At 34.4% G+C, this 55782-nt stretch overlaps 3 protein-coding genes across 3 annotated transcripts; all 3 read left to right on the top strand.

The window, feature by feature from the left end:
* Positions 1-17207: 17207 nt before the first annotated feature.
* Positions 17208-22496, top strand: LOC143600776 (GDSL esterase/lipase At1g28580-like). Its single transcript, XM_077078363.1, has 5 exons — positions 17208-17595; positions 17924-18148; positions 21528-21676; positions 21761-22037; positions 22203-22496. Exons 1-5 carry the CDS (start codon positions 17334-17336, stop codon positions 22475-22477), a joined length of 1188 nt encoding a protein of 395 aa, XP_076934478.1. The 5' UTR covers positions 17208-17333; the 3' UTR covers positions 22478-22496.
* A 6984-nt stretch (positions 22497-29480) lies between these two features.
* Positions 29481-36478, top strand: LOC143600772 (GDSL esterase/lipase At5g45910-like). The gene is made up of 5 exons (XM_077078361.1): positions 29481-29712; positions 29798-30025; positions 30911-31059; positions 31221-31494; positions 36194-36478. The coding sequence occupies exons 1-5, from the start codon at positions 29481-29483 to the stop codon at positions 36400-36402; spliced, it is 1092 nt and encodes a 363-aa protein (XP_076934476.1). The 3' UTR covers positions 36403-36478.
* A 10620-nt stretch (positions 36479-47098) lies between these two features.
* On the top strand, positions 47099-52154 carry LOC143600773 (protein trichome birefringence-like 38). Its single transcript, XM_077078362.1, has 5 exons — positions 47099-47718; positions 48493-48658; positions 51138-51313; positions 51388-51546; positions 51677-52154. The coding sequence occupies exons 1-5, from the start codon at positions 47390-47392 to the stop codon at positions 51960-51962; spliced, it is 1116 nt and encodes a 371-aa protein (XP_076934477.1). The 5' UTR covers positions 47099-47389; the 3' UTR covers positions 51963-52154.
* The last annotated feature ends 3628 nt before the right edge of the window (positions 52155-55782 follow it).

Below are 55782 nucleotides of genomic sequence, written 5' to 3'. Positions count from 1 at the left end.
TCGCCTACTTCAGACTCAGAGAGAATAGCTTCACTAGAGCGGATCGTGGCAGAGCAATCTAAGACTATTCAAAGCCTAGTGGAAGCAAATCAACTACAGGCATCCCTCCTGGTTGAGCATGGGAAAGTTATAGATGCCTTGAAAGAGTTCTTGGCATCTCAGGGGGAGATGAGCTGTAAGGGCGACGAGCTCAGAACGAAGAAGAGAAACGACCGAGACGATGATCCCAATGCATCGAAAGATGCAGGTGGTGAGCTGCCAAGAACTTCTCAAGCTCTTGGTACTTCCACAGCTGAGGGGGAGTCTACCGACGCGGCTGGTGGTGATGATGTGGTGTTAGTTGAGGATGACGTGATTGATGCGTTAAAGGAACTGAACGATGACATGTTCAGCTCAGATGTGTTGTTTGATGAAGATGTGCTGCCGAGTGATGTGATTGAGAAGATCGGTGAGCAGATTGTGATTGAAGATGGGATAGAAGAGGGGGAGATAGTAGAAGAAGACGTTGAACACGAGATCCCTGATGTTGAGAAAGCCGACATGGATACTGAGATGGATGAGACTGAGTGGGAGGAGCAGCCTAGGTGGAAGGAAGGCTGTGCTCATTGGTTTATCAAGACCAAGAAGCCTGCTGTTCCAGCCATGTTCAAGAAGAGTTATAACATCAAAGGCTATGCTGAGTCGAAGAAGGGAATTATCTGTTGGATATATGATGAACAGATAAAGCTGTTTGTGGTGAAGCGTTATGATGGTATTCAATACTTCAAAAGAATGTTGAGGTCTCTCAATACGTTGCCGGAATGTGAGGTGAAAGATTTGGCCAGGTTGGGCCTGATAAATAGAAGTGACAACAATATGGCGAGAGTGATTGAGAAGATTGTGTGGAAAGAAAGCATAAAAGAAAAGAAGTTTGAACTATTAAAGCCACAGAAGGGAAAGCTCGTGGAGGATACAGAAAGGGGATTGAGAGCAGATGGCAAGCCATGGATGGTGATGAAGTACAAACCGATCCGATGCATCAAGGAGGTTCCAATGAAGAATATGCCTCAAGATGTGTTGAAGAATCTAAAATGGTGGTACGTTGATTGCCAGACTGCTGAAGCCGTGATGGAAGACGAAGATGAACAAGAAGTGCTGAGGGTGTATGACCCGATGCATCTTGTTAACTTATCGAAAGCTGATTTGCTAGTGTTGAATGAAAAGAAAATATTCTATATTCCTGCTTGGAAGGATGAAGCAAGGAAATATCAGCGAGTAGTCACGGTGTGTGTTAGAGAAGGAGTGCACGCGTAAAGATACAGGATTACGAGACAAGAGCTGAAAGATCAAGATATGAAGCTACTGCCAAGGGGAAGTCTGTTGGTGCATAGATGTCAGTAGTTCATATGTCTAATGTCTGTAATCGAGTCTGTAATATTGTTTGTGTATTTGTTTGTAAAAGCGAAGTTGTTGACAAGTTCGCTTAGGCGAACTTGTTAACCAAGCGAAGTTGTTGACAAGTTCGCCTAGGCGAACTTGTTGAACGAGCGAAGTTATAGACAACTTCGCCTGAGGCGAAGTTGTCGTGTATTTATATAGTGTACGGCTTACTGTTTACGAGTTAGAGTTTTGGTTGATCGAGTGGTTCAGTTTACGTGTAATTCAGTGAGTCTATTGACGTGAGGTCGAGAGTTTGTAAGTAACACGGTTCGAGTTATTAATATAACGTGTGGTTGTTCGTATCGTGTTCGTGTGTTTGTGTGATTATATTCTACGTCCGTAACGATCTACACAGGGATTCCGCACCTGTGTATATCGGGATATCTCGTGTGATCCGTCCAGGGAACCTACAATTATAAGTATAGTTATTGTTGTATGGTGGTGGAACTTCTGAGAATCCAATTCCCCCTTTGATAACCGGGGAACGTTGAACACTTATGATGTGATCCAACATCGCAGAAGAATTTCTAAATTGTTCAATTTTTCTGTTTAGTTCCACCACTTTCACCTGGTAATCAGCTATCTGTTTATCTTTTTCAGCAATTAGTTTGGTCTTTTCTTCTAACAATTCATAACTAAGATCAATCACTTGTATTTTTTCAGCTAGAGTGGCTTTAAGACTTCTGATGTCCTTTTCGCTCGCTTTTATTTTTACCGAGTAACTATTCTCTTTAGTTTTAGAATAGTGATGATCTTATTTTAAGGTTTTAAATTGTGTGTTCAAACTAACAAACTGATCAGTTAATGTTTTCAATTGATCAGACAGATTTTCACATTGTTCACAATGAAGTTCAGAACTTACCTCAGAGAGCTGATCGTTCACTTCTGCCATGTATGCTTGATCTTCTCCCGTCTTCCTCTCACTTCCTCCACTTTCAATGTTTACCAGATTTTCCTGTTCAAACATCTCCTCAACTTGTATATTCCAGTTGTATCCACCGTTCTGTTGAGATACCATAGCCTTATTTTCACTACCACCCCCATTCTGTTGAGCAGGCCTATTCTGACTTCGTTCGACTCTTTCATTTGTACATTCCTTAGCAAAGTGACCATTTTGTTGACAGTTATAACAGCGAACCTTTGATTTATCAAACCCTGGTTTTTCTCCAACAAACTTTCTACCCGTTTTCTTCATAAATCTCTTTACCCTTCTGACTATCATAGCCATCTGCCACTGCAGATCCATCTCTTCCAGATCATCAGCATCGATCTGATCATAGTGTTCATCCAAAGTTGCAGGGTCGACTATTTTACCTTTGATATAGTTCTCATAAGATGCAATGAATGATGCATAGAGGGCAAACTGTTGTTCAGCAGATTTCACACTCATATGCATCTGTGAGTAGTTATTGCTTGGAGCATTGGATGAGAAATTTCCAGTTGCAGTTTGAGGCTTTGAGGAATTACTCCCTCCTGCTACGAAACATACGTCACCATCCATATTGAGAATCACATGACAATCTAAAGTGGAGTTTGATTCCCCTTAGAGTAGTAGGCAGTGGATTCTAATTTTGAACTTGAGCTCTGAGTGACTTTAGCACCATACATTCCCGGATCCTGAACCTGATCAGTTGGTGTCTCCTTTCGAACCATGTTAAGTTCAAAATTTCGTAACTTATTGACCATTGTTTCCAAATCAATCTTGTCAAAATCTTTATCTTCTCTCATCAGAACAGTGTACATTTACCATTTCGGTGGGAGAGCATCAAGAAGTTTCTCTACTACCTTTTCTTTCTTGTATTCAATGGAGTAATTATTTAGTTTGGTCATCAAATGATAATATCGTGTGATGATATCATCAAGTGATTCATTTTTCAAATACTTGAATACAGAGAATTGGGTTTTTAGCAGCTTTGTCTTGGAAGTACGTATCCCCACATTACCTTCATATCTATTTTCCAGAGCTTCCCATAGCTCTCTAGCAGTTTTGTATTTCTTGAAGATATGAAGAATCTCTTGTGGAAGAGCCATTGTTATAGCCGCATGAGCTTTACTCTCTGCCTCATACATTTTCTTTTCGTCCTCTTCCATCTTACTGTACTTCTTAATCTGTTCACGACCTTCAAACATGGATGTTGGTGGAATGTACCCGTCTTGAATGCAAACCCACATCTTAGCATCTTGATACTTCACATACTGTTCAAACCGATCTTTCCATGCGACGAAATCAGTACCCTTCAGTAGTTTTGGAGCTTTAGTTGCAGAACCAGCTTCAACCTCCATTTTTACTAGTTCTGTGATGTTTATCGAAGTCATTGTTGAAAAATAGAGATTCAAGAATCAAAAACAAAGTTCTGTGATACAGCTATAGCGAAGTTAGTATAACTTCGCTCTTTAGTCTAACTTCGCTGTTGTATAACTTCGTTGTAGTATAACTTCGCTGTAGTATAACTTCGCGGAGGTTTAATTTCGCAGCCGGATCTACACAGGAGTATCTCGTAACACGAGGGTGCGGAATCCCCACGTAATACGATACGAGTGTAAGATAAGCAATACGTTAAATAAGTAGGTAAACACACGAGATAATACTTGAAAACTTGATGTATTACTATTGCCAACACGTGATACACAAGATCACCAAAAACACGTTTAGCAAAAACCTTTCTCGCACATCTTAAAACCCGAAGCTGAGGTTTAAATAGACCTCGACAACTTCGCCAACAAGCTAGGCGAAGTTGTCATAACTTCGCTAGTTCCCCAAGTTCGCGTATACATACCAGCGAACTTACATAATCAACAGTATTCGACACATAACAAACAAACAAAACGATTACAGACACATATAAAACACGAGATACTGAACTACTGACACCATGCACCAACATTTATAAATAAATAACTAAAATCAAACAAATGAAATAAATAAATTATTTAATATTACAAGTATTGTGTCATGGGTTTACTATTTACAAATTTAAAGTTAAAGTGATAAAAAAAAGGAGAATAAAACAAAAAGAAAGAAAGAAAGAAAACACAAAGAAGTTTACTATTTGCAAGTATTGTGTCATGGGTTAATACCGTAATTAATAACATAAACGTAAAGGTTTCATTCGTCCAAAAATTCTAATTTGAGTTGGATGGCTTATAGGAGCTGAACCATTTCGATTAAAATAGCAAGTTAATTAGTCTAATATAAAAGAAAAGGGATAAATTCTCAGATGACATAATGATCAAAAAGTTACTTTAATTTTAATAAAACCCCACTAAGCTTAAACCATAAAACTAAACTGTTAGTTGGTTTCGATTTTTAATGATAAAAAACCGTTAGTTGTTGTTTGATTAACGATTTAACCTTAAAACCGTCAAAACTAGACCGTAAACATTCACAACAGACATAATCTTTTAATCATCTAAAGGAAATTAAAGTTCAAAAAAGTAAGCAATGTACCCTTAAAAAAACTATATTGTATGAAAAATGACACATTTTTATTCACTAACCCAACCCCACCAAGTCGAACCATTCACCAACCCCCAAGGAATCTTATAGATTAATAAAGAAGAAAAATGGAAACAAATAGAAAACAACACTTAAGAAGCTTACACCATGCATAGATCATCATATAGGACCAATCTTATCTTTAACTCGATCAATTGGCCTTTGCTTTTCCACCCCACTTATATCTTTTGTCATGGTGACACGTTTCAAGAAATGCTAAAACAGGTTAAATATAGAACACACGATATCATATCATATTTTATTTTATTTTTTTTAATTTACCCTAAATATTTTAAACTATAACAATTGTTGGAGTTGCAACCGAGGGAGTGGTTGTTCCGCAGGAACATGATGTTGTCATGTTGCTACTGATGAATGCAGTGTTGAACTAGGAACAATCTTTACTCATTAGTACTGAAAGGGACCGTTTTAGCCTAGCTGTCAAAGTCAAGGAGATAAGTTGTCAATTCTTGTTCATGTTTCCCTTTCGGTTTTTTTTTGGGTTAAAATATGATCAAAGGTTTTTAAGAGGAAAGAGGTGAGATTTCTAGGCATTGTTGTAAAAATCTTGACTAAGCGCGATTAATTCCCGATTAGTCACTAGTCCTCACTTCACTGATTCATTTTGGGCTAATTGGCCAATTAACCGGTCAATGGTCAAATCCGACCATCGATGAGGTTTCCAGCGAGAGTTCGACCAAAATCAGCAGTTTCCAGCGAGATTTCAGCAAGAATCAAAGGTTTCCAGAGGTTTCAGCCAAAATGTGTTTGTGTATGTATAAAACTAAAAATTACATACAAAAATGTATACATATATATATAAAACTGAAAATTATACATTGAAGTTTGATTCGATTAATCCTGATAAATCGCTACACTCCATCCCACTAGCCAACTAACGATTTTTATAACACTGGCTGGTAATTCATTCTAAATTTGTTTACTTATTTTGTTGAGATAATAAATAAATGAATGATTTATCTTATTATCATTTGTTTAAAGGATGTGTCTAAACATACTTCCTTTACTAATTATAAACGTACCCCCACCTTCATATGGATAATAACATTATTATTATTATACTATAAACAGAAAATTTGGTGTCGCACTTGGCGGCACCATAGTGTTCTATAAATTAGTTCAATTATCATAATAAACGTAATAAGAACTGATCAAACGTTAATTTTTTTCCAGTTCTGGTACCTTAACAAACCTGAAAAAACCAACCGAGTTTACGCAAACTCGCGACCTTATTTAAAAGCCCATGACCGACAACGCTCGGGTTTTACCAATGCTCAAGTTTACCGACAACCCCCCCCCCCCCCCCCCCAAGAAAGAAATAAATAAATAAAATTGGTCGTTGGTCCACCTCAATTTTTATGTTTTTTTTTTCGTTTATTAGTTCTGGTATCGTAATGTACTTGACTCAAAACCGATCGGATTTGTGTCATGTTAACGTACACCTCAACGCTCGAGATCACAAGGCTTGTGTTTTACCTCCGCCCCGGGTCTACCAACCAAATAAACATCGTCTTAAATAATTTGTTTTCTTATATGTTAATTTGATGAATTAGTTTTTTGAATTTTAACGCTCAAATTTTACCAATGATGTCTATATCGTAACGAATGCAACCGATATTGATCGAAATCACGTCAACTCATCGTTGTAACGCTCGGGTTTTACCAACACCCGTGTTTCAATGCTGAGGTTTTGCTAGCTGCGTTGCGCCATGTAAAAAAACTAGCTTGTTAATAAAGGTTAGGCCAACAAATTTGTGATAAAGAAAAGTACGTTTAGCAAAACCTTTTTGCAAAACGAATACTATTCTAATTTAGAGAGTATTATATTATATGATATCAAATAGAATTGTTCTATGTTCTATAGTATGTCAAGTGCGCAGTCAAACCTAGGGTTGTAAGCGAACACGACGTCTAACGGAGGTCTGGTTGTCCGTTCGGCAAGAAGTTTGTTTGTTTAATAAATGAACCGGACATGGATAAAAAAATTTCGTTCGCTAAGCTTAATGGACGAACACAAAAAAAGGCCATGTTCGTTCAATAGTGTCCGTGAACGTCCGGTAACGTTCGTTCGATTATGTCCGGTAATGTTCGTCCGCTAACGTCCGTATGGATAGGTTTGTGTATGTTCGTTCGTCGTTAATGACAGTCTTAGTGTTCGTTGTCCATTAATGTTCATATGTTTGTTTGTCTATTAATGTTCATGTGTCTGTTTGTCCAATATTAGAGTCAATTAGTGTCCGTTTGGCCATTAATGTTCATTAGTGTTCGTTAACGTCCATTTACAATTTTCACAGACAGACACGGACAGACACGGACAACTCCATCCATTTCTTAATGGACGGGCACGAACAAAAATTTGTGTCCGGTAGAGTGTTCGTGAACCATCTGTTTGTCCGTCAAAAGCTTAACGGACGGACACGGACAATGTCTCGTCCGCGGATACTGTACACCCCTAGTCAACCCCCCCCCCCCCCTCCCACACACATATGTAACATTTTAATTACATAGCTTATTTTGTTTAGTATAAAAATATGTAAACAAAATGATTAGTTGCTAGGATTTTTTAAGTTCTCTAAAAAAACCGAACTACATATATACTTAATTTAACCACCTATATTATATACACAAAAAGACACCTATTTAACCACCTTGTTTCATAACAAACATCGAAGAAAGAATAAAAGATGAAGTACCGGTACACGTTAGAATTGGGAAGACGTGTATTTAATTCATCATCTCAAAATAAAAAGTGTCAACTGCATTAATGATTTATAACATAGGGTCAGGTTTTCTAAAAGTATGGACAAAAATAAGAATGAAAAAAAAAACCTCAAAGAAAATAATATAAAATTGTTAATAAAAAAAATCTTAGCTCCCGATTAAAAAAGAATAACAGGAAAAAAAAATGTTTTCATTCTTACTCGTTCTAAAAATAAAAAAAAATATATACAAACAAAGTGGATGAAAAAAATCATCGTCTTTTTATTTATTATTGTGTTTTTTTATCATTGGTTGTGTCTTTTTTTTCTTAATATTGTGTTATATTAATACTCAACATTATGTTATATATTGCTTGACATTATATTGCATTTTGTGATCTATTTGTGTCTATTTTGGTTAATCATTATGTCTTCTATTTATTTTCGTAATTGTGTCTTTTTCGTCTTTTTAACGAGAAATACAGGGTAAACATTTTTTGTGTTTTTATTTTACTTTTTTATAGATATTTTGAGTTATGATTTTTTATTTTTTATTTTTATTTTTAGGGACTTTTTGAAGTCACAAATCTTTCTCATGCTTCTCATTTTTGTTGTTATTTGTATTTTAACATTTTCCTTATAATATACTAGATTTTACCCCCCCCCCCTCTTATACGGGGTTGTTTTGCATATTCGTTTATAATATTTATTTATTTTTTGAATTTTAATTTTATTTATTATAAGAAATTAAATAATATACTTAAGGTCTGATAATGAAAGAGTTTTACAAATAAATTAGATGTTATAATCGATTTAAAAGCTATCTGAGTTTGGTGAGACACGTGACCCGTTTTGTATAGCATAAAATTGTTTATTAATTATAAGTAATATTTTATTTAAAAAGCGGTTATTTTTTAGTTTATCCATATTTAATTAATAGGATTTTCATATCAAATATTTGGTTAGATTAATTTTTAATGTATTAAGATGTTATAACCCATTTAATGGCTATCTGGGTTTGGTGACATCCATACCCGTGAATTCGGATCAAATGCATGAGAAACCTTCATTTACAAATAAAATGATCTAGTGGCTTGAGAAAATATAGGAAAAAACCAGAGAACTTTTATAGATTTCGTTTATATATAGTTAAGATTAAGATTTAAGATATTTTTCTAGTTTAGTTCATTTGATTGAGCATGGGTAGATTCGAAGGTAAAAAAAAAATCCTTTGGAATGGGAAAAATTGTAATTTTTCACGTTGCTAATTTTTGTAAGATAAACAATCTTATTCGATATTTACTATATACGAGTTACAGAATAATTTGTTATTTAACATGGAGTTGGGGTGTGTAATCACACTAGAAGAGCTTAGGGTTGTGTAGATGAAGAGGTTGTATTCGACAGTAGAGGTTTCTTCTTATGCCTTTGTGACCTCTAGGGCCCAATGTTTGGTGTTATAGGAATACATCTTATGAGACATTGGTATATGAGGTATGGATTTTGATTATTCTTGTGTTGTGGTTTGTCTTCGATCATGATATGATTTCAAACTTTGACTTAAGCAGTTTTAATAACAACCCCCCTCCCTCCCCCGCTATTTTTAGTAAAATTGTTTACAACATGAAAACATACTTTGATATGATAGGTAGATAAAAAGTCGTTTTTGAGTGACTAGGAGTAACACAAGCTCAAGATTTTCGTATTGTTATCCCTACAGATGGGTTAGGCCAACATATGTCGTTGATAGAGTACCAATACAATTATTAAGTATCGCCTTATGATTAATCTATTTTCGGTTAATGAGACATGTCATGTTTGTCGCAAGAAGTGTTTAGACTCATTTGAGGAGCACGTAGTACATTGTAGAGAACTCCTGGGGTTCAAGAACCGACACAGTTGAGTTAGGGATGTGTTCTTTGACATATTCAAGAGCTTTGGAATTTTTGTTAAGAAAGAAACATATGTGAATTTTTTTAACTCATCCTTTAGATGAATGGTCTTAAACCAACTGACATTTTGGTCATTAGATGATTGGGGTGGCAATGGTGGTCAGGTGGTGGTGGTAGTCAAGTGACGACAATGGTTGCCAGGCGGTTATGGAGGTTTGGTGGTTTCTTAAATTTCAAGTATTTTGTTTATTTAATGTTTATATTAATTAGTTTTAGCGAAGTTTTGTATATATGTTATAACTTTTAAACAATAATGTTTTCATAAATTCCAACTATACTATGATGACGTGACTTTTTGACATAAAATTTGTTCAAAATCGAGTAAGATTAAATATGAGAGTTTTCTTTTTCTACTCTCTCCTTTAAATTGTTGAGTGAACCATCATACTTTTACATTAGATTGCGTTTAGTAGTACTGTTAACACAAGCATGCGTGTAACTTAGAATTTTGATAGTCAAATTACGTCATGTAAGTTCATCTACCTATTTGATATTTTTGTGGTACGTGTTCAATATTAAACGGGTAAGCATGAGATAATTTGTCGACTACTCCATCCTTTTTTAGTAGTTGGTGTGTTGAAATGAAACAAGTGCTCATTAGAATTGCCGACATGTGGAGTAAGTGTAAAGCTCAAGCGTGTGTTAATTTATCATAAGACATAGCTCATCTCTTGTCATCATTTCATCCCCACGTCCCCACTGTCCACTGATCATATTAACTCGTCCAAAGTATGTATATATACAATTTTAATTGCGCCATGCATGCATAAAAGTGTATATGTATACATATATATATAAGCTTAATTAGACAAGGGGATTGGTTTCTCATGCAGGATAAAAATATAAACCTTATGTATGTGACTACTTTAGGAAAATAAATTGGAAGACAATTACATTTCATCTATGTTGCACCGGAACTGGTACGGGAACGGGAAACGGGCACGGGTACGGGAACGGGAAACGACAAAACTCAAAAAATCAAGAAACGGGTACGGCACGGGTACGACAAAAAATACATATAAAAATAAATATATATATTACATAGGTAATTAATTATTAGTAACAAATAAATAAATATATAATTTTTATTTATATATAATGTCATTTAAACATTTTATGTATAAATTTACAAGTTGAGGACCAAATGTAAGCTAGTCTAGATAGTGAGGGTTAAATGTTAAAATGCATAACCTAATTTAATACTATTTATGTAAATATTAACAAAGTTTAGGGACTAAATGCAAACAATTAAAATATCAAGGGGTTTATTGTTTAAACCCTAAACTTATATTAATAAAACAGCCGCCTTCTTCTTCTTCCTCCATCTTCTTCTTCTTCTTCTTAATCCGTTTTCCGGCGTCGGAAACTGTATATGGCACCGGAAACGTTTAAAAATCGCCCCAAAAGTCTTGGAAACGTATCGAAACACTATTGGAATTTTTGAAACGGTCAACAGCCGTCCCCAACATTACAGAAACGGTCAAGAAACGTTTCATGTGTCCCCGACGGCATTTCCGTCCCCGGCGAGTTTCCGGGACGGGGTACGACACCTAGGTAGTGTTTCCGTGCAACATAGCATTTCATAAACAGGTCCTAAACAAAAACAAAATACTAGATTAACCAATAATAAACCAAAATTCAAATAATAAGGGTATGATAATATTTAATAAAGCATTATTCATATCTTTTCCAAGCCACCACATGATTAGATCAAATCGAACCATACTTATCGTCAACGGATTGGGCTTCGTCAGTAGGCTGGTGCCAGACGTGAGTGGATCACGCAAGCCTAAGAGACGAAGAGGACTGACGTAGATGTCGTGTTTTAATAAAAAACAAGTATTTATAAGACTTAAATACTTATAACTAGTATGGGTAAGTAAGGTCGTCTTCACAAGGAATCAGTGGAAAGTGCAAGTACAGTTCATAATTATTAATTAATTAACTAAGGTGGACAGGCAATGTCAAGCGGTTTAGAAAAGTTGATTTAAGAAAACACACGATTATAACTTAAAGGTTGTAAACAATTATGGGAAAACGATTCACTTCAGGTTCAGCTAATGTGATGACCGACTAATCACAGATTCATAAGAATTAATTGCGCAATTGTTACTAAACCTAACAGTTGGGTTGTGAGGACAAACGATACCCTAACCGAATTGTTGACACAACTGAACCCCGGTTTACCTAATTACTAGTTTAAAATATGAAAAATCAGTTATAAGCAATGACTAACGATTATTGATTCAATGACATAAGTGTAAACCCTTCATGTTATGAACACAACCAGAAAAGTGATGCAAAGTTTGATAATCACAATCATAAACTGTTTAAACAATCAATGCTAATGTAAAAGAAGATTAAAGACATTCAATCAAGTTCATATTCATTCAAAACATAGAATCTGATCAAAGTTAGTTTACACAAAACCATAGCCTAAAGTGAATACAATGATTTAGCCTGACATCGGCATCAGGAAGGATTCGCTTATCCGATGAGATGATGAAAGCATGTGATTAACGGACGAATCGGAGGCTTCGGGATGGTGCAAAATCGTCCTAGGGCTTGTACTTGGTTGTTGGAATGAATGATAGGTCGAAATATGGGCTCAAAACTGATTATATCAAAGTTAGGTTATTTTTCCCGTCATGAGGGAGTTTAGCGTGGCGCTAACATCGGGTGAGACCTTAGCTCCGCGCTAAGGTCTACTATCCTGATTCCTTAACTTTGACCTTAGAGTAGCTATAAGGTCACACTCAGGGCCCCTTAGCGCCGCGCTAAGGGTGTCTGATACATCCACTTTATTTTCTTCTTTTATTTTGCATCGGAAAGTGTGCCAATCATCATGAGTCTTCTACATCTTCGTTCTAAGCCCGTAATTCATCCCGATAAGCGTCCTTAACGCCAAGTATCCTAAAACACATAAACATGCTTAACGTACCAAAGTCCATATAATCTTTGAACTAAAAGTAAACAAATAATATAATAATATACATTACTTTTATCCGACCATCAAGGACGAACAAGATCCAATGGAGTCAATTCATGTCGACGGGCTTGTTTATTTTGATGTTTTTCTTTTATTTTGATGTTTTTCTTTTATTTAAATTGTTTAGATTTTTATTTCCTTATCATTCAAAAGAAAAAGATATTTATTTCCTTTTTGCATTATCTTGTTTAACTTTTGAATTTAGTTCTCTCTTCCTATAAGATGGGATCTTGAATTATCGTGTTTCTTTGAGCTAGATTGTGTCTTGATTACCATATTACGTTATGCGAGCTTTCGTTTGCAACATGTAACATATAACAAAACTAGTCAAGTGTTTGAACAATGTAGCAGGAAACAATACTTAAAGGTTGTTAGCACGCCAAACCAAGGCCAGCTCTAGATTGACTCGAACTTCATACTGAACCTGACTCACGTTCGTTTAGTTATTATAAATTTATATAACTTGAATACTTTTAATCACATTTTTATAACATATAAGAAGAAAAAGAATTTAAAGTTGAGTAATATTTGAATATACCTGAGGGGTCAAAGTTGTAAATATTACTTAAATTTTGAATTGTAACAAGTTATAAAGATAAATGGTTAGATATGTACGTAGTTATATGAAAACATGAGATTGTAAACATTTGTCCTTAAGAAACCTGTGCATTCATGCAGTAATGAATTGTACATTTTAAACCATCGTTCTTTTTTGAAAAAAATTATATTGAAACGTCAACAAAATTAAGCTCATTTAAATAGGTATGTTTGGATTTTTTGTTAACCGTGTTTTTGTAAAACATATATGAAGAAAACCAAAAAGAATAAAGTTAGAGTAAAAAATACGTAATCATGAGGGGTTACATTGTAACTAATTCGTAAATTTATAAAATTTAAGTAAAGTAGAGGTACTATAGTTGTAATTATTTTTATACAAATCAAATGAACGTGGGTGATATGTGTGTAAAAGACAAATCTATCCCTACTTAAACATGTACTTTACACATTATAAGTTGTAAAACTCTTAAATTATACCGTCTTAATTTGCTCATCATTTACGTATTACATATAGTATAGATATAGATAAATCAAACAAGTGTAACAAAAGGATACAAGTCGAAGCATACCAAGTCAAATATCTTCGCACACCATTGCCGCATTAACGCACATGAAACTGAACACAAACACGAAAGCAATAAACGAAAATAAGGATCTAACGTGGTTCGTATAAACTGACATACGTCCACGGGTGTCAACTAAGTATTTTTTATTGAGTGACAATCGATTACAAGTACATAAGATAATACACACACACACACACACACACATATACAACTACGTTTTTATCTTATTATTTATTAAACAAGAAATCTAAATCGGACTGAAGTTGGGGCAGCTGCCCGCACCCGTCTCACCTTTTGACTTCATATAATAAGTCGGGACAAACAAGGTCTACGAACCCAACAGAGCAAGATCATGCTCGTGTTCGTTGAGTTAACTTTAAACAAAAACGAACACGAATACTTAGTCAAACAAATATTTGTATTCATGTTCGTTTATTTAAAAAATAAACATATTTGTTTATATTTACGTTGATTTTTTTAGAACCTAAATAAACAGTTCACGAACGTACCGAACGTAAATGGACATAAGTTTGAACCAAAATATATAAAGATGAGTTTGAACCTAAAGATATAAAGATCATATGAATAATAACGATACACTTTCGGTTTTAGTAGATATCATCACATCAAATTTAATTTAATCTATCTATTCTAATAAAACACTACTTATTTTTGTCACTTGTCAATCCCATAGTCATCCTTATTTTTTTTCCCCACTTATTTCAATATATGGTCCTTATATTTTAACAATTTCAATATAAGAATTCAAGTTTGTTTTTATTATATGTAAATCATAATCTATTAATTCATTAACATTAATAGTGATATAAGAACATAAGAAAATATTAAAATTCACGTTGCAGGTTTGTTAGAATAAAATTTTAAAGTCACATGTAATTGCAATTAAAACAAATAAAAGGTGCATCATTGTCGAAGAATTGGATTTGTATGATAAAATACAAATTGTTTTTTAAACCGCGATTCGAGCAACAGTGCATAACTTTTGATATAAGATTGGTTTCAAATTTGGATTTAAAATTTTCTCATATGCATTTGAACTCAGGAAAATGTTTATTTTCTTAATAATCTCCAAACGTTTTGTATAAATATTGCAAACATTGAGAATACATATTATATATATCTTGGTATTTAGCATTAAATTATTGAAGTTGAATATTATAATTATCATCTGAATGTATACCGATTTACTATATGAAGTATATGTCATTTATTTATATGATTTTTTTGTGTAGTATAAAGGGTTTTAGTAATAAGAAAATCAATATTTAGTTTTCATTATTTTCTTCTATAACTCAAACCAAAATATCTTTAAAAACATATATTTTCACATTAATATAAAAAAAGTAGTTAATCTTAGCTATGTAATTTTAATGTAAATTGTAACTATATAAAATATATGATTATTTTGTGAACTATATTTCTCTTAATGGTTAAAATATAAAATTTGCATTAATAACCCGTGTATTACACGGGGCTCAAACTAGTTTAACAATAAAGTAACCCTATTTTCTTTAGACTAATTGTAAAAGGTCATATCTAATGTGATTACCTTTTAATTATTCTAATATGATTACCTTTTAATTTTTATTACTTTGTTATAATTATTTGTTTTAATGAGATTCTGTCTCTCGCTCTCTCTTTTTCAAACATCTATTTTTTCCATCTTTCACCCGTGTATCCGTGTTTTAAGTGAACTAAAACTTACAATCATTTGTTTATAAGAAATGCATTTTTGTCACTAAACCAAGCTAATGACTGTTCTATTGAGATTCTTGACCGTCTCAAGTCTAATCAATGAGTCCTTATAAAAACACTAAAATTCTTTAAAGCTTAAACTATATATTTATCAGTTATATATGTAAATCTCCATCTAATTAAGTCATTTAAAGCAAATATTTTCCATAACTAGTTACATAAATAATTAAATATCAGATTACAGAAATAATATTATCTTTCTGTTTAGCATACATTATACAAAATTCCAAAACCTAATTAAATATATATATAGGAAGAACAATATTATGCTACGTTGACATAATTTGGTTTTTATTTGCTAATTTCGTTATTAATTAAAACGCACAAGTTACAGAATGGTCCTACTTAGTTTATAGAAAATTTGAATATTATTAAAGAATAAAGAGCAAAATATTATATTTGTTTATTTGAAAGAAATGGTTAGAAATAAAAAGAGAAGTTGGTGGCATTTGTCCAATTCTCCTGACCAGGACATTGTATAAGGACACCATTGAGATTTTACCAACCTTATCCAAGTCCCTCACCCAACCACACACACATATATGATAATGTGTATGCGTGTTTGATCGATTCATTTATAAATTAACAATTAAATTTGTAAACACTATTTTATGCCCACATTGTACATGTAATATATTTATGAGTTATGTGATAATATACTTTGAAGGTTAGAATTTGTTTTAATGACTTTATAGTTGAAAATACATTACCAAGAGCACATGAGATATCTCTAAGGTTTGTAACTTTATTTTGATAATGTTGATCACCATTTCGATCTAAACCTATTTCGATCATAATTTATATTTTAGTCTGACTGGATTTGAAAACTTCTCTCTTCGTTCTAACCCGTCATACTCTCCGACCCGCCCGTTTTACGAGACTTTAGGCATCTAAATAAACAAATTCATATTTGAAAAACTCAACATATATCTATAATATATATAAACGAAGATATAAAAATCCTACGTGTCGCGATGTGATCGTTCTCCCTTTTTTGGAGTCACCAAATTTGCTTGATTTTTAAATGGAGGTTTCTCATGCATTTGACACGAATTCATAGGTATGGGTCTTATCAAACCCAGATATTTCTTAAACTGGTTATAACATCTCATTAAATTAAAAATTATTCTCACCAAATAATTGATGTAAAAATCCTATAAAATAGGATATAATAAAAATTAATATCTTATTTATTTTAAAAAAGATATATATATATATATTATTTAAATTAAAAAACCAATTTCATAGTAAAAAATAATAAATGGGTCTTGGGTCTTATCAAACCATAAGTATATTATTAACTTTCATAAATATTATTTATAATTAAAAAATCAATTTTATTGTAAAATAAAATAAACGGGTCTTGGATCTCATCAAAACCATATAGCTTTTAAACCGGGTTATAACATCTCATTTATTTGTGAAACAATTTATCATCAAACCATAAGTATATTATTAACTTTCATACAATAAAAAATATATATATATATTCAAAAACTAAATAAATATTAGAAGAAACAATATAAAACAACCCCGTAATACGGGGGATAAAAACTAGTTAATTTATAAATGTAAAATGTACGAACAAGTAGCCATAGTTGCAATTTTCGCGTTGGAGAATAATAGAAACTTTGAACTTTTATTATATAAGCTCACCAACTCTCAAGGGCAAATAAGTAATTTCACATAGATCCGTGGGACCCGTAGGTGCTTACTCGTGTGAAATTCTTGGTGTACATCTTAAGCAAATTATACTTTCTTTCCCATCTATAAAATACACACACAACATAATGGATTACCAGCACAAAGCTGCTAATAAACTTTAATTTTGTTCACCAAAAACTCTTTCATATTTCAATGGCAATTTCATCATCTTCTTATCCAACTTTACCTTTCTTGATTCTTTTATTATTAACTTGTAACATAATTAATGCTAAGGGATGCTATACATCCATCATAAGCTTTGGTGACTCGTTAGCCGATACCGGAAACCTTAAACAACTCGCGTCTAATTCGAACAGTCAACCACCTCATTTCTTGTTTCCACCCTACGGCGAGACATTCTTCCATAAACCAACCGGTCGGTGCTCGAATGGTCGCCTCATCATTGATTTCATTGGTACTCATCACTTGTTTCTTATTTTAACTATATTAGTTTTGTTAATGTTAATAATTATTTTTGTGTGAACCATACTTGATGATCATCCAACGTGTATTTTGTATCTATGGTTTTGTAATCGTTAAATAACGATAAAGAAGAATAAAAGCAGAAAGAGAGAAAATTTTATTATCTCAGAATCAATAGTTACAAATGAAAAACAAGCAAACCATTTATATACACAAACATATACGCCGTATATGTGAAGATATACGCTCACAGGCTTCTTGTATTTCACGTAACAAAAATTTATTTACCATTTTGTAACTTTTTTTTTCATGTTTTGAAGCTGAGAGTCTTGGGATGCCGTTAATACCATCGTCACAGGACGTAGGAGTAAACAGTTTTAACGAGAAAGGACAAGGGGTGAATTTCGCAGTGGCGGGTGCAACCGCATTGGACTCATCGTTCCATGAAGCACAAGGGGTTGTCAATCCTTATACGAATGCGTCTTTAGGTGTTCAGTTGGAATGGTTCAAAAGATGGTTGCCGTCTATTTGCACCACTGCCTCAGGTAATTAACCAAGTCTAACCTACACTCACCAAATTTAAAATATTAATCGTTTCTTAATAAAATTTAATACTTAATTTATCAATTAATATTAACTAGCATTTAGGACCACATGTGTTGCATCAGGGCGGTTAAACCAAATAAAAATAGACGTAAAACGTTGAACCATGCATGTACGTTAACATGTAAAAGTTAGACCGAGACATAAAACATATGAAAGAAGTGACGAGGCTGTTAAACCACACAAAACTTATACGTAAAAACGTTATCATAAAAATGAATAACTAAGTTGAACGACAATATTTGATGTATTTGTATACACAATTTCGTAACGCATTTCTAGTTTCTACGCAAAGATACATGTAAAATGCATGAATACTAATAATATAATGACGTTTGTCATGAAAAAGACTTAAAAATTTCTTACCAACCGGCAACCGTTTTGAGTAAGTCCATATGTGGCGATAAACCCACCCACCCCGCAACAATAATTATTAGGAGATGGAGATGCGTATCAACTTGTTATTAAGTTAGTCTAGTACTTGTCATAGTCAAGTCAAGTACAATGATAGCGACTTAACTTTGTAGAATTATATATAGTTAACAACAGTTATTCAATTGTTATGTAGTGGTAACAGTCAATTGTGGGTTTGCCTAAAAGAGTATGTGTAGTCATAAAGCTTCATTTTTAGGCGTTATGTGTCACGTGACGTCTAGTTAGAATTATGATTTTTTATAAAAATAGGGTATAGTCATAAAACCTCTATAACTTTGTTATTTTTTTGTGTCTTCCACCTGCGTTATCTACAAAACGCCACAAAAAAAACCTCGAAAACGCCGGGGAGGGGGGGGTGTTGTCCCCGACGTTATGACCCATAAAGCCTCCACTACGCTTTGTCTAAGTAATTTGAAGGGAACTTATATAAGAGTTACTATTCAAATAATTTTATTATAACTCAAAGTGAAAGTCAAAAGAAGATGTTCCTTTTCTTTATTAAAGTTTTTGTGGTGACACATCCATTAATTGACAACCTTTTGGTGGTGGATTAATGGTCATTTGAAAACCTTTTGATTGTGAGTTAATGGCCACTTAAGTTGGTGAGCTCTGTTTTGAGCCTCAAGATTATTATTCGTTTCTTGATATAAAGGCGAAAGGGAAAAGTCGTATGATATATTGCTTTTATATTGCTTGATTCATAAAGTCGTTTACATAAAAACTTAATTTGGTTTATTATTGCCAATATGGCTATATGTCAAATTTATAGATAGTAAATTGGTTTATACTACTTATACTAGATAGGTAACTAACTGCGCGATTCGACTGGAAGTCAATTAAAAAAAATCTATAATATCATATTTAGATTAAAGAAAATAAAGTGATTAGTTTTTTAGTTGTCAATATAAAGACGTGACTTATGAGTATAGTTTAGAAAGCGTTTAAGTTACCATTAAATAGACTTTAATAAAAAAAAGGTATATATTCAATGTTTTAATTTATGTAAAATGATGAAAGTACGAATAAAAATAGTTTTGAATTGATCACTTTATTTTATTAAAGAGAAAAAAAAAAGAAAGAGGAATGCCTTTAGTTTTGCTTTGATGGATAAAAATATAGCCCTTAAAAAAAGAAGATAAAGATTATGCCTACTATTCTGAATATTTGGATTTCCACATTTATCATAAAACATTATTTTTTTAAATAAAGCAAATTTATATTATTTAAAATTTAAATTCCCTTAACATTGTAAATGTTAATTGCAAGTATTTGAATCCATTGACTTCATTTTAGAATGATGAATCACATACTACTAGACCATTACAATATGGATATCACACACATAAAATATATTATGAAGTTATAACTACTTGCCTTCTTAGTTCAAAATAATAGTACTAAAAAATATAACAAGATTTTCTTTTTGTTAATTGAGTCTTGTCATTATTTCAGAGATTAATGAAGAAAAAAATTTAGGTGAAGCGTCATGGTCATACATTACATAAAGCCACTAACAAGTATTTTAAAACGGAACGTTTAATTGATATATTATATTAATTAGTTATCAGCTAAAACTAATTTATGTTATTAATAACTCCTAATTGATTTAGTTATTAATGTGTATTCTGTTTATTTATTGTATATATATTTAAAAGTAACTAACAGTTTTTTGTTATTTTGTTTGAATTAACATTTAAGTCACCACTAGTTTTATTTCACAAATAAATGTTATTACAAGTGTGCAATCTATTTTTTTAAGAACACAGATCAGGAAGTTGTATGATTTCAGTACATCTAAGGTAGAGATGCACAAACCGATTTCAAACCTTAAATCGGTTCGACTTAGTCAACAAAAGTGAAAACCGGTTTATGATCGGTTTCAGTTAAGGTAGAAACTAGTTTCTTGACTAGTTTAAGAACGGTTTTTGACCTATTTTGGTTAACCGGTTTCAGTAAGGAGAATAAAAAACCGGTTCTAAACCTAAGGTTTCAATCGATTCCAAACCATTTCTACAAAATCAATTTTAAACAGGTTTGGTTTCAATTCAGTTTTCAGGCCAGCTATATAAACTAGTTTTTTTCACCCAACTTTGACTTCAAAAGCAGACTGATTATATTATTACTTCCAACAAAATACACAAGTCATAATCGAAAACTAAAAAAAAATAAAAATACAGAAATAACAAAATCAACTAAGAAGCCGATGGTTGAATGTTTCTTTTAACAATTTGCTTGTTATCGATATAGCGGTGACGGCTATCGCCCAACCTCCCTCTGGGCAGACCCTATACAAAGTTATAAAATCTAAAAACAGAAATCAACGTTTTTTATATAAAATAGTTGAATTTTTTTTATGTTTTTTAACGACATAAAGTAATTGAATTGAAGGGATATAAAGTTTAGCATACTAATATCATTTAATTATTACCAAAGATAAATAAGCATTTATATAACTTGAATTGTATCTTAAGAAAAAGAAATATATAGTATGTGTTGTAGATAAAAAAGAAATGTATTAACTACTAAAGGAATAAAAATTTCGAGTTAAATAACGTCAAATTTCAAAAGAAGTCAACAAAGTAAGCATTGGAATCTTTTTCTATGAATGTGTCATTTATTCGTTGTATGTTTTATAATTCAACCATATTAGACTTTGTTGCCATCGCCTCTCTTGACTGAACGATTTAACGTTTCAACTTTCAACAATAAAATTAATCAAAACTCCACCGATTTAACATTTGACGTGCACTAAAAACTTAACAAATTGGTGGTTATATGATGCATTGGAGGTTCGGTTCGGTTCGGTCCGGTTTTTAAAACATTAAACACCGTAATAATTTAATAACAAAGTTATGAATTTCTTACATGGTTATTTGTTTATTACAGATTGTAAGAACATACTTCACAATTCATTAATTCTTATGGGAGAGATCGGAGGTAACGATTACAATCACGCAGTAATCGCTGGAAAGCCTATTCAAGAGCTTAAATCATACGTTCCACTTGTTATTAACACCATCGTCTCGGCTATTAATGTAGGTGCATTTGAGTACAATCATATATACATAAAACATAATCAAACATGCATCGAATGCAATTAACCGATATGGCCAATGCAGGAACTTATCGAGCTAGGGGCGGAAACACTTGTAGTCCCAGGAAATTTACCTATTGGTTGCTCGGCGGCATATTTAACGATCTATTATGGTTCTGATAAAGTAGAATACGACAACACAACAGGTTGCATGACTGCACTAAACACATTTGCTGAGTGGCACAATGAATTGCTCCAAACATCATTGAATCAAATCCGGGAGGTCCATCCTAATGTTAATATCATTTATGCCGATTACTACAACGCTGCTCTGCAGTTTTTTCGCTCTCCAGAAAAATACGGTACTTAAATGTTATATATCTTCAATACTAATTGTATACTTTGTTTATTTTAAGTTTGTTAGGGGAAAAAAACATGTAGATAAAGAAAATGAAAGAAAATCAAAAGGATATTTATATATCTTAGAAAAACAATTAGTTGCTAATGAGGACCATGTAATACTATAGGATTCACAAATGGAGCTTTAAAAGCATGTTGTGGAGGCGGAGGGCCGTATAACTACAATCCGCTAGTAGATTGTGCTGATCCGTCGTCAACAACATGTGCTCAACCAGAAACGTACGCTAACTGGGACGGATTACACTTAACAGAAGCCGCATACAGTGTAATTTTCAAGAGTTTATTTCAAGGAACATATACTACACCCCAGTTTAATTCAGTGTGCCCTACTTCAAATGTACAAGCAAGAGGTGCATCATCAAGTTTAGTTCAAAGCTCTTAGTACAAGATAACGAAGCTTGAAAAGGAGATCTTTTTTTTATATATATAAAACATGATTTACATTAAATGCAATGTAATGTGCAGTTGGGTTGTGTTCTATGAATTTGTGAACACATAGTTTCATAGTTTTTTTTTTTATTTTTTTCTTTAATTATGTGTACATATGATTTCTCATACATGTATACTTGCTTTGAACCTTCAACCTATCCACGATGTTATGACGGTTCAATACGATATATTGTCGCTAAATAGTAGTAAATCAATGAATTTGTTATGACAACGCAAATCTAGCGTTTGGATTTTTAGCTCACTGGGCGTTACTACACTAGTGTGGCATTATGTTGCGTATAATATAATTTACCCGTGATTTTTAAATCTATCAAAAGTTCAAAACTTTAGCTACATATTTAAAATGTTTATTACAAGAATTATTGTAAATCTGAGTAATGTTTGTATTATGATGAGTAAAAAGTTATATATGGTTTACCAAAACCATAAGAAAAATAAAAATTTGAAAAATCAAAATAAAATAATCAAATATCGTTTACAAAGTACAAACCAGCCTTGTAGTCTGTAGAGTTGTAAGATATAAGCCGAGGCCCATGTATTAATTAACGACTCACGCCCGGTTCAGATATTACGGGTCAAGCCCAAACCTTATTAAAATTACAAGCTCAATAGTCAATACGAGGAAAAAAACATAAAGCCATGCCCTGTTCAGTATCTATTATGCATGTTTCTTATTTTAACAAAAACACTATAACAACTATGAACTAAAACACCATAATCCATATGAACCGAGCCAAAATAAACCTGAGTATTTTTTGAGCATTTTTTAAGCGGTATCGAACGAGTTTGGAGCATTATTTTTTTTTCATTTCCCCCCTTTAAATTCTTTTATAAGAAACAAGTTTGAAGTTGAATATGACGTGCATGAAAATAAATTAATAGTTTTTTCATTATTTTTTTTTCATTTCCCCCCTTTAAATTCTTTTATAAGAAACAAGTTTGAAGTTGAATATGACGTGCATGAAAATAAATTAATAGTTTTTTTAGAAAAACTAGTAGTAGCTTGTAATTTTTGATAAAATTGAAGTTTGAAGTTGAATATAATGTAATAAAACAATTAGTAATTAAAAAATAATTATTTATATAAATATATATGCACAAATATATAACTTATTTTTATAATTATCTTTTATATTGAAATATTGAAAACTGAATATAATTATTTATTTTATATTTAAAGTACTTGAAAATATTATATTTAATATTCAAGATAATTATTAAAATGCAATATATATTTATGACTATATAAATATATATCAAATGAATTAAATTAAAGGTATTCGAGCCGAAAACCGAGTGGACTTTTGCTCATTGCTTGGCTCTTTACAAACTGAACCGAGTGAAGCGACTCGTTTACAATCGAGCCTTTCCTGAGCAAATTTTGAACGGGCGACGAGCGGTTTGGACTTTGGACATCCCTAAATTATTATGAACTAAAAAATAGTACTCATATGAGCTCAAACTGACAACTATAATCACTATATTCCTCTTGTTGTGTTTTGTTTGACTTAACTGATACTTCATCAATTGATTCAATATATCATTCATCGTCTTCATTGTATTTTAGTTTCTTCAATCACTAATGAATAGATTTAAGTTCTGCAATCTCGTCGTCATTAATATGTTTTAGTTCTTCAATATCGGTTGAGTGTAGTTCTACTACAACCTTGCACGTTCTTATTTTATTTTGTTTCAACATAAAAAATAACAATTGATTGATTAAATAAATATGATAAAATTTAAACTAAATGAAGCATAAACAACAGCATGGAATCGATCACTATACATGTACCTGATGTGATCAATTGTTGAATCACCATGTATATGATGTCATCAATATTGAATCATCATGTACCTGATGTTAAAATAAATATTTAGAAATTGTTTTAATAAAAAAAAATTAACAAAATAAAATGTTTAATAAACAATTAAAACAAGTATTTGTTTTTTTTTTCAAAAATGTGTTTCTTTAAATGCCTTCTAATTGTGTTTATGTACAAAAGCTAACAATTTATGAAAAAATGATTTTTTACCTGTAAAAATTAGTTTTACAAAGTGTTTACATGCAACATGCATTGATGGTTACTCGGTGTCTCGGTTCCCTACTTTTTTTTGGTTCCGTAATGAATCTCTTGTATCTCCCTAAGGCCATGTGACGCCCAGTCAGCAAAATATGTGTTTTTGTTTTAGTGGTGTAATGGTGTTGTAGCCCCCCATATACATATATGTATGTATGTATGTATGTCACATACACACACTATTATAATAATAATAATATAACATAACAAAAAGCACGCGACAAGTTCTCATCCCCACCCCCTATCGCCCATTTTGTCGCCCCGAGGGACGGTGTTCGCGCCCCTTATCGCCCCACTACAGGTGTCCTAACCACATATGTTTTTTCTTAGTTTTTACAAAAGTTAATAACATGTAAAAGAAATGGAAAAATTAATAACGTTTAGGCCCCGTGCGGTCTCCCATTACCCTTCACACCTTACGGACCAGCTCTGATAAGACTATATATAATTAATGGTTGGTGCGATTATTGACATTAGATTGTGATGTCATTAGAAAAACCCCATCAACTTATCTCAATCAATCAATCAATCAATCAATCATACCCAGTAAAATCCTACCGACAGCAAAGCTATAAGTAGGGTCTAGGGAGGGTGGGATGTAGGCACACCGTACCTCTATCCAAAGGAATAAACAGGTGGCTTCCAGAGAGACCCTCGGCTGTAAGTACATGTGTATGAAGCAAAATAAAGGAAATCAAAGTTTAACAGTTATATAAAAACTACTACTAATTATAATAATATTAATAATAAGATCACAGTTTAACAGCTATATAAAAGCTAATAATAATTATAATAATAATAATATATGTAAGGGAAATACCATTATGGTATGTGACCTAAATAAGTTAAGTCTAAGCCCTAAGGTATTCAATTCTCTCTAAAAATCCTTAACTTTAATTCTACTTCTCCACGAATTCATATCCTCAACCATGTCCTCGGAGAGGTTTAGGTCTATCAAATCATGCCTAATCCTCTCATCCCAAGTCAATTTCGGTCGTCCTCTACCCCTCCTCCCCTCTATAGTAATGTTTTCTACGGATCTAACAGGATTCGTCGTCTGTCTTCTCTTTACATGTCCAAACCATCTCAATCTCCACTCTCTTATCTTGTCTGCTATGTTCGCCACCCCTAATCTCTCGCGAAACACAACGTTTCTTATTCGGTCTAGCCTTGTGTGCCCACACATCCAACGTAGCATTCTCATTTCTGCTACCTCCATCTTCCGCACTTGTGCCTTCTTGATGGCCCAACAATCTGTTCCATATAGCATTGCAGGTCTAACTGCCACCCTATAGAATTTTCCCTTTAGTTTAGTCGGGAAACTCTTGTCGCACAATATACCTGTGGCTGCTTTCCATCTACACCATCCTATCTGAACTCGGTGGGTCACATCACTGTCTAATTCCCCATCGCTCTGTACAAATGATCCTAAATACTTGAACTTCGGTACCTGCGGGACCACCTGACCTTCAATTGTGATCTGTGCGTCTTCATTGTCGTTTATCCCACCAAAATCACAGTGGAGGAACTCCGTCTTAGATCGGCTAATCTTTAAACCTTTTGTCTCTAAGGTTGTTCGCCACTCCTCAAGCCTCATGTTTAGATCTTGTTTTTTCTCAGCAAGTAACACAATATCGTCTGCGAACATCATGCACCACGGGAGAGTCCCCTGAATCAACTTTGACAACTCATCCAAGACTACTGCAAAAAGAAACGGGCTCAACGCTGACCCCTGGTGAAGACCTACCTCTACAGGAAAGAAATCAGTATCCCCCACTGGCGCACGGACACTTGTTTCACTCCTGGTATACATATCCATAATTATCTCTATGTATTTCCTGGGCACTCTTCTACCCTCCAAGCACTCCCAGAGCACATGTCGTGGCACACTGTCGTAGGCCTTTTCTAGGTCAATAAACACCATATGTAGATCACGCTTCTTCTCCTTATACTTTTCCATTAATCTTCTTATAAGGTGTATTGCCTCTGTGGTGGAACGGCCCGGCATGAAGCCAAATTGGTTGACCGTAACCTGAGTTTCTCGTCTAAGTCTACCCTCAATCACTCTTTCCCATAGCTTCATAGTATGACTTAGTAGTTTGATTCCTCGGTAGTTACCACAACATTGGGCGTCTCCTTTGTTCTTATAGATAGGAACTACAACGCTGCTCCTCCACTGGTCTGGCATCTTACCTGATTTGAGAATACTATTGAACAGAGTAGTTAACCACATGACTCCTTCCTCCCCCAGACACTTCCACACCTCGATGGGTATGTTGTCTGGGCCAACCGCCTTAGACCTTCCCATCCTCCTAAGTGCATCCTTCACCTCTTCTCGTGTGATCCGTCGGCAGTAGCAGTTATTCGATTGTTGTCGCTGAAAGTTTGTGTTGTCATGTTCTTCTTGGAAAGCTTTCCCATTGTTAAAAAGATTGTGGAAGTAGGTTTGCCATCTTAGCTTGATGTCATGCTCCTTGACCAGTACATGCCCATCTGTATCCTTTATGAACTTCACCGGTCCTAGATCTTGCCTTCTACGCTCCCTGGCTTTGGCAATCTTAAACATAGCATGTTCCCCCTCTTTTGTTTCTAGACTTTCCCATAGCTTCATAGTATGACTTAATAGTTTGATTCCTCGGTAGTTACCACAACATTGGGCGTCTCCTTTGTTCTTATAGATAGGAACTACAACGCTGCTCCTCCACTGGTCTGGCATCTTACCTGATTTGAGAATACTATTGAACAAAGTAGTTAACCACATGATTCCTTCCTCCCCCAGACACTTCCACACCTCGATGGGTATGTTGTCTGGGCCAACCGCCTTAGACCTTCCCATCCTCCTAAGTGCATCCTTCACCTCTTCTCGTGTGATCCGTCGGCAGTAGCAGTTATTCGATTGTTGTCGTTGAAAGTTTGTGTTGTCATGTTCTTCTTGGAAAGCTTTCCCATTGTTAAAAAGATTGTGAAAGTAGGTTTGCCATCTTAGCTTGATGTCATGCTCCTTGACCAGTACATGCCCATCTGTATCCTTTATGAACTTCACCGGTCCTAGATCTTGCCTTCTACGCTCCCTGGCTTTGGCAATCTTAAACATAGCATGTTCCCCCTCTTTTGTTTCTAGACTTTCATACATCCGTTTAAAGGCCGCCTTCTTTGCTTCCGCCACTGCCTTCTTCGCCTCTATCTTGGCCGTTTTGTAGTTGTCCCTCAATTCCACTCGCTCCTCCTCATTCGTGCACCTCATTAGCTCCCTAAAACATCCTTGTTTGTCCCTTATCTTGTCTTGCATTGCGTCATTCCACCACCAAGACTCCTTATGCCCACTTGTCTTTCCTGTTGTGACCCCGAGAGTCTCCTTTGCTACTTGGATGATCTTTGTCTCCATAGCTTCCCATATATGAGTTGAGTCCCCATTTAGTCGAGCCCGCGTATGCAGCATGAGTTTATCCTTAAACAGTAGGAGATTTTCGTCCCTCAAATTTCCCCATCGAATTCTCGGTGTACCTTTCTTCTCTCGAACAGTCAGCTTATTTCTGAAGGCTATATCTGTCACTAGTAGTCAATGTTGAGTCACAACTGCCTCCCCAGGTATGACTTTGCAGTCCTTCCACCAACGTCGGTCTCCTTGCCTCATCAAAAGGTAGTCAATTTGCGTGTCGCGTCCGCTACTGCTAAAAGTGATTAAATGAGAATCTTGTTTCCTAAAATAAGAATTTATAATACCTAGGTCATGTGTCACCGCAAACTCTAGAAGATCTGTTCCGGTCTCATTCCTATCACCAAAACCGAAACCCCCATGAACGGCTTGAAAACCATCGTTAGCCTTACCAATGTGTCCATTAAAATCACCTCCTATGCAAATCCTCTCCCCCCCAGGTATGCCCCCTACCACTGCGTCTAGGCAATCCCAAAATTCTCTCTTTTCCTGATCCCCTAGGCCTACATGAGGCGCGTAGGCGGAGACTACTGCCACTACTTCCTCTCCTAGTACTAATTTCAACACCATAATCCTGTCATTATGTCTTATCACCTCCACCACACTAGTGTGTATTTCCTTAGCCACTAGAAACCCCACTCCATTCCTAGCTCCATCAGACCCCGAGTACCACAACTTATACCCATTACACTCAGCCCCTCTATGTCCTTTCCACTTAGTCTCCTGGAGGCATGCTATCTGAACCATACGTCTTTTAAGCACATCTACCAATTCTAGCAACTTACCATTTAATGTTCCTACATTCCATGAAGCCAAACGCAATATACGCTCCCTATCTTTACTCTTTCCTACACCCCTTGTTTCAGGACATGGTCTCAAGTAATAGTCATGGTTCCTACGCTCTATGGTTGCAACTAATCACACAAACACAAGCAATAGAACACCAAATCAATAATAATAATAATAGTAACAAAAACTAATAATAATAATAATAATAGTGTGTAGCAATAACAATAATAGTCAAGAGATCTTAAAATGAAAATAAACTCCAAAGATCCGGATCACGTATGTTCTAATGATAATAATAATAATACTAATAATAATAATAATAATAGTGAGAAAGGAACGAATATACCGTGAAGATGATAGAAGGCTGATAATAGGTTGTGGGTGGACAGTTGTGTTGTAGGTAATAGGTTGCCTTACTAAATTTTAGGTAGTTGTCACTTGCCAAAGAGTTTATTATTGTGGGTGGACAGTTGTGTTGTAGGTAATAGGTTGCCTTATTAAATTTTAGATAGTTGTTACTTGCCAGGCGTTGCAACAACTATTTTCGCATGCTATCATATCACTATTATTTACTTACGTTTCTCCAATAAAAAGAATAGAAAAAATTTCATTTTTATTACTCATTTGAAATTATGGTAACTCTCTTGTTTCTTTTCTTTTGTGTCCTTCCTAAACTTTCCACTTCAATTCCATTAGTATATGACAAAATCTTTAGCTTTGGTGACTCCATTGCTGATACCGGAAACTTCATCCATTCTGGCGCGTTAGCAAATCCGGTTATTGGAAAGCTTCCATATGGCGAAACTTTCTTTGGTCATCCGACAGGTCGTTGCTCCGATGGGCGCCTTATTATCGATTTCATCGGTATAAATATTACTCCATTACACCTTTGATAATTATTTTCTATGTTTTTGTCTTAATTACATGATGATCATTGGAAATGAAACAGCTGAGAAATATGGGTTACCATACTTACCTCCTTATCTACCAATTGCCAAAAGCTTGAAGTCTAAAGCCAAACATGGAGTTAACTTTGCTGTTGCTGGAGCTACTGCACTTGATGCAAAATTTTACTATGATAAAGGCATTGGAGGGATTCTTTGGACCAATGATTCATTAAACACTCAGCTGGACTGGTTCAAGCGACTTAAGTCGAGCATGTGCACTACTAAACAAGGTTATTATTATGATTACATTAATTCAGCTAGACAACTATAAAAGATTATATAACATGAATAGCTTGTTAGAATAATTTGGAATGGGATAAACTAGGAAAAACAGATAAAAGAAGATTGAGAGAAGAAAAAGAAGACAAAGTTTTAATTAGAACATGTGTTATGGCTGACATTGGTTGTTGGTTAATTAATGAAAAAAATAATGTCATTAGTGTCACGTACGTACTGGCCGGGGCATTAACTTTCTTTTTTAACGGCCAATTTTATAAAGAGAACAACCAAAAAACTAGTAAGAAACTAGTCAAAAAGACACCGAGGAAACACCTGTTACACACCACACCAAAAAAAAACAAGGAAACTCAAAAGAAAAAAAAACACCATGTTTCCCTGGGCATTAACTAACCAGCCAAAAAAACAAGCGTTATGAATATATACGGGTTACTTATCCAAGTTATAAATCATTTTACAATCATTATTTTCTTACTAATTATTTTATTTAAATTAACATATAAAATACATTATATTTACTATTTGGTCAACCAATCAAACGGTTGGATTTTATTGAAATGATGGACTGGGGGCACCAATGCTTTGGCAAGAAGAAGGGCGTCTTAGCGCCCGATAAACTTGGTGCCAGTATGATGATTGGCACCCATATATCCTGCTTGCGTGGCAGGTGAGTGGCGCCCGTTCTCAACCCACAACACTCAGTCTTAGAATTGTTTAGTTTATCGGTCATTGTAATCTGTTACGCATGTGGAGTTAAGAGTTTAATAGAAAATAGTCATTTACCCGGGGCGTGGTAACCAAATTCTGTCTTGTTTGTACTAAACGACTGACTGTCTGTCTGTCTGGCCAACATAACTTTTATATATTTTGTATTGCAGAGTGCGATAGCTACTTCAAGAGATCACTCTTTATGATGGGAGAAATTGGTGGCAATGACTACAATTATGCATTTTTCTTGGGTGGAACTTTTACGGATTTAAAAAGAATGGTACCTTTGGTTGTGGGAACAATTATATCTGCTACCAGCGTAAGTATATTGATCAAGAACATATAATAATAACACTAAGGGCTTTGCATACTTGCATTTATGCTTAGAAATAGTGTTGCATACAATATATTCATTTTCGGTTTCCCATCGTAATATGTACATGTATAAACGAAATCTCTGTTTTGAATAATGTTTCACAGACGGTGATCGAAGATGGTGCAAAGGAGGTGGTGGTGCCAGGGAATTTCCCAATAGGATGCTCGGCGTCTTACCTAACCTTGTTCGGAACTCAAAACAAAACAGCTTATGATGGAAACGGATGTTTGAAGGCATACAACGCGTTCTCAAAGTATCACAACGCTCAACTAAAGCTAGCTTTGGAGAAACTAAGACAAAAGTACCCACACGTTCGAATTATCTATGCAGACTACTATGGTGCCGCAAAGGCCTTATTTCACATTCCGCGCCATCTAGGTGAGTATTTACACGCGTATACTATTTATTGGAAAAATCCTATACAATAATAACTTCATTATAATATATTAAGCAATATAATTGTTGGAAACATACAGAAATATGATATTGTGCAAGTATTTGTTGGTAATCAAAGAGCAAATCACAATTGATCGAATAGAAGAGGAATCGAGATCGATACACACGAACGGAAACTTTGATTAACACAACAAAATTACATCATTTATTCATCCATATATACATACGTATATATATGTTTCCAACCGGTGCATCTCAAACAAATACCTCGTTCAGGGAATAAAACACCGATTACACTTATCACTGATTACTTATAGACCCATCCAAATTACAAATAATATTTTATTCCTAAACTTACTTTATAATAATGACACTTATACCCTCTAAGTTTAGTTTAACTTCAACACGTAATCCCCGTTAAACTAATTAAACTTAGATTAAGTGAGGTGTTCATCCTTCGAAATCGATCTGGTTTGCCATCACAGTAGTGTTGGTTTATTAGTTCTCCCGGGTCAAGTTTGCCTCCTTTTTCTTCCATTTTGAACATTTATGCTTGAAGCGTCCAAGTTCATTACACTTGAAAAATCTTAATATGTAATCCTTGTTTTGGTAGACTTGATCTCCACCTTTAGTTCTCCATGGCTTCCAATTTTTGCGTCGACCCCATTCTTTGTTTTACTGCTTTGAATACTTTTCAAGATCACCAAATTCACATTTATGCGCATTGACCTTCTCTTTTCCATCTTCTGAACAACTGTTTGTTGAAGTATTAATCTTGAATATTAATAAAGTTAAGGGTTTATTATGATATATTTATTTAGTTATTTGAATTATAGTAGGTTTATGAAAGGTGTGTCTTGGAGAGGAAGTTTAGTAGGTCTATAAATAAGGTCTAGTTTATTAGTTTTATTTGTGAGAGTCAAGGGAGAGTTAAGAGAGAGTCAAGGAGTCTCATCTCCATGTACGTTTGATAAGTTCGTGAAGTTCGTTTGTTATGTTCGTTTGATATATGAAAAGAGTCGAGGGTTGTCTCCTCAATATCTCGTGTTCGTTTGTTTGATAAGTTCGTTTGATTCGATTGTTTGATTCATCTGGGCCAACAATTAGTATCAGAGCTCGATTAGCTCTTGAAGATCAGAAATGTGAGTGAAAGAAAAGTGAGTCGGAACGAAAATCTTTCGGAGTATTGGTTCAGCGCATTGCTGTCTGCGGCCATATTACGATTGTGAGGAAATTGTGATTCCATATTAATAACCATCACCATTATATATTATATTGGTTTGTGATTTGTGTTTTGAAAAAAGCTTCTGCCGACATCAATATTATTATATGCAATTGATATATTTGTTTTGTGAGTTTACAATTAATTCATCATCATTGAATTAAGTCGGTGAACACCAAGAAAAGAAAAGGAAGTAATCCCTATTTTCGGTGGAGATCAAAAGCATATATTATATTCTTTAGGTGTGTACGAGACAACAAAAAAAAGGAAGAAAATCGAAACCGTTTGAATCACCATTGACCTTGTTAGGATTCAGACATGGCTGGTGATAAAGAAGCAGGAAGCTTAGGAACGGTGAAAGAATTGATTGGTGGTTTTGTGTTGCAAGCATCAAAGTTAACTTCGACTAACTATGCGTCATGGTCGGTTATGGTGAAAATTATTTTGGGTGCGAACGGTTTGCATGATGCGATTGATAAAGAAAAGGGTGCAGAAATTGAAGAAAGAAAGAAGTTTATGGCCTTGGGTGTTATCTTTCAAACCCTGCCTGAAGACGTGATGCCTCAGATGGCCAAGTATTCAGAACCGAAAGATGTTTGGGAAGCGTTAAGAGTTCGTTATCTTAGAACAGAAAGAACTCAGAAAGCTCGTGTTCAAATGCTAAGAACCGAGTTAGATGCATTGAAGATGGGGGAGACAGAAAGTATTGATGATTATGCAGCGAAGTTGGGTGGAGTACAATCAAAGTACAAGAGCTTGGGAGCGGTACTTGAAGAAGAGGTTTTGGTAAGAAAGTTCTTGAACTCTATGCCGGATAAATATTTACCCGTTGTTTCTTCGATGGAGCTACTCGCAGACATCGAAACAATAGCGTTTGAAGATGTGGTTGGACGTTTGAAGGCATATGAAGAAAGAAACAAGTTCAAGAATGTGAATGAAAGTTCATCCCAAAGTCAGCTCATGTTCACCCAAACCGAAAAGAAAGTTGAAAACTACCGACAATGACAGAACCAGAACTATTAAACTGGGGGGTCACGCTATAAATTTTCTTTTACATCTAAACCATGGTTGTGTGCCTACTATTTAAGCCCTCGTTACATAATAAAAGATAAAAAATAAGTAGCGTAATTAATTATATATTTTTTAAAATATAAAAGTGACTGTGATGAAATAAAAACCTAACATAAAAGAAATTAGAGCGTTGCATTACCTTCTAAATATCTAAAAGTAAAATTCGTACATAACTTAGTTCATAATTTTTAATAATAAAAGTAATTAAAAAACAAAACTAAAACCAAAAAAAGAAAAAGAAAAAAAAATACACACTCACACAACATGGTAATCTTGGAAATGGACTTTTGAGTTATGTACACTAATAATAGACTAAAATAGTTGGACCAAGCCTGTATTCTTTTAAAGGCCCACACAGTAAAGTGCATTTAATATTTAAAAAATAAATCCACTATAATGTGATTCTTCTTCATCCTTTTTTATCTGCAGTACACCGACGACTATTTTCCGGCTGGAAAGTTTTAAACCATCTTTTTCTTCTCTCTTTGGATTTCTAGACTTTATAAGAGATAAATCAAGAGGGTCTAACTACAAGAAATCTTTTGGCTGAGTTTCCGAGTATATTAAGAATTTGGTCGGCCGGAGGGTCCGGTGACCCCCCGGACCCTCCTGTAGTTTCGTCCCTGACTACCGAGAACATGGTAGAGGCCGTGGAAGATACAACGGGCGAGGAAGAGGTAATCCAAGATGGAATGGTGAGCGTAAGAATGATGAACGGGGTGAATATCGGAAAAAGAACCCTGGAGAATGGGAAGATAGAAGGAAGTATGTAACGTGCTACAACTGTGACAAGATTGGGCACTACTCGAATGAATGCAAGGAACCGAGTAAATGGAATGATGAAGTGAATTTGACAAACAAAGAAGATGATGTTGATCCTTCTTTGCTCATGGCGGTTTGTTCAATAAAAAAGGTAAGTTTGAATGAAGAAAGGGTTATCCCTGATGTGTTTGAAAAGAATGAAGATATATGGTACTTAGACAATGGTGCAAGTCATCATATGTCAGGAGAGAAAGAGTTCTTTACTACCTTGGATGAAGGAGTTTCGGGTCAAGTGAAGTTTGGTGATGGATCCGAGATCGAAATCAAAGGTAAAGGTAATGTGACTGTGGTAAGTAAGACCGGTGAAAAGAAATCGTTTTATGATGTTTACTATATCCCTAAGTTGAAGACTAATCTTCTTAGCTTGGGAAAGTTGGATGAAGAAGGATGTAAGATTGAAATAGCCAATGGGACATTGAGGCTATATGATCAAAAAGAGAGATTGTTGATGAAGGTTGAGAGAAATCTGAATATGACGTACAACATCAAGCTTCAGGTATGTTGTAATCCTAATAACTTAAAAGCTGAAAATAAAGAAAGTTATGATGTGAAACCGATTATGAAAGTGAAGGATATTCGCTTTGGAACGATTCCAAATGACTTTTTTGGAGTTCGTGAAAGTATTAGTCAAGAACGAGTTGATGAGAATAAGCGAGTTGAGAATTAAAATAGTAACATGATTTCAAAGTTAAGCACTGAAGGAATGAATGCTAAGTTTGAAGAATCGGTGAAGTAAGTATGCTATAGTCAGTTGAAAAGGAGAAACAAATGCAAGAAGAAATACAATTCAAGATTAAGGGGGTGAATGAAGGATTAATCTTGAATATTAATAAAGTTAAGGGTTTATTATGATATATTTATTTAGTTATTTGAATTATGTAGGTTTATGAAAGGTATGTTTTGGAGAGGAAGTTTAGTAGGTCTATAAATAGGGTCTAGTTTATTAGTTTTATTTGTGAGAGTCAAGAGAGAGTTAAGAGAGAGTCAAGGAGTCTCATCTCCATGTACGTTTGATAAGTTCGTGAAGTTCGTTTGTTATGTTCGTTTGATATATGAAAAGAGTCGAGGGTTGTCTCCTCAATATCTCGTGTTCGTTTGTTTGATAAGTTCGTTTGATTCGATTGTTTGATTCATCTGGGCCAACATTTGTCATATATGTCTTCCTCCTTGGTTCCTTGATTTTTATTTTGGTGCGTTCATTGAAAGCCTTCAATCTTCCAACAACTTCTTGGAAAGGCATTGTATCAAGATCGACAAACTGGTTGATCTCAATGACAATCTGAACGAACTTTTCTTGTATTGAACGCCAAGCAGTTTCCAGAGTTGTCTCTTGTCATTCATGGTACTTGTTATCAATGTAATTCATTTACATTAATCAATTCACGTTATCTTCATGGGCTAACATAAAAGTATTCATGCTTACATTAATCACCCAAAAGGAAGGTTTGCCTAGTTGCGATTATATTTATCGAGTCTCTTCGATCAATTAAGGGTTTGAGTTGGCTTATGATATGGGTAATCTGGTAATGAGTTATAATATAACATTTATGTTATGCATACATGCAGGACTGAAAAATGGAGCTTTAAGAGCTTGTTGTGGAGGAGGTGGACCATACAATTTCAATTACAAAGCAAGATGTGGTCACTTAGGGTCGAAAGTATGCGAGGACCCGTCCACTTACGCAAACTGGGATGGGGTGCACCTTACCGAGACGGCTTATAGACACATAGCAACTGGATTACTTGACGGAACTTTCACTTCTCAACCCATCTAGTACTTTTTGAACTCTTCAATTTCCATATTCTATTTGTAATATTATACAAGCTGTATAATAATTGAATTAAACTAGGAGTTAATTCCAAAACTATGCTTCTTTTTCAAATTGTGTAAACATTGTATGTTTGTCCAATAAATATAAAATAAAACGATAGATTCTTTCTATGTCGTTTGTTCCGATCATATGATGAGCTATGTTGTTTTAGTTATATTAAATCGTTTCATGTTATCTTATCATCATTTTCCGATTACTTGACCCGACTCTAGAAAAAGTGCACCCCCCCCCCCCACCCTAATATATAAATAAATAAAATATAACCCCACCCTAATATATATAAATATTTTATTATTTCCACTTAATTGTTTTTCACAATTGGCTAGTCAACGAGTTCATACCATATTTGTTCTTAGAGGGCTTGTTTTGAATTTGTTTTATGTGGAGCATAGATTTTCTCATAGAGGAAAGTATTGGGCAAACCCGAGATCCGCCCATTGACTAGTGGGAAATGCCTACTTTGAAAAAAAAATCGTGATCTCATATCAAGAGTTAGCTGCACGACCTTCCTGTGGTAGCTACTTTCTCGCAATCGAAAGGCCTACTCTGGATTTGCTTCAAATATGAAATTATGTTCCTGGATCCATCTGAATCGCCTAAGCCACTTTACCGAGTTCATTTAAGGATGGAAAAAATGAAATGAAAGGAAAGAAAAAAATTATTGTGATCTAAATGCCTTTTTTAAATGAATGAAAAAAAATGAAATGTGAGAAGTTTATCTTATTGGGTTCCATTAAAGGAAAGGGAAACAAAACAAGTGGAAGAAAAATAAGAAGAAATAAAGAGTATATGAAAAGAAATGTTGGAAACAAATAGGAAGAAAAAAAAAAAGAAATATAAAAAGTGAAAATAAATTATTAAAAGAAAATTCTTCTTTTTTTTTCTTTTCTTTTCTCCTCTCTTATTTTAGTGAACTCAGGAACACAATAACTTCTGACAGTAACTTAAGTCGTTCCAACTTCGATCATAAGTAATTGGACTGGTTGCAAGGCCCAATGAATGATCGAAAATGTTGGCTTAAGATGATGAATTAACACCATTAAACTAGGCCTTTCTATTTGGGCTCAATGATGAGAACCTGAACACAGCCACTTTAATAACTCTTTCAGTTTTCTAAAATATCATTATGACTATTACAGGTCATCTTTATTATCACATGTTGTCAAGTAAGGTCACCCGTAGTGGACAATTATTCCAGACGATTTTGAGGCGAGAACACCGCCCCGGCGAATGTGGGGCGAGGGGGGGATTCTATTTGTCGCCGTGCTTGTTTAAGAAAATAATAATAATATATTCTTTTGACCGTTGAACGGTCACATTTTAAAGAAAAAAAATAAATAAATAAAAACTTAATATAAATATCAAACCAATTCAACCCATTTTTCACCATATCATACACAAAGTCAAATAGAAATACAAAACTAATTCAACCATTTTCACCATTTCATACTTCTTCACATTTTCATTTCATTCTATCTCAAAATGGATTCCCTGGATAGCCCGAACTCTTCCGAAATTTGGGATCAAGTAATTAAGGTGAGTCAGAGAATTTATCAGGTGCAACAACGAGTGTTGGAGGAGACAAAAAAGGCCATAAACACAATGCGGGCCGTCGCCAATACGATAGTGTCTGGCTCTACAAGCTCTTCGTTGCCACGCAGGTGATTGTATATCCATCGGGATCGTACCGAAGAGAACGATCGTTTGATGAAGTACTACTTCAAGGACACACCTACATTTAACGATGCTATGTTTCAATGTCGTTTTTGGATGTCTAAACGTTTATTTTTGCGCATCGTGGGAGATTTGGAGCGAGAGTATACATATTTTCAACAAACACCCGACGCAAGAGGACATTTAGGATTCACAGCCATCCAAAAGTGTACTTCGGCGCTACGCATCCTCGCGTACGGCAACACGACCGACATCAACGACGCGTATTTAAAGATTGCTGAGAAAACGACGCGAGACTCGTTGGAGAATTTTTGCATCGGTAAAATATTAATTGTTTACATTAGTTATTATTTTTAATATAAATATTTTTTAATAATTTATTTGTATAGGAAATAATACAATTATACGTTGGTCGTTATCTAAGGATTCCAACTTTAAATGACCTGACTCACATATACGACGTACACGAAATCAAACATTCTTTTCCCGGCATGACCAGGAGTATAGATTGCATGCATTGGGAGTGGGGCGACTGTCCAACCGCATGGTGAGGTTAATACGCTCGTGGTGATCATGGAGTACCAACGGTTAGTCTTCAAGCCATTTGTTCACACAACCTTTGGATTTGGTCGGCCTACTTCGGCTCCGTCGGGTCCAACAATGACATAAACGTTCTCAACGCGTCCCCCGTGCTAGAGTATTGCATTAGCCGTAGCACACCGGTCTTACCGTTTTATGCCAACGATACCTTCTATCGTCACGGATACTATCTAGGAGATGGGATATATCCAGAGTACTCGATCATCGTCAAAACGTTTCAAGACCCGATCGAAGAAAAAAGAGAATACTTTAAGAAGAAGCAAGAGTCTGCGCGAAAGGATATCGAGAGGTGTTTCGGGGTTCTAAAAAAATGTTGGCATTATGTGAAAAACCCATGTCGTGTATGGACGTTGGCAAAAATGAGCGATGCCATGTATACATACTTGTAAGGCCCCGTTACCGGTGCCTTACTTTGGCGTCGGATTTACTCATAAACACAGTTCTACAAATCAGAGTTTATTAAAACTTTCGCGGAATATAAAACATCACTCATTCGTTACAAAACATTTCACCTTTTCTTTAAAATCACAACGTAAAACAACTAATTTAAAACATCATATTTTAAACACCATTTCGTCCGTCTTTAGATGCCAGCCGTTCAATCCATGCCATGTGTCATTCTCATGCTAGCTTTGTAGTCAGATCACCTGCGTGCATACTAAAAGTCAGCTACGCTAAGTGAGTTCTAGTTAATCAAGCAACTTATCATACAACCACTACATATATCATATACGTATCCGAAGACACGTAGCCCACTATCCGACCTGCTCACCTTACCACTTAACCTCTTATTTACCCCTACCACTTAGCCACTTAATAACGAATAACGTTATGCCACTTTGCCACTTTAATAACGTAATAACGTTATGCCACTTTGCCACTTTAATAACGAAGTCACGTATAGGCTTACCCTACCACGTACTATCGTCATGCCACTAACCCTCTTACTAGACTCTTGCCACTTCTAACACACTCTACCTCTACTTGTCTACAACACACTTCATATCATTACATCATTTACATAATAATCAAGTTACATCATAACATTTACACACACTAATATCCACTTGACAATCACTATCCTTGGCGATACGTGCAATATCCGAAGATCGTTCACGCACCGACAAGCATTACATACTAGCTACCTCATATAACATCTATAGCATACACTTTAAGGTAAGTGTATTCACGCTTCACATCGAGTATGCACACAGCCCCGAAAACATAACAAGGAAATGGGGCTAGAAACTCACCTGAATGCGGTTACGTTCACCATTAATAGTTATTCCCTTCTTGAGCTGTCACGGCTAACTGTATAATATTTACATGTGTCAATTAAGTATTACTACTCATATCGCTTTCCTATCCTTATATAACCCACAAAGAACGGGGGTCCGGGGGCAGCGCCCCTGACAGCGGGGTTCTAGGGGCGGCAGCCCCTAGCGGGGTCCAAGTGGCAGAGCCCCTGAAAGGGGTTATTTCCATTAACTGTATTAACACATTTTCCATTAGGATTTTAATTCATTTTATAATTCGTTAGCCCGATTCGTGGTCTAGTACTGGATTACTTTTACTTAGCATTTTAAGCGAACTTATCATTAAGCGAACTTGTATGCAACGAAGTTAACCATAGGCGAACTTGTGTCCAGCGAAGTTAACCATTGGCGAACTTGTGTCCAGCGAAGTTAACCATAGGCGAACTTGTGTCCAGCGAAGTTAACCATTGGCGAACTTGTGTCCAGTGAAGTTAACCATAGGCGAACTTGAAGGCGAAATTATGCAGCGAACTTAGCTGCAGGCGAAGTTACCCAGCAGCAGCTACGGCTCATCCAAAACTCCTATAATTATCTCTGTTTTAACGTGTAACCCTTCGATGTGGTATTAACCAACCCGTGAGCATCATTTTCAGGTAAAACCCGGCTTGGAAAAGCATAAAGTTTTGGTCTTTAAGATTAAAACGTTCAATACTAGGTCTAGGGTTTATTTTAAACGAGAAATATGCAGCCGTAAGTTCGTTTCTAACATCAAGTTTGCTACTTTAATACTCATTTATACCCGATCTACTCTAGGTTCAAATTTCGAGACTAACCGTCTATAAAAATGTAAACTTTAAAGATAACGGACATACCTTTACGTGTTTTTAAGGTTACGGTTAGCTTGGTGACGAACTACAAATCTTGTGTCTTGCTTGCACGTTCACGATCTACCAAGTTATAGGCTCGGTTTGGTCTTGGAATGTTCCCCTAGCTCGCGGCCGATTATGGATGAGTGTGTGTGTGTGTGTGTGTTTTTTTTAGTGTGTAGAGATTAGGATGGATAAGATGGATGGAATGGAAAGGATTAGGGTTTAAGGGGGGTATTTATACTCCGTTAAGCCCATGGACCTAAGGCCCATATTTCTTTTTTTGGTCCATAACTAATCCCATCTAATTATCCTACTTAGTCTTTCATATTTTACTATTATTATTATCGTTCCACTAACTCGTTTATTTCACCCGACACAATAATATATATTAAATATTACTTTAGAAATTTCGGGATGTTACAATGTATCATATTGCATAATATGATTTTAGAATACACTATCAAAGCAATATGTCAACACTATATACCAAGAATCATTCTAGAACAGTTCCCTCAACCAACCGCAGAACAACGAACGCAAAACATTTACGAGCTCACATCAAGTGAGATACATAACTAACTTAAGGCATATTTGGTTCAACACGTGTGGGATAATCGTACCGTTGAAGTAGAAGACGAGGACGAATACAAAGACAAGGAGGAAAACGAAGAAGAGGAGGAGAACGAAGACGAAGATGAAGACGAGGACGAAGATAATGAATAGATTAGTATTTTTATATGTATTTTTTATTTTATTTTTTTGGTGTGTTTTTTTTATTTTGATTATAATTTATATTTCTTTTATTTAGTTAATTTAAAAAAATTTAATAACTAAATTGGTTTTATTTGTTTAGTTTAATTATTAAAAGAAAATAATAAAAAATGGTGACGTGACATTGGAGGGGCTACAACACCATTACACTTAGAAAACAAATTTCTACCATTTGCTAACTGGACGTCACATATTACAATTCGGCTGATTTATAGTCACTCCAATCTCAAGTACACTTAGGCTAAGTGTAAGGTAACATCAGTAATATCACATCCGCCACATAATTCCACCTAAATAACGTGAGAGGAAATAATCTTTTTATTCGTTTTTAACAAGTCCACGGCCATTTGTTTAATAATTAAGCCATCCACAGAATCAGTTTCTCCATATTTGGTTTATGTCGCTTTAAAATAATTATGTTATATTGAGGTGTAGCCGATCCGAGTTTCAGCGAGTCACTACTACAAATTACTAAGCGTTTTTTCTATGAAAATTTTCTACAAAAATATTACGTTACGTAATTAAAACAAATTCCCAATAAATTTCTAATGATAAAACCCATACTTTGCCATAGTATTGTGTGACAATACGAAAAATCGTCGTAAATTGGTCGCTAAATCCAACAAAGTTTTAATAAAAATATGTATAATTATTAGTTTAATTTAACTATTTCTTGGAAATTATTTTCCCACGTAATAATCATGATGTAAAATGATCTGGAACACGAGAAACAAAATTTCTCCGAAATCAGTCATTAGAATATGTCCTGTTTTTTAGTTCGTCGGTCTAGACTTGAACTGGCTCATTTCAACTATAGTTTATATGTTCAAATTTGTAAAATGATTTCACCTTTTGTTAAGTTTCAGGTTAAATTCCGATTGTCATTCAAGATTTTGTAAACTGCCGTTCAAAAAAAAAAATAAAAAGAAATATTTTGTAATGCTTACAAATTTGATCCGTCAAGATTTAGGTTTATTTTGTTCATTGTATAAAGTGATTTAGCTTGAACATTAATATTAAACATAAAATCAAGTTCATTACATATTTACATGGGTTTTAAATCCAACCAAACTGAAATCAAGGTTCATTTGGGTCCATACTGAAAATCATAAGAAGTTGGTAGATGATCAGTTTTGGTGTAATAGTGAAATGATATTATGATGTTGAAGATGCATGGGCATATATAATAATTAATTAAACATTTAATTATGGGCTTGATGTAAGACCGAGCCCTCAAATGTTCTCTGCCGTCAGATTAGAAGCTAGCTAGCATTTTAAAGAATATAATATACACGACAACGGGTTGACTTATCTTATGCATTCATCATTCTTGTTGTTTGAACATGAAGACTCGTTCAATTTATTTATAATATGGTATAGTTGACACATTCAATTTAATTCCAGTTGACACAAGCAATCTCAGTAGTGTGTAGTAACTTAAACTAGTATATTGTTAACTATTAACTAATCCCGACCCGCAACTGCTCGTTCATGACGTTAAACATGTTATTTAAGTTCTCGTTTACTCAAACAATGAAGTACGTAGAATTAATGTTTTTCAATGATTAAAACTACTATAAAAACACAAATATGTCTTCGTCGTATAATTCAGTTTATGAGAAGACGAGTTGTATCACTGTCGGTAATCAAAGACGAATTTGATGAACGAATCAAGTGTTAAACCGATGAAAACTAACTCTTCACCCTTGAACCGTGGAACCCAACACAAAAGAAAACTTACAAAGATTTTATACAAACTCAACCTGTTTTATAATTAGATTTCTTGCTACCCAAACTACTTGCACGTCTCTAAAGGATAAACCAAACAAGTAGACTAAAACTTAAGAGGAATGTTAACGTACAAATGAAATTAACGTGATTGTGATAATCAAGTAGAGTAATTATATATACAACTATATAAGTAGAGTAAATATGTAATTAAATCATAGAGTAATTATTTACTCTACTTGTATATATAACTATTATACTTGATTCTCACAATTAGCATGTTAAGTTCATTTGTATTTGATCCAAATCAAAAACTTGAAAACTAACAACTTACATTTATGATCAGTAACATATTATTGATAAATATCCCTAAACTCGAACTTTCACAACCAACTTAGACAAATATCGTTTCGTAATACTCATGCAAAAATTGACATAATGATTTTACGTTTGATGTTTTTAAAATTATGATATTAACTAACCTAACAACTAACACAAGTAACCGTTATATAAAATAATTATTTCTGTGCCACAATTATTGCCGTTTGAAAAGGTAAACGTAGAATACAAAATAGACAACATTTTGTTTCATACTCAAGACAGAATGACCGAGCAACCTGTCCAATACGTTTCTGATTAGGGATTTGTTCTGTCGTCATAATAAATCCAATGGACTTACTGGTTCAATGATATTGATATGATCCACTTGGATGCATGAATTCTGAGCATCATTGACTTTAAAGTTGCAACCAAAACAAGTCTTAATTATATGTGTTATATTATATCTATAGATAGAAAGTTAGAATTAGTGAAATACACAAATACTGCGATGGCAGATTTACAAGGCGTTTATAAGCACATTTAAGACATGGTTCAAGCCAGCAAAATGCATATGGCCTTCGGTATGACGAAGAAGCATAACATCAGATTATGTGAAACGGATTAACCGGATTATTGTTTTACGCCATTTGGTTCAAGGAAGTCTTTAATGTTACTAATCCTAAATTAACACTTGAATGGTTTTAGCTTGACCTTTTGATTTAAAGCCATCATTGTGAGTGGGAAATATTAACTTTATACGGAACATGATATGAGGATATAAAAGCATCTATAATTTTTTGGTACATTTAGAGTGAGCTTCATAAGTGGCCACAGAGTTATTCTAGCCTGTTAGAAAATAAATTCATTCTTATAAGGAGTTTATCCTTAAGTTCACCTAAGGCATTTTATTGTTTGATATCGCAGGTTTGAATCACACTCATGTGTCATATTCCTAGGTTTAAGCCTGGTTAAAGCTCCACTGCCCCACTGGATGGATTAGGTGTCATGACATCGAACCCTGAGAGTTCTTCATGAATTTAGCCCGTGTTCGTTGTTTTAAAAAGAAAAAAAGTAAAAGAAAATAGATTCATTAACATTTATATTCAAAGTCAAAGGAACATGGACTTTTAGGAACTCTGACTATAGGAATTTCGGCTTAGGAGTGCTAGAACGCTTAAAAGTAGGAAACTTGGAAGCAAGTACCATCAAGCCGTCAAAGAGTAAACTTCAGATTTACTAAAACTAAATTTTACCAATTTCTGGATATTGTAAATTATTAGTTTCACAACTTAAATACGTTGATTCTCTATAATAAATTTATTAACTTTGACGGGCGGCTAGTTTTTCTTTAGTAATGTCTGTTAATCTCACTAAACCCTCCAAAAATACACGGGTCATAGACCAAGCACTATAAATGTTTGCATCAAGCCGTATTTCACATGACCGCCATGATGTTACTTAACATTACACGCCAAGTAACGCTTTTGAACCGAAATTTCCAACAAATCAAACTGTTGACAACGTTTGATAATTTGATTTCATTTTCTATTTTGTTCAACTCTTGACAACGTTTTTAAACGCGTCTTATATTTATGTTGTAAAGTACGTTTTTTTATTGCTTCATATTTCTAAAAAAAAGTATTACAAAAAACTGCGTGTATTATCATCGATCGATTTGACTCAGTCCTTCCACTTGGGCACTCACTACCTTCACCACGGCCAGTTAGTTCCAAATCATACTGACTAACATTTCCCACTATCAGTTCAATGAGTATCAGACTTGTTTTGCTATGACGAATCATTATCGAATTTAAATTTGACTTTTACCCTTGTAGGATTTGACTTTCCATTGTCGGATTTGCGTCTCTACTGAACCACTTTGAACACGACTGACTAGAGGTCTATCCACATTTTTTTGGTAAGTAGATGGGTGAAGGAAAATATTTTTTACACCTCATGTCACCTTGACACCCTTGAGAACTAGCTAATCCTCAAGACACCTTAGTCATCTTCAAGCATGATTAATCTACTTGTATGACATAGTTGAAGTCACCACCATCTTTTAACCAGTTATACTTCATTGTGAGTCCTTATACACCTTCGCTAATAGTCTTAGGGTAAAAGCCCCCCGAACCAAGCAACACTTCGGCTCAAATGAAAGAATTTTTAATTTGCTATCATCATATCATAAGTTGTTTATTCAAGCATTGCAAACTTCTATCTATTTACAGGCTATGCATTATGTTTGGTCAGAGTAATGTACAAACTTAAATGAAAAGAAAATATATAACCGAAATATTAATTCCGGTAAACATAATTAAAGTTTTATACATTAAATTAAATTAAACTAATATAATAAGTACCAAAAAAAAATTAGAAGATAATGCCAAATTATTAATTTTTAATCATGATTATTCTTTTCAGAGTTATAATTAGCTGTAATTTCTTTGCTCTTTTTTCATATTATCAAGGTTCCAAAAGTCGCCAGCGGACCCTAAGTGGCCGACTGGGGAGTTGGGTGTACTCGGAGTATTCAGGGAGTACTCGGACATGATAAATATAAAGAAAATTAATTTTTGAATATTATATATATGTCAAATATCATAAATTTACTAATATTTATAATAAAATAAGTAAAGATCAATATAAATAAGAGAAATATAATTTTAAATAATAAATTATTCTAAAAATTGTTAATTTAGTAAAAAAATGATATTTATTCTTTAATATTAAAGATATACGAGTTGTGCTTTATTTTTTAAGCCAAAATCGGTTCAAATTCCCGACTAGGTGCGATTTTGATTGTGGTTGACCACCTTTAATCAGGTCTTAGCAACTAGGAGGAATTAAAGAAACTTGTCTCGACGATATACCTTGTAGCGAGTAATCGGCCTTGAAAACCTACTTTTACAATATAAGAGTCAACCATTTAAGTATTTAACTAAAAGCCACTTACCAGTAAACAATATGTGTCGTGGGCCACTAAGTTTTTCCTGTATCATCGACATCGGAAATACAATATGGAACATGAACCACGGAAGATATATGTAAGGACTATACGGTTGTTCATGTACTTCCAAAAATAAGTTAACATATTAAAAAGGAAAAACAAATATAAAAAGACGAAACTTCAATTCTCTCCCTTTCCATCCTCTTCAGTCTCACTCTCACATTTTCCATGTACCATGCATACATCACTTTCCATAAAACTGAAATTAGTTAAAAAGAAAATAACTTTAAACATAAGGTAATAAAGCTATGCATTATTTTCATGTTTTGATATGATTAATTAAACCAATATAAATTTTAGGCTAAGTTTACCCACAAGGCCACAATACACATTTTGGTAACAAACTTTATATCCATACATAACTTTATGTCCTTCGCTAATGTCTTTACTAAGTAAGCTGGTCCCACATTCTCTAGCAATAAAAACGGCTTTTTTTATTTAACTTGGCCATATTTTAAATGAATTAGTCCGCTTTAGATCTACGGATCACTCTTTATTTATTTTATTTTTTTATATATGTATAGCTAATTAATGTAAGTATGTGCATGCGGATGAATGTTCTCTCTGTATATAATAATTGAATGGGGGTACTAAAGGCATGAGAGACCAAGGGGCACAAAGGCAGCTTTTTCTACACACAATTATTGATTAAGCATTGTTCCCAGTACCCTCTCCTAAGCTAACCAAAGTCCAATAAAGATATGGATTTTGGTTACCAAAGGAGATGTCTTTTGTTGGTTGCTATCATCTTTCTCCTTCAAGTGCAACTGCTTCTTCTGGTTGTAACTTTGGCCAAAACACAATTACCTCTTTCACCATCTTATAATAATATAAGTAGTTCATTAAGGAGAAGAGAGTTATCAGGATGTGATTTGTTCAAGGGAAAATGGGTCATTGACAATTCAGCCCCAATCTATGCAGCTTCTAGTTGCCCCTACATAAAACCCGAGTTTGATTGTATCAAAAATGGCCGCTCAGACACTCAGTATCTCAAGTATTCTTGGCAACCTGATTCTTGTAACTTACCCAGGTGTATTCTCCTCTCTCTCATACATACACATATGATTGCAGGAGTCGCTAGGCGCTGTCAGCCTGTCAGGTAAGTCGCCTGGGGAGTTGCGAGTACTTGTCATAGGCAGGGAGCACTCATGGATTAATTAGTCATCAAGTATTTGGCCGCCTAAACTGATTTTTACAACACTGCACACACACACACATGAAGTTTTATGATTTTTGGTGATTTTTTTTTTCTAGAAAAGACATCTCCTATTTGTCATTCACTATCATGTCAAGTTCCACATTAGAACACTTTGGTATTCTTCCTTTTGCTTTAAAGGCGTACGACTTATGGGTTGTCCAATTTTGTTTTTTATTCACAACACTAAGTGAAATGGAATCACAATATGATTAAATTTGTAACATGTAACAATCATGCTTAGTTTTTGATTAAAAATCTAAAATGAAATTTCTTAAAATCATAAATTTTATGGTATCTTGGACCAAAAAGTCGTTTCCTGTAGTGATGACAACTAAATAGATTGGTAATTAATTTCAGTGCACTTCATTTCAAATAGCCACCTCAAGTAACTGATGACATTAATTTTAGGTCTATAATATATTTATTGTTCTGTAAACATACTTTAAATGATCAAACAATATATTTACAAAGTATACTGTTAATTAACTTGTCTTGCCAGTTTCACACTTTATCTAGTAAGGGATGATAAATACAATTTTATTACTTAATTCTTTACATGTTAAAACGCAAGGTGTAAGTTATCTGATACGTACATGCATATTATAGGTTTAATGGGTTGGATTTGTTTAGCAAATGGAGAGGGAAGAAGGTGATGTTTGTTGGTGACTCACTGAGTGAGAATATGTGGCAATCCTTAGCTTGTTTGCTTCATGCATCAGTGTCCAAGGCCACTTTTCAACACAGGGACTCACTTACTTCACTAACGTTTCAGGTATGCACTTACTTTCGAGTTTCGACTGTTGAATATTGCACAAGTGAAATCAGTCCGGACCAATAACAAACCCCCTATTCTAATTGAAAACGAAACCGATAGCTCAAACGCAAGAGCTGACTCTTTTTTTTGGTCAAAAAATAATCTATATATCATATTATAATAAAGGATCATAATAGAGAGGCAGATAAACAAACAACAAGCTGTGTCGCCACCTCCTTTTGGAATGACAAAACCGATCCTTATAAATATTGATATAATGTAAAGAAATACACACTATAAACAATAAACCCTATAAAGACTTATATAGACAAAACTAAACTTATGAAACAAGAAAAACTAGAACTAGAAAACCTAAACAAACTTTAATTCTAAACAAAATAAATTTTGTAAATAAGATAACTTTGGCACCAAGGAGTTCAATTTGGTCTCTGAATTTATGATCTCCACCATAACCGCCTCTTACAATTTCTGTACAACCATTATACTTTTCGTATTAACTATTGGTTGATATATTACTTTATGCACAACTGTCGAATTTATATTGATTTCATGTATGATTTGGCACTGTTGAAAGAAACGGTTTTGTGTCAGTTGTGGTTAACAATGTATCAGTTCAATCTGATGGGCATATGACATAATTTTTGGCCCAATATTAGGAAATACATGAACAGTACAGAAACCATTTTGCATTGATTAGTTGATGATATGTCTGATATCTCACAGTGATATGTGTATAAAATATTGTTCTTATTTGAGATGGTGGGATATATCTAAGCAATATGATGGGCAGTTTTTGTTTATGTTTAGTCGATATGATGGACCTTTTACCCTACTGTTTTGTCTTTGTTTTTATTTTTATTTGCGTCTTGTCGGCACAAAAGGTCAATTGCCCAAAAGAAGACTTGTGTTTATGTGTGAGAGAGAATTTTTAAATACTTAAATTTACAGTTTTTTGATGGGAACATTACAAAATAGTCCATTGAATATAAAAATTACGAAAATGAACTTGAATTAATTTAATTTACTAAAATAGTATTGATCTTTTGCTTCTACACCAACTGCTTTATTTCATGCGCTAAGGGTGCCTGTAGTGGGCAAGAAATTACTCCATTTTGGGGCGACAAACACTGGGGTGGGGGGGAGAGAAATACTTGTCTTCTGTTTGTGTGTGTATTATTATATATATATGTGTGTGTATATATATATATACATATGGCTACAACACCATTACACCTCAAAAACAAACATCTACCATTTGCTGACCGGACGTCACGTGTCGTAACTCGCCATAATTTGTCGCTCCTCCACTACATATAGTCTAACCCCCATCCCTCCTGCCCCAGTATGTTCCTTCTCTGCGCAGCACGCAGGCCCCGACCCATGGGCTAGTCAAATAAGACAATGTCTTTGGGCCTCCAGTATTTTTAGGCCTCCAATATTTTTAGGAGTATGTATTATATCTTTTAAAACTGGGTCATTTTTATATTAAGAACTTGTTGATGGGTTACAAGTTAAGAGTGAGGTCCATGTCATTAATGATTCATTTTGTATTATGGTACCCATAGTAGAAAAAATACAATAAAAATAAGGACAAAAAGCTAATGGCGGCCGATGGTTAGAATCTTAGATAATTTACAGTTATATTTTTTTATTATGTCAAATACAACTTGAAAGTTTGAATCGCGAAAAAAGAAAAATAACTCCACCAACTATAAACTTATTAGTTTATTATTGCCGGTCCCAAGCCCGAGAAATGGAGGAGAGTTTACATCAAATAGATTTTTGAAAAATGCCTCAACATTTTAGTTCGATTTAGGCCTCCACGAACATTGAGACGGTCCTGGTAGCACACCACCTCCTGCGTCAAATTGGTCGGAGCCAAGAATCTCCTACGCCAACCTTAAACTCCCACGGCATGCTATCCTGCGCCACCATTTCTCCTACGCTAACAAGATTTAGGTAACAAATTCCATAGTTGTTTGGATAAATTTTAAAGTCAACATGGCTATTTTGACGATTTTCCTTCTTTTTATATTTTTATACAAATTTTTATAGAATTAGTTACATGATACGAATTCCAAGTCGCATCTAGCTCATATATTTACTTCTAAGAAGAACGTGTAAATGTTAAGGTATAATGAAGACAAAGCATTCACATGAAACAAAACAAGGTTCACAAGTGTGTTTTATAATCGTGGAAGGAAGTTAATTAATGATCATTTCAGAAAGCCTTAGATATTTTTTTCTATTTATCTGGTTAAAATGACATGTGACCACCACTTTTCTTGTGAAAAGGATTTATATTATTAATACAGTATTTTATAAACTTGAGGTGGAATATCATTATTTGTTCTAATATCCTATCACAACTAATGAAGTAGCTTAATCATCTGAAAAACTATACATGTAAATTAATATACTATCATTATTGATGCTCCGATCCAAGGTGTTTAACAATGATTAAACGCGCGTGCAGGACTATGGAGTAACAATATATTTATATCGCTCGACATACTTGGTGGACATTGTAAAAGAAAGCATAGGCCGAGTACTGAAATTGGATTCTATTCAATCCGGAAATGCATGGAAAGGGATGGACGTGTTGATTTTCAATTCGTGGCATTGGTGGACACACACGGGAGAATCACAACCGTATGATTCATCAATCTCTCTAACGTTTGTATTAATATGTTGATCTCATATGTTGTTCTCAACTATTCCTACAGATGGGATTATGTGCAATACGGCTCAACTGTGTCAAAAGATATGGATCGCCTTGAGGCATACTTTAAAGGCATGACAACATGGGCAAAATGGGTCGATCTCAATGTCAACCCGTCTCGGACCAAAGTAATCTTCCAAGGGATCTCTCCTTCACATTACAAGTAAGTGCTTCATACAATTACACCAAGCGACAATATTTTCTGACAATTTAGTAAACGAAAAACATATATCTACTAAGGTCTTTCAGAAATAACTAAATCCTAATATTTGGTGAACTCATTTTAAAATTAGGGGAAAGGAATGGGGATCATCATCCAAGAATTGCTACGGTGAGCTACGGCCAATACAAGGATCAACGTATCCGGCAGGATTGCCTGAAGCCCAAGGTGTTTTGAACAAAGTTCTAGGAAGTATGCAAAAACCAGTTTTCTTGCTGGATATCGCAACACTGTCACAGTTGAGAAAAGATGCTCACCCTGAATCTTACGGTGGAGGCTCGGGTGTAGACTGCAGTCATTGGTGTGTTCCTGGATTGCCCGATACTTGGAACCAACTCCTATATGCAAGCTTTATTTAATTGAAAAATTATCCCATTAATATATGTTAGTACAGATTTGTTTTATACACTATATGCATCCTAGTGGTGATGGAATGTTAAAATTTGTCCCTTTTAAAGTTCAATGAATAATTTTTTATTTTCACTATAATTAATTGAGTGATCTTGGTGTGTACTAGAAAAAAATAGTGAAAAATAATAATTTTTGATCAACTTTGAAGACAATAATATCTATAGTTAATATATGATTTATAGGTTAATGTTGTTCTTGATGATAATTTCAAAATAAGCTTAAGCTATGTCCAAATTAAGTTAAGATGATTCAAGCCGGAGTGTTTGATATGAAAATTTAAAGTTAGAAATTGGTGAAATATTGACCCTTGCAGGTTTCTTAAAAATGGTGTTAGAAAAACGAACTCGACGATGTCATAACAAAATTCTTTGGCTCATGCAAGCCTGGTTTTGTACCACAAATTAGTTACTACTTACTAGCTAATATATAGGCAAGTTTTGTTCTTATTTGACAATACATCTGCTACTCTAGGAGCCAAATACACACAAACATGAAATTTGTTTTAAGGAAACCTTGCTAACTACTTTATATTAATTTACTTATTATGCCAACCTATACTTAGCAAAAAGATAAAGAAGATGTTTGCAATCACATGAACAACTCTAAAAAAATCTTCTACCAGGTTAACAAAAAAAACGGGCATTTGTTCTTTTCTAGATACATCTACGGGTGTTGTTTTTACCTGAAATGTACCCCCGAACCCAATTCAGATGGAACCTGATCGATGTCGAAAGTTCAATAAAAAACACTTATAAAATACCTTTACTAGCTAGGGCCAGTAATGTGTCGAATCCACAGTAAATCAGTGGGAAGTGGAAGTGAAATCCAAATTTTATTATAAAAATAATTAAAGTGGACAGACGATGTCAAGCGGTTTAGATGAGTAGTTTGTAAACAATGATATGAAAATAACCAAACTCCAGGGTTCGGGTTTTGAAACAGGTTAGGAAAATGATAAACTTCTTTGGACGGTTTCTTGTTAAAATATGTAAATCAAAAGACTTAACTATTGGCTATGTTGATTGTCAAAACTGAATCCGAACAATTGACACTGCTTAATGAAAATCTAGTTGACAATCGGTTTTACTTGTTGAAACACAAAATCAATAATATGGTTAATGATAAACGGGCCAATGACGAAAGAACTTAATCCTAATTATTGATGACCAAATCAATAACTAACAAAAGATTAAGCAACCAATTAATAAAAATCGTTAAGCACAAAAGCAAACACAAAGAATTGATCAACCGAATGATTAATCAATTCCAAATCCAAAGTTAAAGTATAGAATATCAAAACCTAACATGCAACTCAACCCTACACCCAGAGATGGCTATGAAGCCTTTAGCCTTGCATCTCGATCTTCATGCTCTTGATTATGATGTTGAAGAATGAGTTCATGGATCAATCGTGTGATTAGGATGTGTGTTAGTGGTGTAAGATGGCCTCCAAGAAGGTCCCAAAACTGATGGTGAATGAATAATTTCGACCTTAGGGTTTTCCCTTAAAATATGACATGAAAAACACTCAAAAGTCAACTTTTCGTCAGACCAGGCTGTAAGCTATGGTCAGGCCACCGTAGCTTACGGCTGGCTGTTATAGCTTACGGTCTTCAGGGCGTAGCTTACGTCTGAGCCGTAAGCTACGCGCATCAGGTTCCGCCTTATGGCTACTGCCAGACCAAAACATTGTTTTCTTCATAAAATCTTCATTTCAACTCCGTTTTCCTTCACATTTGCGGCCACGTCTTCGTATTTCAATTCTCTATCATATCATATATCATTAATTTCATTTCCACTTCATAGTGAATGCTCTAAATTCGCGCCTTTAAGCTCCGAACACCTGTAACCACAAACGCACTCAAAGTACTCGTGTTCATAATATTTAACTAATTAAAACACACAAAATTAGACGCTTAATGCACATACTTTTACCCCCACATCAGAACCCAAAGACGATTAAGATGGAATCCGAAGGTACTATTTGGTTTGGTAATGTGGTTAAAAATGTTTAATTGGATTAACTCGATCAACCCGGATTTACATAAAACAAATGTTAATTATACATATACATACATGTTTGTTTTTGTTGCTAGTATGCATGCGTGTATATTTATGATGTTTTTTTTAACATAACGATTTGGCGTTTTCTTTTTAGTCTATACGATTGGTTGATACATTATTAGTCGTTTTCTATATATTTTTGGTTTCTTATTACCACCTCATCAATGCATTATGCGCGCATAATGTGTCCAATTTAAAACCAAGGCATTAATGCAATTTGTCTTGGGCTCTTAGGTTACATGAAATCAGGTTAGGTAATAACAAGTTATTTCTATGTTTAAAACATGTTTAGAGTGAATATGATCGATCAATTGTACACTTTTGGGTCTCAATAGGTCTTGAAATGTGTTAGTGAATATTGTTTTTTAGTTTATGAGAGTAATGTTAGGTGTTAACAACGAATTATTATAGATAATAAAAGAAAAGTTTGGCGATAGAAACCGCGTGGCCTTATGTGGTTAGTCGACCATTTTTTTTTACCTTTTGCTTCTTGTTTGTTTTTTGTTTTGAATTTGCGTCAGTTCGCTGTCGTAAAACGCGAGTTTTTTTTACTGTTAATACCCGCCAAATAATTCCGGCTGAATTTGCGTCAGCTCGTGGTCGCAACGTGGTTTTTTTCCATGCGAGATTTTTTAGTCTGCTGATTCCAGGCGATTCGCGTTAGTTCGTGGCCGCAACGCGCATTTTTTTTTGTTTTCGCTGTGTTCTTTATTTAAATCTGTTAATTTGTTGTATTTTTGGTGTGCTTATACCGACCGAACACGTGTCGGTTGATCACCACAGCATGTGGTTTCTTTGTATGATTAGTGTCGACAACGTCGATACCGACCAAATTCACGTCAGTTTGCGAACACGGCAAGCGATTCTTTTACCATGTTTTTTTGTCCGTTAATTTCAGAATCAACGAATTCGTATTAGTTCGCAACTGCAACATTCATGTTTTTTTTGTTTGCCACATTTTTTTATATCTTAAATATGTTAAATTGTTGTATTTAGGTGTGGATGACTTTATGTTTTGCTTTACTTTTGGCGCCATAACCAAACACCAACCGAAGTGTTGTCGATTTGCCAGCACAACTGCACAACGTGCGGTTTTTTTTATGTTAATTTGTTGTATTGGGCATTAACAAAGTTTTTTAGCTTTATTTCCAATTTCGTAAACCGGCACTAATCGAAATCATCTAAACTCGCAGCCACATCGCACAGTTTGATAAGTTGTACGACTCTTAATAACATTAGCCCGGCGCGTACCTAGTTTTGTGTTAAATTACATGCATGTGATGGTCAGTACACTAACTGGCTTGTAATGTGTTAGGTTGTTCTTTTTGTTATTCGAAGTCACATTAGATCGTTCATAACAAATCTTTTTGTGTTAAATTACATATTTTTAAAGGCTAATAATATTAAAGAAGGAAAAGGGGCTACTTACAAGACACAAGAAGCCCAACAACATAAAAAAAAGAAAAATAAACTTCACAAGACGAAAACATATAACAAACTATAATGAGAAATTATCGGTCTTGTCATGTGTTAATGATTTGTTTTAGTTTATATTAAGTCAGATTGAATCATAATGTCATTTTCAGGAGCTACATATTAATTACAAACATTTCTGTATTTCATTACTTTTCTAAATATTAATCACATATAAAAAAAAGCATTATAGGCAAATTAAGTCACTAGTGCGTATCGTGACTACCACAT

This window comes from Bidens hawaiensis, unplaced genomic scaffold (assembly GCF_021521415.1).
Source record: "Bidens hawaiensis isolate Kalapana, Puna unplaced genomic scaffold, B.hawaiensis_p1.1 tig00054878_1, whole genome shotgun sequence".
NCBI classification, from domain to species: Eukaryota; Viridiplantae; Streptophyta; class Magnoliopsida; order Asterales; family Asteraceae; genus Bidens; species Bidens hawaiensis.
The sequence above is the reverse complement of the archived record's forward strand: the minus strand, read 5'-3'. Positions and strand labels throughout refer to the sequence as shown.

What these genes read in the sequence shown, in the direction of transcription:
- LOC143600776 (XM_077078363.1), top strand. Translation starts at nt 17,334, where the DNA reads ATGGCAATTTCATCATCTTCTTATCCAACTTTACCTTTCTTGATTCTT. An exon ending in TATTTGCACCACTGCCTCAG is followed by an intron (nt 18,149 to 21,527) that starts GTAATTAACCAA and finishes TGTTTATTACAG; the next exon opens with ATTGTAAGAACATACTTCAC. An exon ending in CCATCGTCTCGGCTATTAAT is followed by an intron (nt 21,677 to 21,760) that starts GTAGGTGCATTT and finishes TGGCCAATGCAG; the next exon opens with GAACTTATCGAGCTAGGGGC.
- LOC143600772 (XM_077078361.1), top strand. Translation starts at nt 29,481, where the DNA reads ATGGTAACTCTCTTGTTTCTTTTCTTTTGTGTCCTTCCTAAACTTTCC. An exon ending in CCTTATTATCGATTTCATCG is followed by an intron (nt 29,713 to 29,797) that starts GTATAAATATTA and finishes GAAATGAAACAG; the next exon opens with CTGAGAAATATGGGTTACCA. An exon ending in TCACATTCCGCGCCATCTAG is followed by an intron (nt 31,495 to 36,193) that starts GTGAGTATTTAC and finishes GCATACATGCAG; the next exon opens with GACTGAAAAATGGAGCTTTA.
- LOC143600773 (XM_077078362.1), top strand. Translation starts at nt 47,390, where the DNA reads ATGGATTTTGGTTACCAAAGGAGATGTCTTTTGTTGGTTGCTATCATC. An exon ending in TTACTTCACTAACGTTTCAG is followed by an intron (nt 48,659 to 51,137) that starts GTATGCACTTAC and finishes ACGCGCGTGCAG; the next exon opens with GACTATGGAGTAACAATATA. An exon ending in ATCTCTCCTTCACATTACAA is followed by an intron (nt 51,547 to 51,676) that starts GTAAGTGCTTCA and finishes TTTTAAAATTAG; the next exon opens with GGGAAAGGAATGGGGATCAT.